Here is a 72,089-nt window from a genome sequence, read left to right as displayed (position 1 = left end):
GAATTATGCAGCACAGCTCCATGTACTTTGGGGACTTAATGACTTCAGTATTAGTATAATATGTAACATTATAATTCGTTCAATTATATAATTACAGCAATATTACAAAATACTATAATGCATAACATCAGTATCATAATGTTGGATAATTATAATGTGCACTGCAACACATGAACTGATTTGTATACCACATAGCATTACATTATTATGTAAAGCTTGGCATTTCCCATGCTTCCAACTGCAAGCTGCCACTTAAAGCATTCCCTTAAATCCCTTTCCACAGCTCATTTGTGCCTTCCATCTTACCTGAATTTCTTTTCTATCTTCATCACATAGTTTCTGTCTAACCTGGCTTGCATTCCATCCCCATGTGGTAGCCAAATCTGGTCCTAGTGAATTAAAAATATTTTGAATTACTGCAAAATTGTCCAAGAATGTGATCACAGAACTGCATTAAAAATAGAGCTTCAATACTGCTTAAAGTCTGGCTTTATCTTTTCTGCTAACTAAAAGTGTGGCATAGGAACACCCTTTAGTTTGATTAATACACTGTAAATTAGCACATCTGCATTCTGGTTGCTGAGCATATCTGGAACCAGTGGATCAGACACAGCCTGTGGCAGTGGCCTTAGAGCTCTATTAGTCATGATAGTAATGGAGCCTTACCCTGGACCACCCTGAGGCCTACATCCTTATTTCCAGCTTTGCTGTCCACATTGCACACTCCTAGACAACCTCCCAGAGGTAACAATCTCTCTTTTGTTTCTTTTGCTTTTGATTTTTCCTTTTCTTTTTGTCTTCATTAGTTCAGCAATAATGCCAAATAATTGAGCAGTTGGTTTGTGTTCTCCAAATTTAAATTCAAATCCAGCATTTTTATTACTAACATCTCTGAACTCTGTTTCAATTTTAGTTACCTTAAAAGTATAATAATTGCATGTTTCTCTTTGAGTATGCATAGGGTTATCTATGCAAACAAGGCAGCAAATCCACAAGCTAGCCAGAAATGTTGCAACTTCTTTCATGTACAGTTGAGAGGCTTTATCTTTACATGAGAAATTTTGTCTTTTTTAGGAAATTATGATTTAGTCCTTCTGGAAAATGTCAAGCAACATTCCAAAGTACAATTTAAAAAGTAAAACAGCTTTTTAAAATAAAAAACAAACAAACAAACAAACAAACCCCAATTGACTACAGAAAATGATCCTGCAGTGCCAGATTGGACTTGTAGCTCAGGTGGCTGAACCTCTCCTCTGGATTAGAAACTGGCACCACAAAGCATGCGTCACGGAATCACAGAATCAATGAGGTTGGAAGAGACCCAGTCCAACCTATCACCCAGCCCTGTCCAATCAACTAGACCATGGCACTAAGTGACTCATCCAGGCTTTTTTTGAACACCTCCAGGAATGGCAAATCACTCTCTCTATGAAGAACTTTCTCCTAACTCCCAGCCTATACCTCCCCCGGCACAACTTGAGACTGAGTCTCCTTGTTCTGTTTGTCATCTGGCACTGCCAAGGACTCCTCTGGTGGTTGAGTCCACCAACCGAAGAGAGGTAATGCTATCCAGCCACAAAAAGAACAAGAGAACAAGCCAGATGCACTTCCAGTAGCATTTTCACTAGGTTTATTTTTTTCCTTTTTTATTTAAACACAGAATTAGGTGGGGGTTTTTTTTCAGATTTTTGAAAACAATCTCCTAATTGAATGTCTTTTCTTTCCCCCCCCCAGCTCCAGTAGCTTCTCCTAGCTAAAGGTGAAGCAGGAAGCATAGCACCTTAAAGAGCACTCAGCCCAGTACAGCACCAGCTCTGATCATAAATGATTCACCATTTGGCCAAAGGGCATAGCTGAAAAGACTCTAACTTTGAGCTTATCCCTGCGTAATTTAATTTGCATTCAATGTCTTTCTACTGGTCTCTTCATCTAGCCTGCTTGGCATTTTTGTCAAGCAGATCTTCCTAGGGTTTTTTCTCTCATTGGAAGAGAAATGAGGAAAAATATTAAGTTTTTTTAAATTAATCCTGAAGGCACCTTTCAGAGTCCTTTAACTCTTCCTCTCTATTCATTACTGTGATATTCTATGAAGTTTGGCCTAAATTTTGTGACTGGATCATATCTTTCATGGGGGACATTTCTAAAGCCTGTTTGTGTTTCAGTTTGGGGCCCTTCTCACTGCTCACTCTGGGAAGTCTTCTGCTCACACCATACTAATCTCCTTTGGTAATTTGCTCTGATGAAATGCACGATTATGGTTTCTGACCTCACATACTTTCAAGAGGCCAAATACAACACAACAGAACAGTCATCCTGTGGCAAACCAAACCCTGAGGTTATATTTGACTGAGTAACTCAGTTCAACAGACAGTCGTGGTAATTTTGGTCACTGTGGGCTGGTGTTTTAAATAGCGATTACTTAAGTAACACTATTCAAAGTGTTGTGACTATTTAATATCTAGATTCCTATCTCCTTACCATAACCTCACTATCTGCTTTCTTGATGCCTAATGTTTGTTATCCATGTTTGCCTTTAGCAATAGATGGTTTTGATTAAACTAAATGTCACAGAATCACAGAACTTTAGAGGTTGGAAGGGACATCCAGAGATCATCGAGTCCAAGCCATCTGCCAAGGCAGGATCCCCTAGGATAGTCTGAACGGGAACACACCCAGGTGGGTTTTGAAAGTCGCCAGACAAGGAGACTCCACAACCTCTCTGGGCAGCCTGTTCCAGGGCTCCATCACTCTCACTGTAAAGAAGTTTCTCCTCCTGTTGAGGTGAAACCTTCTATGTTTCAATTTGTAGCCTTTGCTCCTTGTCCTATTGCTGCTGACTGGTGAAAAGATTGACCCCATCCACTTGACGACTACTCCTTGGATATTTGTATACAGTGATAAGATCTCCTCTCAGTCTTCTCTTCTCCAGACTAAACAGCCCCAGGTCTATCAGTCTCTCTTCACAGAGATGTTCAAGTCCCCAGTCACCCTCATGGCTCTCTACTGGACTCTTTCCAGCAGGTCCCTGTCTCTTCTGAACTGGGGGGCCCAAAACTGGACACAGTATTCCAGGTGTGGTCTCACCAGGACAGAGCAGAGAGGGAGAAGGACCTCCTAAACCTGCTGGACACATTTTTCCTGATGCACCCCAGGATGTCATTGGCTCTCTTGGCCATAAGGGCACATTGCTGGCCCATGCAGAACTTGCTGTCCACCAGGACTCCAGGGTCGTTCTCCACGGAACTGCTTTCCAGCAGGGCACCTTCTCTTCGAATCGTTCCTGCTGACAGAAATAAGCCACAAGCTCCCAAGACTGGAAGGCAGGGAACAGTTAGAGCCCTACGCATTGCCATAGCCAGAGCTGGACGCCGTAGGCAGCCCGGCCGGGGAGCGGCGGAGTGCAGTGCGGGCGGCTGGCGCCACCCAGTGGCCGCCGCTCCCCGGGCGCCCAGCGCCGGAGCTGAGTCGGAGCGGCAGCGGGGACCGCGACCGCATCTTGTTCTGGGAGGGTGAACAAACTTTGGCCTGGCCATAGCTCTCCCTAGTTCTATCGTGAGCAGTCAGGGGAGCATGAAGGCGCAGCTTCACAGAAAATCTGTCCCTTATTAAAAACAAAATTTGAAACTAAAACGAGGATTAAACTGACTCCAAGCTTTTAACATTTAAAATAATAAGACTATTTCCAGGCATAAGAAGCATGCTTCAAAACAAACACAAGTTCCCAAAATACATCCCAGGAGGATGAAGACTCTCTTTTTACAAGGAATCACATGGAAAAGGCAAAGGGTAACAGGCACAAGTCACTCCTGGGCAGATTCTGATTGGACTCCGAAAGAGATTTTTTCACCATGAGGACAGTTAGATACTGGACTAATCTCCCAAGAAAAGTAGTGGGCTGCCTGACATGGGTCAGTTTTAAGATTCATCTGGATAGAGTGCTGGGCCATCTCATTTAAACTAGACTATCACCTGGGAAGGCTGGACCAGATGTTCCTTGAGGTCCCTCCCAACCTGGCATTCTGTGGTTCTAGGGTTCTGTGAAACAATTGAAAGACTGCTCAGAGACAAAGGCTGGGAGGCTTTGTGGTACCAATGAGCTTCAGGGCTGGGAAAAGACAGCAAAAGCCTTGAGCTGCAGGTATGGTAGGTCTGGAAGCAGCTGCCACAGAGAATCAGTGCTGACAGTAATTGAGAATGGTGCATTAGCCATCTGCTTGGGGCCTGATAGATGGATCCTCTTACCTGGGTGGCCAGAGTCAAAACAGCCTATGGCCCCTTGAGGAGTGGGGTCAGAAGATTCCTGTCAGAAGAAATGTGAGGCATGCAACATAAAACCCGCTCTCCTTCATCCCCCTAAGTATGCCTTGCTGTCTACCTCTTTGGGGAAGCTCTGCAGATCAGCTTGGGGAATTTTTTCCTGATATAATGACACACAGCTGTATTTTTAGCCCTTCCATTAAGTACATATTACCTCTTTTCTTTTAAAAACAAAACAGAACAAAATCACAGGGAATTTAATAGGTTTTTAGAAGCTGGTTTGGTAGTATTATTATTATTAGCTGTTACACAAACTGGGCTAATACCATTTTTTTAAATGGAATTCACCACAATCAAACTAGAAAAATATTTAGGATGTTATTTCTGTGAAATTAGGGTTATCTTGTCCTTCTTTCCAGTCGCTTTACCATCCGTGAACAAACTTGGCCTCATGCAGCTCCATAACATTCTCAGTTCTACCTGATAACTGAAACACTGTCCAGCAAACCCTGATGACATCATTATGTGGACATGACTGTCACTAGTTTCCCAAAAGCTGGTATAAAGCAAATGGGTGGAATCTGTCATTTCCCTGGTCCCTCTGTTCCAAAGGTGGCCAAGTGCATTAGGTGCTACTGTCACTCCCATAGCATGAGAGGGTTTGTGTTTTCTGCAACAAGAAGTTTCCTCTGATGTCAAAACACTTTTTGTTGGAAAGATGTAGTGGTGTATATATTGTTATACAATATGGGAGGGCTTCCCCTAAAGCAAAGACTGGATCAGGCTCTGTGTGCTCAGAACTGAGAGGTGGGGAGAGAGAGGGTCTCCACTACATGGAGAGATGAGCAGGAAACCAACAGAGTCTCATAGTTTTCTACCAGTTAAGGCTTCTCCCTTTTATATATATATTTAACCTTTATTACAGGTTAGGGTTTACATAAAGCTACTAAGGATCAGCAAGCCAGCTGCTTCATCAGCTAGAAGGCTTTAACAAGCTTCTGACAAAGCTCTTATTAAAGCTGTGCTGCCACAGTCCACAGGCAGGGCAAAAAAGAGCAGCAGCTGCCCTAACACTCAACAGTGAGCTATGGCAGCTGTGCCAGGTAGCAGATCCATACCTGAGAGAAGAAGGTCTGAAGCCCTTGCTCCACAGCAAGCACTGTCCCCCAGCAAGGACTTGGCAAACAGAGAAGCTACTGCACAGCTGCAAACCAAACATACCAGAGAGCCACCAACACCACGTGCAGAGGCAGGCAGCAAAGACCCACACAGTCCTGCTCTAGATCCTACCACCCTTCAATGTCCTTGAGAGAGTTATGCTGGCTTCACAACTGGCACTATGGCTAGCAGCCATTTGGCTTTTGAGCAGACTAAAACTACTGATAACAATCTCTATTTCTAAATATCTCAAATACAATCCAGACCAATAACTGATGGAGATAAGCAATGCATTAAATCAGTTAACTTGTCCTTCTAGTGCCAATGCAGATCTACATTAGATTTGCAGCATCCTTAGTAGAGCCACTAGCTAAAAGAAGAGGCAAGAAGTGCCTTTGTCAAGTCCATATCATATAATCATAGAATGGCCTGGGTTGGAAGGGCCATTGAAGATCATAGAATATGATCATCTGCTTCCAACCCTCCTGCCATAGGCAGGGACATCTTCCACTAGATCAGGTTGCTCAAGGCTCTGTCCAGCTTAACACTTTCAGGGTGTTCACAACTTTTCTGGGCAACCTGCTCAGCATCAACACTGTAAAGAATTTCTTTCTACTACCCAGTCTCATTCTGCCCTCTTGCAGCTTACATCCATCCACTCCCATCGCATCGCTACAAGCCCTTCTAAAAAGTCCCTTCTCAGCTTTCTTGTAGGCCCCCTTCAGGTACTGGAAGGGCACTGTAAGATCTCCCAGGAGCCTTCTCTTCTCTGGGCTGAACAGCCTCAACTATTGTACTGGGCATTGAAACTGGACAGCCTCTTTGCCAAAGGAATGGGATGTTCATTTGTTAAATAAAATGCAATAAATTACTGTAATGATTAATTGCATTGAGGAAAAAAACAAGTAATGTCTAGACATTACTTTTGTTATTCATATACTAATATTTCTCAACTCCTTATGTATGATGAAATATTTCCTTCACAAGCCACAAGGCATATCAAAATGTAAAGTCTATAGTTCTTATGTAATTACTTCAATGTCCTCTAAAGCACAGAAAATGCAGTTATGCAGGTTCCTCTGCATAACACTTCCTTCACATTCAGCTGATACATCTTTTACATTCAGATCATAAATGTGGGAGGCAAAATACAACAAAGTGGCAAATTATTTAAATAACAAAAGGGAGAAACTACAAAGGATTGAAAATAAAGTCCTACCTAATTTGGTACATAAGAAATTTATCAAAGAAAAGTGTTTCCTGCATATAGCACTTTGCAGAACCAAAAAGTTTGGGCTAGATCTAAAATGGAACACATGCACATCATTTCCTGCAACGGTCAAATATGCCTCGGGTGAGGCTCAGTATTATGACTAAACCTCTGACTCCTAGACAAGCTCTTGTGACTAGTCATATAAGCAGTTTTAGCATCATAATGTCCTTCTTTGCTTAGTCTTCAGCCTTGAGTTCTTCTGAGAACTTAATATTAGGAGACCAAAAGGGCAAAGAGGCACTCCCTTTGGTTTCTGCTGTGATCTGGGAACAGGCTCTGTGCCAGTACCAGCTCCAACAAAACCTGTAAGGTTCTGTAGCCTGATTGCCTCTGGCCACACGCCACCTCTCCTGAGGACATCTGCTAGCCAGGAAGGGGTGATGTGCTGTGGGACCAATCTATGCACCTCATCAATGCCACGAGTCAGTTTACATGCAGGTCTCTTGCTACTGCCTGGAGTGATCAGCTGCTTCAGCTTCAAAAATACCTAAAAGTAGTGTGGTTTAAAACAGGCCTTTGGGAGTTTTTTAATGAATCATGGAAAAAATGAAGTTGTGATGATGGAAGTGGCATTAGAGTCATACTTTTCACATTGTACTATTCCTTCCTTGACAACTGTAAGCAAATCCATTAGTGGGTTTTGTTGATGTAGTCTGTTATTGTTCTATGGTGTTTAGGGAAATCCCCAAATTAAAATTATTCCATGAGAAATTTCATAATTCCATGAAAAGTTTCATTAAAATGCCATTTGTGTCACTACCTGAAATCATCCCTGCAATTGCAAGAGATGTTGGTTACAGTAGAAGAGGAAATGGTCAGTTAAAACACACACACATATATATATATATTTTTTTTCATACACATGCATTTTATATATACATTATTAAACCACATAATTTATAATAATATAGAATATATTTGGTATATATGTTTTATATATAAAACACATAAAAATATAGATGTTCAGGCTATATAGTAGTATATGTGTGTATGTATTAACAATCACAGTTGCTCCTTCAAAGCCACAGTCCTTAGAGTTATGTTAGGTTAAGGCCCAGCACATTGCAAGAAAACTGGTACCCCAGCTGAATAAATAGGTGAAAACAGATGTACACATTGTAGTAAAAAAGAATCAACACATCTTTTCCAAATAGAAAGTTTCATAAATCTATTGCAATTCTTTGAAGAAGCCTATGAGCATGTAGACTACCTAGGTGGATCCAGTTGATACAGTCTGCTTGGATCTCCGGAGAGTATGTGATGTTGGCTTTAAGAGGAACCAAGTTTCCATGGGATAGGAGTGAAGAACTTTGCGTGGCCAATAAATAAATAAAACTAACAAAACAAACCCCTGAACAAAACAAACCACAAAACCAAAGCACCAAAACCAATAAGAATAAAGGATCTTTTTCACAGCAAAGGGAAACCACCAAATGAATCTCACAGACCTGTGTTAAAGCCTGTACTGTCTAACATAGTCTCATATTGAGCAAAAAGGGCTCACTACTGAAGTAGCAAAGTTCACTGGTGACACTATTCTACTTTTTGCTGGAAGTACTGACATTCTGGAAACTGTTGCCATGAGAAATTGCCGAGGCAGAGCATCAGTAGGAAAAGGTCAGGCAAATTTGGTGTCATTATGTCCCATTATCAGAAAGTGACAGGGCAGCGAAGTGCCATCGCCTTTTTTTTCATGTTAGGGACAGAACACTGAACTAGGTAAACTATTTCTTGTGTTTTATGCACACTAACTTTTTCAAGGTAGCAAAGACGCAGGCTAAATATGAAGAAGTGCAGAAGCAATCATGAGTGACTGGTGATAAAAAGGCCTGTGGATAAATGTGTCTGTAGTATACATGAAAATAAAAATCTTAACTTCATAAGCAGGCTGATGACCTCTGAGTTAAGTATTACTGCCCAGGAATGAGATGTTGGTGTTATAACACAACTGAATAGAATCACAGAATCAACCAGGTTGGAAGAGACCTCCAAGATCATCCAGTCCAACCTAGCACCCAGTCCTAGCCAATCAACCAGACCATGGCACTAAGTGCCCCATCCAGGTTTTGCTTGAACACCACCTCCCTGGGCAGCCCATTCCAATGCCAATCACTCTCTCTGCCAACAACTTCCTCCTAACATCCAGCCTAGACCTGCCCTGGCACAGCTTAGAATCAACCAGGTTGGAAGAGACCTCTAAGATCATCCAGTCCAACCTATCACTCAGCCCTATCCAGTCACCTAGACCATGGCACTAAGTGCCTCATCCAGTCTTCTCTTGAACACCTCCAGGGATGGTAAACTTAGGAAGCATGTAACAGAAACCATCATTATGCCATTGACTACATTTAGAGGGTGTCCTCATTTTGAATACTTTCATCAATCTCCATTCTGAAAAGGAGGAGCTACAGCAAGATTAACAGGGACAATCAGGTGTTTGGAATAATTTCTAAGCATGAAATTATTTAAAAGCCTAAGACTTTTCTGCCTAGGAAAGAGATAGCTGAGAAGAGATTCTTCAAAGGTCTGAAAAGCCACACATGGTGAAAAAAAAAGGTGAAACATTGGGTCTTTTAGGACAAATTCATAAGCAAGCAACTTCTAAAAGGTGAATAGCAAACAGAAGTTCAAATCAAGCAATGCATAGTAAAGCTGTGATGTTTCTTTCCACAGGATGTTGTGCCTGCTAAAAGCTTAGATGGAGCCAGAAGTGATTGCAAAAGGATTTTCATGAGTTGGCCCATCCCAGTCTATCATTTCCAATGACAAAACAGCCAGTTCCTGAAGTCACTGACTCAAAATTAATTGAAGCCTAAGAGAATGCATTAGGGAAGTGTGGCTCTATGATTAGGCTCCCCTTATGTGACCTTAAGCATCTTTCCTTCTAGTTCAAACCCAGACAATCTAGCATTGGCAATAATGGGCAGACCATGTTTGTGGTGATCACAGTCTTCCCTTGACATACTCTGTGCAGTGATGACCCCTTGCATGGCATTCTCCATAAAACCTTCAGCAATCAATGAGTTTTATGATATGTGAGGTGCATTGTACCCTGCCACAACTGAGCCAATTAGCAAAAAAAGGGGATTGTGATGCCCTAGATATTGTCCAAAAGGTTCTCAGTACCTGTGTTCACCAGTCCTTCACCTCCTCCTCCACAGCTGGACACAGTAATGACACAGCTAGGTATCTCCAGACTCTGAGCTGGACAAACTTCTGTTCTTGTTCTCTCTACTTCAGCTTCTTTTTCCCAATTCAATATCACCTACATTTTATGTTGCATAAGCTCTATTGTCTACCAATTTTCCCATCTCTATCCACTACAGACAAGTAAGAACTGGGACAGACCTCATCAAATGCATGCATACAGCTAATTCTCACTGAAAGCATGGCCAATATCCACTAAAGAGCTACAAACTGGAAAAACACATGGTATTTAACACTGCAAGACATTCCAGAACTCCAACAGACGTTCAGTGCAGAAGGATTAAAGTTAAGATCACACTCCACAGTCCTAGATGAAAAAGTTATTGGCTAATATAGTCTAACTTTATGTGATCATCTCTGTGTACTCAACACTGCTGAGGCCACACCTAGATTATTGTGTGCAGTTCTGGGCCTCTCACTATAGGAAGGACATGAGGTGCTGGGGTATGTCCAGAGAAGAAGAACATGGCTTGAGAAGGGCCTGGAGCACACGGGCTACAAAGAGTGTCTGGGGGAGCTGGGGTTGTTCAGTTTGGAGAATTGAAAGCTGCATGGAGACTTCATCACTCTGTACAATGACCTGAAGGGAAGCTGGAGTGAGGAGGGGACAGCCTCTTCTCCTTCGTGGCAAATGACAGGACTAGAAGAAATGGTTACAAGCTGCACCAGGGCAGGTTTAGTTTGGACATTAGGAAATATTTCCTCATTGAAAGGGTTATCAAACACTTCCAAGGATAGTGGTCAAGTCACCATCCCTGGAGGTGTTCAAGTGTCATGTGGACCTGGCACTCAGGGATGTGGTTTAGTGTTGACCAATCAGTTCTGGGTTGAGGGCTGGACTCAATGATCTTGAAAGTCTCCTCCAAGCAGATAAATTTTGTGATTCTGTGAACAGTTTTTCCTTCCTACAGATATCTGTCTACCATAAATAGATGCTCTCAACAGCCATTAATAGCTCTGTGCATTTAAACAATGTTACATTTCCTTTTAATTGGTATCTAACCATTAAACAATGTTACATTTCCTTTTAATTGGTATCTAACCATTTTTTTTTCTATTGCAGACTTGGTCACTGTGTGAGTGTTGGTGCATGGACATTGTTGCCATGAAATTCTAAATCTGGTCAGGGAAGACTTGGAAAACAGAATGTTTGCAGTGGTGATGGCCATTCTGCATCTCTACTGGTGTTGTGGTCCCATTGCAGCAGAGCTCAATTGCGTCAGAGTCACCAGAAAGTGATCCTGACAGCATATACCTAGCACACAAGTGGTGCAGGTCAAGCATCAGAGACAGCAGGGAGCTACACCCCAGCACCATAAATTTACCATGCAGAGAAATGTCTTCAGTACCAGAGTGCACAATCTCCAGTACCTGCAGATGCTTCACATCCCCCAACTGGATGCTGTTTTTGCACTGATGGATGCAGAGACTGTTCATCTAACAAAGGCTGATCCATCAAAAACCTGTCTCAGAAGTGCAATGGATGAAGTCATAGTTTCACTTGACTAGAAAACTTATTTCAGTGGATCACGTCATTGCCCAAAACAGAGGGAAAAGTATTTTAAAGTGAAATTTTGAGGCCAAATGTTTCAGACAATAAAAAAGGCATGAAGTTTAGGATGGCAAAAGTTGTTAGGAAGAAACCCAGTTTTGAGTAGAAGAGTCTCAGAGACAGACAGTCTGTCAAATCAGTACAACTGATCAGCTACTACTCAATTTTAAAATCCTTTTAGAATAAGAGCTCTTAACAAAGCAAAACACCAGGCAGAGGCCTTCTTTTAAACTATTTTTTAAGGCTAACTTGTGGTTTTAATTCGCTATTGCTTTCATCAACAGCTTACAGAATCCATTACCACATAACCTGCTTTCATTTTCTTCTATGAGCATGTTTTCCCTTGCCCCAAGTGAAACAGGATATCCATCTTTCAGAATTTCTGTCCTACTTTTTGCAATACCATTCATTTGTATGTGGTAAGAGCACAAACCTTTAGCAAATCCCATTGTGGTGAAAGGAGGTTTGCAGCTTTTCCTATTGCGATAGGACAAAGCTTTTGTTGAGCTACAAGATTGACTAATGTGGGACACTTTCTACTTCCCCTTACTTTGATGTCATATGTTTAAGAGAACTGCAGAAATAATAACTGTATTTTACTGTTTATTTTCCTTCTCTTGCACTGGCACTGACTTTTAATGAGACCAGATTTAACAAAGACACATACCAGGTGGAGGTGCCTCTGTGAATCCCATGCTATTAGGCAAACTAACCCAGTGTCATCTGTGTAAAGGATATGGGATCTGTCTTCATCCCATTAACCATGTCTAGTGATTTCCTTTTTTAAAGAAAATGCAGTCTGCATTGCCATTGGTAACCAAAAATAGCTGAAAATCATGAAGACATTTTGGAAAATAGACTTTGCTATGGAGACTTTTCAGTTCTAGCTAACATACTATGACAGAAATAGTAGACATCTACATTTCTTAGTTATTTGTTCCCCAAATTTTTAGTTTCACTTTGAAAGGAAAGGAGTCACCAAAGTAGAATTTTTGAGCCTGTTTGCTCTAGGAAAAATCCGCAATCATGAGAAGGTAATCACGGAACTGAATACCAACACTGCAAAGTGAAAGTTGAGTAACAATGGCTTTTTAGCTGGACTGTTTCTCCTTTTACTATTGCCAGTGTACCAGCACTTCAGTTTTGATAGCTGGTTAACTTTTGCACTTGAAGAGCAGAAAGATCTTGGCTAAGGATCAACATCACTGCCATGAGAACTTGTAAAGCCTGGTCTCAGAAACATCCAAGAGATCCCCCACCAAATGGGGAAAACCTTGGCCAACTTTCTCCACAGAGTTCAGATAGGAAACGAGAAAAAAGAGAAAGTATTTGAACTGAAATATCAGATTTTCTACATTCATTTAAAATTATATGGAAATAAATATGAATGTTGTATTATTATTATTATTTTGTTCTTTTTTTTTTCCAAAGGGAAAGGGGGGAAAAAAAATCAAACAATTAAAAACCCTCCAAACCCAAACCACCACACTAGCTTCTAGTTGGCTTTCAAGCATTTTCTTTACATGTGAAGCAACTGAGTTTTCAAGGGAAATTACAAGCATACATGCCCTTTTACAAGTCCTTTGTAGAGATGTTATAAAGGTTTGCCCACTTTCTAAAGATTTCCCTACTCTCCATGATGAATGTTACATACAAGTTTAAAGATAGGTGGGTTAGAAGGGCATTGCTTACTCAGAAGAACATTAGCAGACATGGGCCGTGCTGGCTCCTCTTTGGATTACACATCGTGAGACTACCTTTACTTCCAGGACCATGACCTGTTTTATCCAGAAGATTCTCACCTCATAACAGAGGATGAGTGCTGCTAAGGGGAGGAAACAGCTGCTCAGCACTTTCACTCTTTGTTCAACAGATGGTCCCTCTCTCACCTATCACCACTTGTGACTTTCTCTGAAGTTTTCTACTCCAGGAATGATGGAGAAGTGCTAACCACAAGAGGATTTCTACCACAGCCTTCTAAATCCTCAAATATATGAATTTATCTGAGGGAAAAGATGGCATTAGTGTCATTTCCATGGACAATGAAAGACAGAGAGCTTTTCTAATGCTGTCCATAGATTGGACCAAAAATCATCAACAGGTTTCATTTAAAGTTTCATTCACAAAAGTTGTCTTATTTGTGAATAAAAACTATTTCAGGACAGCTTCAGCTACACAAATTAGTTAATTTCCTCCTGATACTATCTCCATCCCTTCAGATATCACAATTTCTTTGCTAAGATGGTGAAAACTACAATGACTTTGACTTTAGGTATCTACAGAAAGAAAAGAACTGATGTTTTAGCTTTTAAAGACTGATCATTATCAATGGCCTAAATGGTTTTCTTATAGCAGCCAACACATTGCCTCTGGTTGACGTTGTCAAGTACAAAAGAACCATTTCCTACCGGTGGTAACTTCCAGTGCCAAGGGAAAAATTACTTTGAGCTATTATGGCAATTAATGTGTCTCCAAAAGTTCTTCACATTAAGGTATTTCAGTTATTTTTTCATTTTGAACTAAGTATATCTGTCAACATTAGATTTAGGGTAGACTGGAAGAGAGTCATTTTGAACACCTCCATGTGACATCCTAAACCTCAGAGAGCAGCTGCTGTGTCCTTGATAAGCAAGTGTATAATTAGTATCTATATGATTATAAAATATTTTAGGGAAGATGACATTTAAAATGCTCCAAGGACTAACCCTAAACAAGAAGACACCAAAAAAATAGAAGCTTTTGACATTGTTTCATTGTTTTTCAAAGGGTAGAGATTATGCAGCAGAAGGAACTCAACCCTCGGGGCCCTCTCTTTCAGTGAAAGTGGTTACAGTACGAGCAGATTTTCAAACAGTGTCACCTCAGACCTCATTTCTAATCTGGTTCTTCCGTTTTACATACAATTTCCAGCAGTGAATAAGGCCCTGAGGAGAAATAAATCTAATTATTTGTACATGGCCCCCCACGGTCTCCTACTTGATTGTGTCAAGCGAAAATCATTCCGCTGACGTACCTCCTGCCAGCCGCATGTACAGTATATCAGTGGCTCTCCTTCCCTCACTTTGCTTTCCCTCTCCACTTGGCAGATGTACGTGTGTGGGAATTCACAGAGTCGTCTGCCAACTTTGAGATGAGAGATGTGTTCAGCTACTATTGGTTGTTCTCAGATCGTAAGGGCTAAAACAACATTATTTGAAGCTTCAGACAAATACCAGGAAGGAAAAAAAAATCTGTGCCGTAGCTTTACTGGAACACACTATCATCAAGACTTGAAGGAAGGGAATTTAAAGGAACAAATTACGTGGATTGCACAAGCTATTAATTTTACAATTTGATGAACAAGCCTACTAACACATGGCCTGATGTGAGAACGTAGGTAGCAAGCACCGCAATTCACAGCCGTCATGTCTATCTTAAAATGATTTCTGCATGACTTATCAGGCTAACCAGCTACTGCACTTCCTCCAAGAACAGCTGAACTCCCCTTTCCCCTCTGTTGTTTCCAAAAGAATTTCCTTAATACAGACAGAGCACTGCTAGCAAGACTTCAGGGATTAAACTCAAGAGCATGTCTAAACTAGCTATCATTATTATGCACACCCTAACAAGCACACAAAACTTCTTTCAAAGCATAAACTGGGGGCTGAAATTCCAGTATACATACACCTTCTTCTTGTATTCCTCCTTATGGTGTATCAGCCAGGGCATCTTATTCAAGAGTCATCCTAAGATATTTTTGTGGCTGTTGGAGCACAAGGAAGAGTAAGAGGTCTCTTAAACACTGAGCCTAATGGTGAACTACAAAGCAGGACTTTGCACAAAGACAAAGTGCCAGATGTTATGCCTCTTGCTCATCTAAACTAGCAGCCAGAGAATTCACAGGATGTTTAAAGTACCGTTAGAGAACAAAGATTCTTTCTAAAACATTGCTAGGCAGGTTTTGAAGCAGTGTTGTGCAAGGTAAAAGAGTAAAAATAACTCATAAGTGTCTTAAGGGAAGAAAAATGTTTCAACCATTTTGGCCAACAAAGAGTTCTATTTAAATAAGATTCAGGGAAATGTCTTTATTCTTAGTACTTCCCAGGCAGTTATCACTGAGCAGCCAGAGAGGATTTCAATAAAAAGAATTTGCCCTGGCTTAAAATTACTGATTAGCTGTTAGAAAGGTACTAGGAGTCCAGGTTGCTATTTTTAAAGTCCCACTCTGTTAATCCGGCCTCCCCACGCCATTCCTTAAGAAACACAAACTATTCCGCAAGACTGATAAATGTGTTTTCTTCTTTTCTAGCAAAAGTTCTCCTCCAAGTAGTTTTCCACTGCCAAAACATATTTTTTCCAATCAAGTAACTCATCTGGGGATAGCTGTTTTCACATTATATCAGAGACCATTTCATGTTCCTTGCACTCCAGATGGTCCTAAAAAGCTACGTAGTACAACTCTGCTACTGCTGAGAAACTCTGCAGGTCCTTTGCCATTTCCCCAGACTGAGTTTGAAACCCCATGCCCTCCATCTACTGCCTCCCTCTTCAGCTTTCCACCTGTACTCCATCCCCACTGCCGCCACCCCCCCCATCTCTCTGTGCCTTTCTCTCAGGGCAGAAGCAGTGCAGAGCCCACAGTGAGCAGGCAGGGACTGTCTTGTGGACATCCTCCAGAAAGCTCCAGTGTTCTCCTGGGAGATGGAGGATGAACTACATGTTCTGTAGAATATACACATATCTGGTGAGGAAACCAGGCATTGAAATAGGCTGCACAGGGAGGTAGCAGAGCCACCATCTCTGTTCAAAAAGCATGGACATGGCACTTTGGGACATGGTTTAATAGCCATGGTAGTCTTAGGTTGATGGCTGGGCTTGGTGATCTTAGAGGCCTAAGACTACCATGGCTATTAAACCATGTCCCAATAAATAATGAAATTAATAAATGAAACCTGTGGAGGCTACATACAAAAGAAGGCTGTCAGTCTTGGTAAACTTGCTGTGTGGCAGTCTTTCACAGAACAGTTTAGTCTTCAGTGTATTTCAGTCCATTTCATATCCCTTTATCTTTTTGGTGAATATCAATACAAAATACTGTTGGTACCAAGGATCAGCTTTAAATTCTCATGTAAGGGATGTTGTCATGTACTTCTCTGCTCCTCACCTGATGCAGAGGCTACAGACACTGTTGTTATTTGGTTCTACTAGCTTTGTTTTAATGCAGGGCAAGAATAAGATCTTAAATTCAACAAGGTAAAGTCAATATTTTAGATAGTTATATCGTGATAAACCTAAGATTTTATACAACTCATGGAAACACTGAGTTTAGGATAAGTATACCATTACCTCCACTAGTTTTCTAGCAAAATTCTGCACTTTCTACTTGAACCTTGTACCATGAATATAGTGCCAGAAGATGCTTAAGAGAGCTACTCTAAAATACACTTATCTCTGTTATTACATTTACTGCAAAAGTGGCCAGTACAGGGTCCTGGCAGAATACTTTGATTATTGATTTCAGTTTCCAGTAACTTGAATCCCTAGAGTCTCGAAGGCAAAGAATTGGTAGCTTTTTACCTATGCTAAGTAGAGGTCAAAGAAAGTCAGTCTAGTCTTCTGCCTGCTCACAGATTAGAATGTGAACATGTAGCATTCTCAGCCCTCTCATTTCCCTTTAAGAGGTACTGAACTCACCTTCCAGAACAGGCATGCACGCAGTGTGCTTATAGATTACTAATTCTGTATCCCATGTTACAAACGTGGTTTGCTCTGTTGTCTGTTTTTCCACAGTCAAACCATGGGATCATCTGTATTATTTTATCTCACAGGAATGGGATAGTTTGGCAACAGTATCTCTCACCAATTGTTTATGGGGTTTGTTTTACCTCCTTCTAAAGAAAGAAGACGTTTTTCAAACGGCTGCTCTCCAAAAGCCATGGAGTTGGGCTGCTTCTGCCAAAAAAGTGGGTGAGTCAGGCTGCTAACAGATAGTACAAGCAGAACTTCCAGAAGTGCATTAAGCCTTTCCTAGGAATTAGCTCACATCTGACTTCACAGCCGGACACAGCCAGTGCAGCCTAAGCAGAACACACATGAATCATGGCAGAACAACATGTAGCTCAACACACGATGTTATATCACAGCTACAACAATGTGCAGAGTAATAAAAGAGGGAAGAGTCAGAGGGCAATCATATTTTGGCTCCTAATCGGATTGAATAATATTGCGATGAGCCACCCAAAAAGGACAAATGCATTCACACACTTTATTTCCACTGCTCCCAGTACTGCCCAGTGGGTAAAGGCCAGGAAAAGGTAAGGAGTAAGAAGATCACAGCATCCACTGCCTCTGCAAACCTTTAGCAAGCAAAGAGGCCATCTGCTGCAGTTTTCTGCTACACGAGAACATGGAAGTTGAGGAAAGGACTGTGTCCATGGGAAAGGACTATGGGACATTGTTAAGGAACAACTTGGTCACTTCCTGTCTGCTCACAGCAAAATCCACCTGCTTCCTGCATGCCAGAACTAACCAGCTATCTTAATACCTCTTAACATCAAATAACTATATCTGACCATAGTTTACTCTAGAGAAACAGCATGACACATTCAGAAGTTAAAAGACTGCATGTTGTGAGGGAGTCCAGCAACCCAGTAACATAATTTGGTGGTTGGACTCAATGATCTTACAGATCTTTCCCAGCAGAAACAATTCTATGGTTCTATAATGCTTCTGCTAGATCAGTCTTTGCAGAATTTGAAGGTGCCATTTCCAGAAGAGTCTTTCCTAAAGTATTTCCTAAGAGGGTAACTCAAAATAATTTCAGGAGCTAATAAAAGCATGATTTTTAAGAGGTAAGAGTCACTAAAAGATTGTCAAAACTGAATTCTAGAATGACAGAGTTGTGTTCTGTGACGCAATTAATCCAACCCAACACCTAGCTCTCTACAAGACAGTCAACTCTGTCTTGCGCATTCAATTCTGCACAATTTCATTTTGGAGTCAAAACAGGTAGCAAACAAGACTTATATTCAGTAGTGCTTACAGGAGTTCTGTGGAGATAGTCAAGATAAGGCTCTGGGCATCCTGGTCTAGTTGAGGATCCCCCTACTTATTGCACAGAGATTTGGTCTAGAAGATCTTTGGAGGTCCTTTCCAACCCACATTATTCTGTAATACTCTTAATGACACTGAGACATAGTCCCCATTGCTACCAAAACCCAGGGTCAAATAGGGAGATGTGACAAGGGTACACAGCTTTTGGAGGATTGCAGGGAAAGGGCATCCTATTTCAGAAGGAATGATGGCATATGTAATTTCTTTTTTATTTCAACAGATATTGAGCCAAATAGTAAAGACTTAGTGACCAAGTCCCTTCCTAAAGCATACTGCTGGGAAGCTGCAGTGTTTAGAGGCTGTAATGTCACTAGCTCTAAGGAAATCCAGCAACTGCATTGACAGCTGAAGAGATGGGCAGTGAGCCAGACCAGTTTCACTCAGAAATTTTGGCTGCTGGTGTATGAAGAGCTGTCAAAGCCCTGGCTGAAAATTACCCAGCTTCTGGGAGAACTGGGGGAGATTCACACTATTGTCCAGTGCTGGAGCCAGCACTTTCCCAGCCCTCTCAGCTCAGAGCATGCTTTACCAAAATGATTTTCCTATTAACTCTTGTTGTTGGCAGAAGCAATACTACACACAAGGATGGAAATGTTAGCAGCAGCAAAGATATGAGGCCAGTTGATGCTGACTCAGAGCACTCTTGGATGTACAAGAAAAACATAAAGATGGCAGCTTCAGGGAAATTATGAAGAAATAAGGCAACTTTCCTTGCTGAAAGGCCCAAAGCCCCAAAACCACTCTGTGGTTACATGGTCAGGAGATAAGAGGGAGGCTTGAAGAAGTGATACTAAGATGAAGCAATCAGCCACATCCATAGTAAACACCCATGGGCCACATTGTTCCAAACAAACCCAAAAACACCGGTAGGAGTTTGTCTAGTTTTGGTTGGTGTCTATGACCCTGCTACATCACTGCAGAATAATCACTTCTAAAAAGCCAAACCAAAGAATATTAGATTTACAGACAGACATGCACAACTGTAGAAAGTGATGTGATGGTGCTTGCAAGCTGCAACATAGGCTGGATATCTTCCAACTCTTACTCCTACAACTTCACTCAGAGAGTACCTCATGTATTTGTGTTCTGGCCTGCAACACCTGGACACTTACTAAAACCCTACTTGTTTGATATACTGCCTGTGCTAATGGAGAAAATCCACAAAGCTCAAGATCTTGTAAAATTTGTGGGGAGCAAATGTGGCTTGTAGCAAATCTTCAAGCTGGAGAAGTGGAACATAATATTTAGTGCTATGATTAGTGGCACCAAAGTTCCTAATGAATCTGTGTTTAAACTCCAAATACTTGCTGGACAATTACAATAGAGTGCTGTGAATATCAGGTATTTGTCTAAAGAGTCCAACTGCAGAGGGTCCCATCCTGGGTCATGCTGAGAAAAACCTGCTATGTAATTGCAATGTGCTTTGCTGCTTTTCTGGTTAGAGCTAGCTGGGATCTCTTTTAGTCTATGCTACCAGGGCAAAATCTGCATATTCACATTCAACAGAGGAAGCATCAAGAGTACTTCCTTTTTCTTTAAAAACAGTGGTCATTGATTGAAACAGCATCTCTTGAAAACAGGCAGTGAAGTACTCTTGGCTTCAGGTCCATTGCATTTTGTAAATAACCTCCAGACATGAGGTTTTCTTGACTTTCTTTCTAACTTTAGACATATACATTTGTCACGTTGCTTACATTATCAGTAAAAACCCACAACTGCAAAATATCAAGTACTTTTGAAGATGTATAGAACTGGTAATGTGGGTATTTGAAAACAGCATTTGGACTCTAGGATTTTCACATGGGCTTTGACAGACAAAACAGCTTGCAAATTGAATTAACAGAGTCACAGAACCACAGAATTAATCAAGTTGGAAAAGACCTTTAAGATCATCAAGTTCAACTTATCACCCAACTAAATCTACTAACTAATCAACTAGAAAATCTAATCAACTAAACCATGGCACCAAGTGCCACATCCAGTCTCTTTGTAAACACTTCCAGGGACAGGGACTCCACCACCTCCCTGGGCAGCCCATTCCAATGCCAATCACTCTTTCTGTGAAGAACTTCTTCCTAATATCCAGCCTAAACCTGCCCTCATCCAGCCTGAGACTGCATCCACTCTTTCTGGCACTGGTTGCCTGGGAGACCAACCCCCACCTGGCTACAGCCTCCCTTCAGGTAGTTGTAGAAAGCAGTTAACCATCATCACCCCCACAAGCCGCCTCTTCTCCAGGCTGAACACCCCCAAGCTCCCTTAGCTGCTCCTCACAGGGCTATGCTCTAGCTCCCTCACCAGCTGGGGTGCCCTTCTCTGGCCATGTGTCTCTGTGGTCTTCTTAAGGGAACCTGGGACCCCTCAAACCACCACACACCTCAACATCGTTCTTAAACTGAGTGGCCCAGAACTGGACACAGTACTCAGAATGTGGCCTAACCAGTGCTGAGTACAGGAGCAGCATGACTTGCCTGGTCCTGCTAGCCACACCATTCCTGATACAGGCCACGATGCCCTTGGACTTCTTGACCACCTGTGCACACTGCTGGCTCATGTTCAGTCAGCTGTCAAACAGTACCCCCATCACCCTTTCTGCCTGCCACTCTCCAGCCACTCTGTCCCCAGTCTGCGGCACTGCATGGGGTTGTTGTGGCTGAAGTGCAGAACCTGGCACTTCAACTTGTTAAATCTCAGGCTGTTGGGACTGTGGCCATCTATCCAGCCTGTCAATTCTCTGCCTGTACGGTGAAGGGAATGACTGTAGTTAATCTCTTAGGGACTGACAGTTTGATCTCTACAGCTAGCAGCCACAGAGGCAACTGAGCATCACTGTTTCTTCACATACAGGAGGCACCCCAGTTCATCACAGTCAACTTCACAGAAAAAGGAAGCAAGAGAGGACCCTGCACAGCCCAGGAAAGCTCTGAAAGATGGTTCTTCTCTTGCTGTGAGAGAAATTTCTACCATGTTCTCTTGTATTTTCCCTTCAGCTGTCATGCTGTTATACTGACATAGCCACAGCTCTCAAGAGGTGCTTGAACACCTTTGGGTCAGTTCATTGAGTCATCTCTTCAGCTTGTGAAAAATCAGACCACAGAACTCAGGAAATTGGGAATGGAGATAACATTCCCTTTTTGTCTTCACTGGCTTCTCTGGAAATATGGTAATTACCTCCAGCATCTCAGCCAGCTGCAAGGCTTCTGGCTTCTCTGTTTCATTCTTAGCTAGATAGTTTCTGTTCATGCAATGGCCTTTCACCTTCTCTTTTTCCTTTGAAAAGAAACAAGACCATCTGCAAAGTAATGAGAATGAAACCACTTAATTGACTTTCAGGGAGACTGAGTGAGGTTTCCTGAAATGTAACAGGATGTGAAAGCAACAGCATCTCGAGCAATGCTGCATGAGCCTCTAGCAGCAGCACAGCTTGCTGCAATGTCAGGCTGCCCAGGGAACTTCTCTTCATTCAACACACCTCTTCCAATGACATCTTACACTACTTCATTTCTTTGAAGATTCTGCTTCTGACGTCCAGTGTTTGGCAAGTCAAATCTGTTTCTTTTGTCCACGTTTAGGATATTTTGAAATTTCACAACAACAATTGCCAAATTTCATTCACATTCCCCCCACCTTCCTGACCATGTTATCTTTAGTCCAGAGCTCAGATACAGTAGATGCAGCCCAGATCCCGGCATCCTTTTATCCTAACCTTCTGTTTGCAGCAGTGCTGTGACAGCTTTTTCTTGTGCCAAGACTGGCCAGCTGAGGAGAGCAGGAGGATGGGATAAACATGACAAAAGTGCTCTTGTGACACCAGCTTTGTACAAAGGAAATCAGAGATTATGTTTGGAATACAGCTGAATCGTGACGGCTCTCCAACGTGTATATGAACACTTAATTTTCAATAACTATGACTTTCTACTGGCACTACTTTGCCTTTTTTTGTTTTTAAACTTTTAATCAGGCCACAAGTCTCTAACTGAAAGTAACTTTGCTTTCCACCTCTGGTGTCAGAAGTGACAATACCTTCCTCACATGCATGCCTCCAGATTGCAACATTTGGCCAGACCGTGGTGCCTTCAGGTGCCTGACATCCGCTGACATCCTGCAGTATTAACTGTGTCATCTTATTACAGTAGAGCTCACAGACTTCACTGGCCAGACTTTCCACAGAATCTTAGCTATAAAAAACAAACCTTTCCTCTCTCAAACATGTGATGAATAGAAAAATAAATCACTGAATCACTGCCCTGGTTTGGCTCCTGCTTTATTAAAGTGTGATTCGAGCCTCATGGTTTGCTTTTGAAGCCAACATGCTTCGGTACATGCTGTTTGCTGCTGCTGAAACTAGGTGCCTCTAACTCTGTGCCTCTGGAGGTCAGTGTGCTCTTCAGTGGCCTCACTCTGCAGATGAAGTGAGGTCAGATGAGAGATGTTAGGAGTCCAAACTGTTTCACAACACTTGAATGAGAAAACGCAACTCAGGGCCCAGATTCTTGCCCCGGCCCAGTCAGGGCTGGGTTTCAGGCTCTGGAAAGCTTATCCGCTGATGTCAAGAGTGATTTAACATGTGACAGTGCATGGAAACTGGCTGTGCAAGCTGTTGCAACACACAGTAAGAGCAGCAAGGCAGCAGGACTACAAGCACTTTGCTGTGACAGGAGCTCATGCCAAAGAAAACCCTCACATAAGATACTTAGAGCCATCCTCCAGCAGAGGTTGGTTAAGAGGGATAGTAAGTGGGATAACTGGAGGCTCCCCAAGGCAGCTGTGGCAGTTCTCATATCCAGAGATAAGTCTGCGTGCAAGCGGGAGCCAGGAAAAGGGGGGAGGTGATATAAAACATAGGAGAATTCACATTTTCCATGAGCTGAGCACTTTCCCCATGGCAGGAAAGAGGAGAAATCAGAAGCAGGTTTGCTGTTTCTTCTCTGGGTTAAAGAGGAGACTCATCAAGAGGAGAAAATGCCTTGTAATACCGTGACTCAGCAGAAAACGTTACTTGCTTGGAAATGGCTGGAGGACATGGCTAAGACACAGCAGTGAGTCAGAGAAACCTGAGATTTGGTCTGCTGCCTACACTCTTCCCTCCAGCCTCCATTTAACAACCTCAGCATTGGGAAAAAGGTGACCATTCCTGAAAAGATTCCTCATGTTGTCTTGTGCAGCCAGTACAGATTTAAAGTGCATAGCAGAAATAGAAGTACAGGCAACATTATTCCACCTTCTGTGAACTGCTTTTTGACACTGATCTTTCTACTGCAGTTTCCCTGGCATGGTACTAGCAAAACAGGATGATAAACTACAGATGAGCTCTCCAGTGTCTACAGCAATCTAAATTCATAGTGACACACACCTGGGTCAGCAGCTTTTTCACAGGGGAAAAAATACGAGGAAGAAAACAGTTCACATTACAACAGTTACATTCTCTGTGATGATTTTAGGGGAAGACCTCTCAGAAAAGAGGATTAACCTTCTAATAAATCACATGTTATCTTTCCTGAGAACTATCACAAGGGCACTGGAGTAGTGAAGTGCATTTCCAAGATGGTCACCTAATGTGACCTATCCTCTTATGGAGTCAAAAGAAGATAGGAAGAAGTCTCATTCCCAGAAAAGGCACTGCAAGGGTAGAATGTTATCCAAATGCTCTCACTTGTCTGGTTTACTTATCTGGTACCACACAGCAATGGATGGTACCCAAGTACTAAGTCAGAACAAGAGTTTATCAAGTATTTCAGACCTTCAAGCAGTCCTGCTCACCTTTTAGGAAATGTTAATTGTCCTTAAAGTCTTTGGATGGACCTACATAGTGTTTTTCTTTTCACCATTTATGTTACATGACAGTCTGAAGACCCCAGACAGAAGTAAATCTCCTGGTGAGTGGCAGTCTATAACTCACTAGGAGTCTGAGTTTACCCTCTTTGATTTTATAACCCCAGATACTGCAATGGGTTGATTTTAACTCCAAAATAAAGTCACCAGCCTAGCTCCAAAGGTTTGCAAGCAAAATGAAGCTGTTTTAGGAGCAAGCTAAAATCTAAAAGCATTACAAGATATATGTGCAAAACATACTTACAATTATTTACAATGCAGAATCATAGAATGGTTTCGGTTGGAAGAGATCTCAAAGCTTATCCAATTCCAGCCCCCTGCCATAGGCAGGGACACCTCCCACTAGAACAAGTCACTCAAGGCCTCATCCAAACTGGCCTTGAACACCTCCAGAGAGCGAGCATCCACAACCTCCCTGGGCAACCTGTGCCAGAAATAACACAAAAATAAAAACTATTTTAATTGTTCCCCCAGCCCTATGGACAAAGGAATAAGGGAATAGCTCTCCCCGCCAGAGAAAAGTCAGGAAAGTCCCTCTGCTGCTACCTACTTAGCCATAACAAGAGTCTCAGCCAAGCCATGCATAGGGACTAGCCAGCAGCCAGAATGAGGAAGAGAAAAGGAATAGAAGAACACTTTGTGCAGCAAATTATATACTAAACTAGCAAGCAAATGGAATTATATAAACTTATCTATTCTTTTCTTTTGATCCAATACTCTATTTTATTTACCTATTCCTAGTTTTTCTATTCAATGCCACTGGAATTCTCCAATTTCTTGTTTATAATTTAGAACCGAGAGAGGGGTTTAGTTTTAAACCACCACAGATACTGACAATAGGCAACAGGTGAATAGGAAAGAGAATCTAAGTAAAATAAATAGCCTAAATAAAAGGTGATACACAGTGTCAGGGATCATAGAAGTCAAACCAGGACACATGATAACAGTGAAATCTGTGACCCAGTCACAACAAGGATCTGGGTGTTTCTGGATCATTTGTATGTCAGACAACGTGGAAAGACAACATTTACTGAAGACCAAATGATGCTCTTATGAATCTGAAATAGTGCAATATGCAAAAAATGTAAGGCTTTTTATTTACTGGATGGTTTTACTATGATTCCATGAAACTCAAGCTGCTATCTGCAGTGTTATTTTTATCAGTCACGCTGAACAAATCACTCTTTCTTTGCTGCTCTTCTCTTTTAAGTCTCATTGCTCAGCAATTTGACACCTTCTGAAACATTAAAATGAGCAATATTGGTGGGTTTTTCTCCCTAAATTTCTGCTGACGAACCTTGACGACGTGTGAGAGTGCACTGTTGATGCTGGGCCAACCACCAGAGGATGATCCAAGAAGGCAGTTGGAGGCAGTGTCCCCAGTCCCCACAGCTGAAATAATAGGAGTTAAATCCAGCACCGCAAGCTTTAGGCATGACTGCGTACTCGCAGATGTAGCTGCATCAGGCTCTTGGCTCAGGCGCTGCTTTGCCCTGCCTGAGCAGCAGTTTCCAAACCAGGCTGCCAAAGGTCACCTAAGGACCACCGTGCCTCCACTGGTGTCTCTCCTGGGGACAGCTGTTCACACAAGTTCAAAGCTACCCATGTCTTGTCCTCTTAGAATTCACCTCTGAAAAATAGCCCTCTCTTCAGTGCTGAAAAAAACAGAGGCTACAGCTTAACATGTCTGCCCAAACAGAAAGCTAGCTTCCAGGCCCATGCAGCTTATTCCCATGCCTTTTCATTTTCCTCCCTCTCACTTCTGTCCTCTCACCATCAGGCACACAGGCACAGACCACACCTGGAAACTGAAATCCATACCCCACCAGGTGTTTTTTTGTTTGGGGCTTGTTAGTTATTCTTCCCCTGTACTCAGCACTGGTCAGGCCACACCTTAAGAGCTGTGTCCAGTTCTGGGCTCCGCAATTCAAGAGAGATGTTGAGATACTGGAACATGTCCAGAGAAGGGCAACAAAGCTGGTGAGGGGCCTGGAGCACAGCCCTGTGAGGAGAGACTGAGGGAGCTGGGGGTGTGCAGCCTGCAGAAGAGGAGGCTCAGGGGTGACCTCATTGCGGTCTACTACTGCCCAAAGGGAGGCTGTAGCCAAGTGGGGTTGGTCTCTTCTCCCAGGCAACCAGCAACAGGAGGGCACAGACTCATGTTGTGTCAGGGGAGGTCTAGGCTGCATGTTAGGAGGAAGTTCTTCACAAAGAGAGTGATTTACCATTGGAATGGGCTGCCCAGGGAGGTGGTGGAGGCACTGTCCCTGGAGGTGTTCAAGAAAAGCCTGGATGGGGCACTTAGTGCCATGGTCTGGTTGACTGGCTAGGGCTGGGTGCTAGGTTGGACTGGATGATCTTGGAGGTCTCTTCCAACCTGGTTGATTCTATGATTCTGTGATTCTCTTAGGCTGAATGCACAATATTAAGTCTAAGAAAAAGCTCACAAGACTATTCACCAGTCCCCTCTCCTTTGGTCCAAAAGTACACTGCTCTTCAAAACCTCAAAATGAACTGCAAGAAACTACCAAGGAGACAAAAAAGAAAAAACTTCTTCACTATTTCTACACAGACTTTTTTTATAGGCCCTCTGTAACCCAAGGCTGGTGTGTACTGTGTATGTTTCATCATAGGCTTGCTGATGTCTCAGAGGTGGCTAAACGTGATAGCCTGGAAGAAAATACTGACAAACCATCTCCAGAGCCTTCTGGGCTGTAACAAGACAACAAGAAGCTGAAGTTATACCAGATGTCCCACCCAGCTCTAGTCTTAATTCACAATTTGATGGGAAGATCAATCCTTTGAAGCCTTTCCTAAGCATGGTAGCAGCACTCAAAGAATGACTTTGTGGTCCACTGGTGGACCACAGCAAAGCAGGAAGATGTAATGATCAGGTATAAAAAGGACAAACCCTGGTGAGTTTATTCCACCAGTCAGCTTCTGGTCTCCTCTTGAAGGCAGATCACCCACACTGCTGGGTAATTCCCTCATCTCATCTACGAGTGTTATGACACTGTGCCAAGGAGAGTGCCCTGAAGAGGTCAGGGCTCTTACCACCAGAACCACCACATCAGCTTGGGCAGCAGCCCAGAGAAAAGGATGCACCCTAGCTTCAGAAATTCAATCAGAAGCACTTGTAACAGCCATGGGAGATGGCACATTCACTGCTATTTATGCTTTGAAAAAAAACCCTCTCCTGCTCCCTTACTAATTCCCAAACACACTCAGACATGTCAAAAGAGAATCCTAGACTCTCCCACATGATAGCAGACACTAAACGCAGCCACGAAGCAGAATTTTACTTTCCTTGAAGAGTTTTTAAATCTTGAAAGTTATACAACTTTCATTAATCCTTATTGTGCATTAGCACCACGAACAGCAAAAAGAGAAAAGAGGCATTTGAGATTTTATGGAGCAAGCCCCAGATATACAGGACAAATGGCAGCCAAGATGTTTCCTCAGTTGAAAGGTGGCCTGAGGTCCTTATGCTTGGCTGACAGGGTGTTTAACTTTGCTGTGCCAAAATTGTTCAGTGCATGTTTTACACTGAAATAAAATAGGAAACTAGTGGCCTGGTATTTTCCTCCTTAGACAATTTATTTTCAGGAAGAATGGCTACAAGCACACCAAGAGCCAGCATTTCTTTATAGTCTCATTCATCTTAGAGACTCATGAGCTCCCATTAGTTTATCAAGCGGTTCCAGTCTGGGTAGTACCATTATTAGAACTCTAATATCCTCAGAGTCCTTTAGGTGGGCTGGACTTGCTACAAGTAAATGCATTGATAGACAGGAGTTTGGAAAACAGCTAAATATGCCCCAGAGGTTTAAATGGTAAAGCAGGAAGAAACAAATATTTATTGCATATTTAGCCTCTTGCTCTCTGGGCAGCTTGTTTAATGCATAGTGTAAGGGTGGCAATGCTGCTATAGTATACTCCTGATAGGATTCATGCTATGAATCCACCTGCAGCACAGAGCACACGTGGGCAAATGGGATTAGGTAATTGAATTCTCTTCTTTAGGAGGCTGAGAAAGAATAGAAAGGAGGTGAGTTTGCCTGAGAAGACTTGAACAGCAGCAGGGAAAAAAGTAGCAAGGATCCATTAATTCTTCGAAGCTCTAGGCAGAATCCACCCCTGACAGCCCCCCTGGGCAACACTAAGTGCCCTGGTACCTAGTCTGTTGCAGCAGCCTGCACTTCCACAGCCAAGTGTCCTAAGGAATCGGGAGGATATTTTTCTTTTCATTTTGGAGTAGCAGTAAAGAGAGCATTTCCTTAGCTGACCTTGCATCATGGCTCCCAGATGTCATTTGTGTCTTAAAGTCCAAAGGAGAAGGCAATGAAAAAGTTTTTGCTGCTAAGGTCCACTCGATGCAAGGCATGAAGCAGGCACTTTTGGTGGAATGAGAGGCAGAGTGACATATTTAAGCAATCCTGAGAAAGTCCAGGATTAGTTCTTGTAAACTTGCCTGAAATTATAGTAAAAAGTGGAAGAAAATCAAAGCATTTTAAAACGGGAAAAACTTTGGCTTCATCATTTGCCAAGATCTTCTTTAAAACTACGCAAGCAGCCAGGCCAGAATGAAAATGGGGTTTGCTTGGGTTTTTGTCCTTTATTTAGTTAGCTATTTATTTAAAGTATGCACTAACTTATAGTTCTAAGTTAAGGGGAAAGAACAACAAGCAAAACTTGTTCTCTAGAAACGTGCATGTAAAATGCAAGTGGATATGTTTCCATTTTTGCTTTTCTAGGACCGGGGCCTGGAAATTACCTTTTCTTCTCAGAAGACTTAGCAAGCAATTCACATTCTAAAAGCAGTTACCAGATGCAGTTTATCCTGTTTGCTTTTCAAAAGAATAAAAAAAAAGGCAGAAAGCACTGACCAGCACTAACCATTTAATTGCCAGACAAGAGCTACAGGCTATTGTGCACTCGGTAGAAAGGGTAGCACGAAAAATTAAGTGCTAAGTGGCTCATTTAGCTTACAGATGTTCTGCGTTCTTATCAAGCAGCATTGGATGTCACAGAATGACAGTTTTCATTTCCTTTGCTGATTGCTCTGTTTGGATCCCTCTGACGCAGATTATTGCTTTTACAAGAACATGGGCCAGCTGGAGGGCAAACATCTCAATTTTTCTTTCCTTCTCTTTTCTGTCTTTCTTTCACGGTGTGTAGTGGAGATGCAAAGTCACGATGTATAGCTTGGGTTTATAATAGATATTCTGATTTTTTTTTTTTTTTAGGCATTCAAGTATAAACTCAGGTCCATAAATTACAGGGTTGTAATTCAAGCTTCGTCTGGAGAAAGTGATCATAGAATCATAGAATGTCAGGGACTGGAATGGACCTGAAAAGATCATCTGGTTCAGCCCCCATGCCAGAGCAGGATCACCTAGAGTAGTTCACTTTGAAATGCATCCAGATTGTTCTTGAATTATCTCCAGAGAGGGAGGCTCCACAACCTCCCTGGGCAGCCTGTTCCAGTGCTCTGTCACTCTCACAGTGAAAAAGATTCTTCCTCAGGTTCACATGGAACCTTCCATGCCTCAACTTCCACCCATTGCCCCTTGTTCTGTCACTGGGCATCACCCAGCAGAGCCTGACTTCATCCTCCTGGTGCTCACACCTTACATACTTACAAACATTATTCAGGTCACTCCCTAGTCTCCTCTCCAAGTTAAATAGCCCCAGCTCCCTCAGTCTCTCCTCAAAACAAAGATGTTCAACTTCCTTAGTCATTTTTGTGGCTCTGCATTGGACTCTCTCAAGCAGCTCCCTGTACTTCTTTAACTGGGGGGCCCAGAATTGGACACAGTACTCCAGATGAGGCCTCACCAGGGCAGAGTAGAGGGGCAAGAGAACCTCCCTCAACCCACTAACCACAGGCCTTCTAATACATCCCAGAATGTCATTTGCCTTCCTGGCCACAAGAGCACACTGCTGGCTCATGGCCAGCTTTCCATATTCCAGGAGACCTCTCAAGTCCTTCTCCCCTTCACTGCTCTCCAGCAGGTCAGATAAGTAGGTAATAAAGGAAATGGCAATTGGAATATATAGGATCAAGAAAAGTCTAAAGGATTTCATTTCAGTAGCTCTCAGGCACACATTTTAATTTCAGTGTGCATTTAATTGCTGCCTTGAATGGATGATAACCAAAGCACAAGATTCCTTGACCTGCAGCCCATGGAGTTCATGTTCACCACAGCCTATGTTTACAACCCAGGTAATTACACTGAAGTGCTTGGTGCATCTACTGCAATGCCTGCCACCCAGAAATAACCCAGCAAAATCAGAGCCAGAAGCTGCAACATCCATTCCAGCTTCCACACCTTCCTCAACTGCCCTCCTTTTACAAGGGGGTACTGGCAAAGACATTGTTCACTGTGCATCATCTCAGACCAGACTATCCTGAAAAGGCCCTGTGCAGCCAGATGTTCCAAATGTTTTGAGCTCCACACTGGCCTCTGCCTTCTTGTCCATGTTCTGTGGCCATCATCAACAGTCCCTTCCTCAGAGCTGGTCAAGGAAGAGGAAAGAACCAACCTACTATGGATGACTGATATTTCTCCAACAATGCTAATGAAAGCTTTGACTTCTCAAACGTCATTTGTCCATGACAAAATGGACACAAGACAAAGTGGAGGACACATCTAGCCCTCTAGCTCTTGTGACCAGGTGTCTACATTTAGCCTGCATCTAGGAGAAAACTACAGCAGTTACTCACTCAGCTGATAACCATCCCCAGCAGAGAAGGGGAGCCAAAAAAAGGTGAAAAGGCCCACAGGTTAAAACAAAGAGATTTCACTAAATAGCCAAATTAATACCAATGTCAGTGTAAGACAGATAAAGTGATACTCATCCCAGCAAAGGTGCAGCAGTCACAACATCTATCCACAACGGCTGTACTCAAGAGTGGGAAGAAGAGCAGAATGAGTAGAAGCCCAGGCAGGAAGCTCTAGCAAGAAACTTCCCTCTCTTTATCAAACTTCCTGATGCTCATGTTCTGGGATACACCTGTGAGCTAACTCAAGTTAGCTGTCCAGGCTGACCCAGAACTGCTGATCACTGTGTGGGCCTAGTACCACCACGAGTGTCAGAAACATGGAGCTGAGCAACCTGTTGATGCATTTTCCACACCAAAGACAACACTGTGAAAGAAACTGGGGGAAATGGAAGTTGGAACACAGGCACTCAGAAGCTAGCATTCGCAACCTGACCACTTAGTGAATGTTCAAGAACAATTCCAGGCCACATGAAGTGCCCAAGGCCACTGCATGGCTCCTTCCAGAGCCAAGGCCAACATTTACATTAGAGACCATCTCCCTGCCAGAGTTTCCCCTCTATGAAAGGAAGTACCTGTTTCTCCCGCAGCACGAAGTGGAGCTCATTCCTCCTTGCTCTGCATCTGAAAAGCAGTCTTGAGTTTTCAGCAGCTTGGCTATGAATCAGCTTGAAGAAGCTTGCACCTGAGAGGCAGGAATGCCCTCACACGGCTAACCAGCTCCAGCCCCTCTTGCTCCGGTGTCTCTTAACAGAGCTGGCCTACAGTCCAGCTGGCTGTACTATAGCATAGGCCTTAGAGTGCTGATGTGGGCTGAGGAAATCATGGTCCCTTTCTGCATCAGGTCAGCTACATCATAGGAACAGAATTGTCAGGGCTGGAAGGGACCCCAAGGATCATCTATCTCCAACTGCCCTGCCATGGGCAGGGACATCTCACACTACCTCAGGCTGCTCAGAGGCCCATCCAGCCTGGCCTCAAAACCGTGCAGGGATGGGGCTTCCACCGCCTCTCTGAGGAGAGTATTCCATTGAATCACAGAATCAACCAGGCTGGAAGAGACCTCCAAGATCATCCAGTCCAACCTAGCACCCAGCCCTAGCCAGTCAACCAGACCATGGCACTAAGTGCCTCAGCCAGGCTCTGCTTGAACACCTCCAGGGACGGTGCCTCCACCACCTCCCTGGGCAGCCCATTCCGATGCCAATCACTCTCTCTGGGAAGAACTTCCTCCTCACATCCAGCCTGTACTTTCCCCGGCACAACTTGAGGCTGTGTGCCCTGGTTCTACGAGAGGAGCTGTGGCTCAGCAGTCTGTCACGGTGGCCTCTATTCGCTCTGTGGCAGCGCTGGCTGCTGGCCAGGCCCTGCACCACAGCATGGGCAGCCCCGCGGCAGCCACTGCACAGGCAGGCCCTGCTGCCGCCGGGCCCCGGCCCCTGGGGCGTTTACACCTGCGGTGTAGCAGCAGCCGCACGGCTGCCACCCAGCTCCGGAGCACGGGCAGCGTGAGCCAGCAGTCCCCGGTAATGACGGGGCACCTAGCAGGCAGCAAGCCTGTAAACAGCCACCTCTTTGAACGTGCCCTCGTTTAGCACACACACGAAGAATCCAAAGGCAGGCATTCTGGACTCGTTCCTAAGCCACTTCCCAGACAAGACAAGAACGCTGAGCAGCTATCACAGCTCTCTTGCAGTTTGGACACCTGTGCTAGTTTGAAGCAGGGTAGAATGTTTTGGTGAGAAGAACTAGATTACAGGCTGGGAAAGGAAAACAGTGGTGATGTCTACTTCACTCACAGTATCACAGTATCACAGTATCATCAGGGTTGGAAGAGACCTCACAGATCATCAAGTCCAACCCTTTACCACACAGCTCAAGGCCAGACCATGGCACCAAGTGCCATGTCCAGTCTTGCCTTGAACAGCCCCAGGGACGACGACTCCACCACCTCCCCGGGCAGCCCATTCCAGTGTCCAGTGACTCTCTCAGTGAAGAACTTTCTCCTCACCTCCAGCCTAAATTTCCCCTGGCACAGCCTGAGGCTGTGTCCTCTCGTTCTGGTGCTGGCCACCTGAGAGAAGAGAGCAACCTCCTCCTGGCCACAACCACCCCTCAGGTAGTTGTAGACAGCAATAAGGTCACCCCTGAGCCTCCTCTTCTCCAGGCTAACCAATCCCAGCTCCCTCAGCCTCTCCTCATAGGGCTGTGCTCAAGGCCTCTCCCCAGCCTCATCGCCCTTCTCTGGACACGCTCAAGCATCTCAATGTCCCTCCTAAACTCGTATGCTTGCTGAAGAGTATGGGAAGAAGGAATGCAAATATCAGATAACACTCTCACCATTTTCTCTCACTCCTGCTTGGGCTGCTGACTGAGCAACGTCTTAGCCTCTAACCTCACCCTTCATTTGGACTAAGCCACCTTTGCTTCTTAACCTCTCGGCCAAACCTCCATTCTTCCTTGGGTCTGGGGTAAGGCTGAGAGAGGCAGGGGGAAGGTGCAGGGGTGCTTGAGAGCCCCTCCTGGGGACTCAGGTTTGTGGGAGGGGAGTTGTGCTTCTATATTACCTTTTACCTTGTCTATTTCTGTCTATAGCTGTATATACTGTAAACATCTGCTTGTATATTGTGCCAGCTGTAAATAATAAGCTTCATTCATATTTCCAGAGCCAGCTGAGTCTAGTCTGGGTGATTTCTAAAGTGGGGGGGGGGGGGGGCAGGGAACACCCAAACTGTCACAACATGCCAGGATCCACTCCTGATTTTTCAGTGCTTTCCCAGCTAAAAAAGCATCATTTCTATTTCATGTAAATAACTTCTGTTTTACTAAAGCTATTCCAGATTACTGTAGGGAGGAAAATGAAGATGATGCAAAACTGTCACTGATATTTCTTTTATAAAGCTGCAGAGTAGCCCTGGGTTGTGCCAGGATGCTTTAAGAGCTGACCTTATTCTTCCTGAAAAACTTTTGCTTGGCAATGGCAGATTAGAAGAGATAAAGCAAGAGAAAAGAGAAAAATACAAAAAGAAAAAGTAGAATTAGAATAAATACCTGCACATGCTGCTCCAGAGGACTTGCCAGCACTTTACTAGGGAAAAAAAACCAAATTTGCTTAATGCTAAGTGAGGAAAAGGGATCTCTTGGCTTTCCCAGTCCAGGTCAAAGTCAGGAAGTTGTCTATACTTTATCACACAATTCTGTGTTAACACTGAAAGGAAGCCTGCCAGAAAAGATCCTGTGCCAACTATGCAATAAGGAACAATATTTGGGCGTAGGTTACTCAGGTTCTGGTGACTATCATCATGTCCCTTCCACATTCACAGGGGAAGCAATTTCCCCCATAACCAAACACAAAATTCACACATGGGTTGTGGAGTCTCCCTCTCTGGAGATACTCAAGGCCTGCCTGGTCATGTTCCTGTGTGTTATCATACCGATGATCCTGCTCTGCAGGGGGGTTGGACTAGGTGATCTTTCAAGGTGCCACGGTCTAGTTGACTGGATAGAGCTGGGTGCTAGGTTGGACTGGATGATCTTGGAGGTCTCTTCCAACCTGGTTGATTCTATGATTCTATAATTCCAGTCCCTGACATTCTGTGATTCACACAAAGAAACCCCCCAGGCAGCAGCCAGTCTGGGAAAAAAAGACATGTTGGTAAAAAAGAACCAAAGTTCACAGGTTTTTTAAGGATACAAGAAGTATACATATCAGTAAGGAATTAACAGCAAACCTCAGGAATATGAAGAGACATTGCACTGTGGGATTACAGATTCCTACGGACGTCAGGAGAAACTATTCAGGAAGAGGCCCTTAGGCCCTTATGGAACCAATTAAAAGTGTTTCCACTTCTTTTTTTTTTTTAAATTAGAAATAAAAAAACATTTCAAAATGTCTGAGGGAAAAGGTATCACTTCTGGCAAGTGGTCACAGAAAATTTATTTCAAAACAAAATCTTGTCCCTCCAGAAAACCTGGGACGTTGTTTTTGACTTATGAAATCATAGAATCATAGAATCAACCATGTATCAGGTTGGAAGAGACCTCCAAGCTCATCCAGTCCAACCTAGCACCCAGCCCTGGCCAATCAACCAGACCATGGCATTAAGTGCCTCATCCAGTCTTCTCTCGAAGACTTCCAGGGATGGTGACTCCAACACCTCCCTGGGCAGCCCATTCCAGTGCCAATCACTCTCTCTGCCAACAACTTCCTCCTAATGTCCAGCCTAGACATCCTCTGGCACAACTGGAGACTGTGTCCCCATCTTCTGTTGCTGGTTCCCTGGGAGATGAGACAAACCCCCACCTGGCTACAGCCTCCCTTCAGGTAGTTGTAGACAGCAATGAGGTCAGCCCTGAGCCTCCTCTTCTCCAGCTCCCTCCCAGCTCCCTCAGCCTCTCCTCGTAGGGCTGTGTTCCAGGCCCCTCACCAGCTTCATTGCCCTTCTCTGGGCATGTTCCAGTATCTCAACATCTCTCTTGAACTGGGGAGCCCAGAACTGGACACAGTATTCAAAGTATGGCCTGACCAGTGCTGCCAGTGCTGACTACAGGGGAAGAATAACCTCCCTAGTACCACTGGCCGCACTACTCCTGATCCAGGCCAGTATGCCATTGGCTCTCCTGGCCACCTGGGCACATTGCTGGCTCATGTTCAGCCTGCTATCTACCATAGTCCCATCAGGTACTTTGTGACATTTAATCATTATGCTCTTCTTGCTACTGCCAGCTATGCCAAGATTCCTAGTAGTCAACAGGCTTACTCAAAGGAAGAAGTGGCAGAACAGGCAGAATGACTTTGTGCCCTGGCAAAGAGGTGTTTTGCGTCAATAGCAAGCCAAGCACTTCAAGCAGATGTCATCCAATGTTTGCCACCAGTAGTTCCTCCTTTTCTGAAATGATCTGACTCAGTTTCTTCCTTGTGGTAGGTCAGGAAAAAAAATAGATGTCTTTCTCACTGTGCTAGCCTTTGTTCTGATGGTACTACTTTTAGAAAACTTTCCTCAAAGCTCAGTGAGAAAGAGCTGAGGCTCAGAGAACAAATCGTACAGAAAGTGGGAGGGATCGTAGAAGACACTTCCCTCTTTATCTGTTGGGCTGTCTTTCACTTCTAAGCCAGTGCCAGGTTCATGAAGAACTCGATAGAAATGTTGCTTTTGAGTTCACCCTCTTACAGTAATTTGGGAAGTTTTAAACCAGCTTTCAGCCTGCATGACACCGACCTTTCTATTGAGAAGCTGTTATAGTTATTACCCCTGTGACTGGTTTTCTAAAACAACATACAAAACTTTGCTCAGGCACAATAAGGAAGCCATGAAACATGAAACAAAAAGTAATGGAATTCTAAAGACGTTAAAGGAGTCTCTCAACCATTTCTTACCATTGTAAGAAGCCAGAAAACACCATCTTTGTTGTGCTGACTATTTGCAGGCTTTTGGTTGTGCAGAGGTTCTCCGTAGACCTAAGAGCACTGGGAGCTCTGGCTGTACCACCTTTGCTTTCCAGAGGTTAAGAGTTCATGAAATTTGCAGTGTAAAGGATCTTGCAATCCCAACACACTACTTAGCAACAAAAAAATCACCTGAGGACTTACCCATTCAGACGTTAACGCATTCACTGACAGTGGCCTGAGGCTACAAAGTTATTCAGTTTCACTCTTCCTTCATCAAGCAAAATGAGTCCTGTCAAAATCAGTGGAGTGACAAAAGCATAGAGCATGTGCTACAACTTTACATGGGCAAAAACATAGGGCTGGCCAAAGAGATCATTCAGGGAACAGCAAATATGTCCAAAAGATAATCTGGAGTTGAAAGCACACAAGCAGATACAAGGCCTCATGAATTAAAATCGGATTTAGGTACCAGCTTCATCTGTTAATAGAAAGAGATGACCACATAAGTATCATTAAACTTTCTCTTTTCTTTTCTTCTCTTCTCTTTTTTTTAAAAAAACTGATTTCCAGAGTATGTGCTGCTTTGGAGATGTGAGGTGAATGTTATTCTGACATGAGGAAAAACAACTTTCATGTGCATCACAAAGCCACAGTGACTTCCATTATTCGTTATTGGTACAGTCCTAGGAGTCAGGCATTGCTGCTGAAACAAGCATTCAGGTAGACACACAGCGATTCAGATCACAGAATGGATCCCAGTGAAAACTGGGATTTACCACATTTCTTTGGTGCTTTTATTTCCAACTAGGTCTCTCCCCTATCTAACACAGCTGCTCGAATACCAGCGCTGAAACACATGGGAAGCGGTGAGAAAAAGTGACTCGTGGCAGAAGTGAGACTACAAACTGTCAGTGACGCTCTTTTTTGGCAACATCTTTCCCACGTTGATATCAGCTCGTAGCGGTTGTGGAACCACATCCTAAATGTCAGGCAGAAAGCAGCAGATTTCACTGAATAGGCATGTGACATCAGGCTAAATGGGAGGAACAGCACATAGCTGATAACTGCGTGGTAATCTCTGAGGAATGTCATCTAATGAGACTTCTAAAAATCTCTTTTATTAAAAAAATATATATAGTAGAAAATAAAATCATAGAAAGTAGCAACTTTACAAAATGTATAAAGTATGCAACCTCTCACAAGAAATCTTGCATAGGCTATTAAAAACATGTAATAAAAACACTGTGAAATGAAACACAGAAGTTTAATTTATCCTTTTTTGCTCAAGTGCCTGTAATTCTGCCCAATGTCTTTGCTCTCTGCCCATGTTTGCCAGTGATTACTGTGTTCACAGGGAATAAAGAGAACAAACTAATACACTTTGCTGCCTTCATACAGACATGCTTTGAAGGTCTAAGAACTTCATCCTGACAAGTGTAGACAAGCAGCAGCAGAACAAAGTCGATCATAGAAATCCCAAGATAGGAGCATTTAGTAATAACAGCGAAGAAGATCAAAGTAAGAGCAGCAGGCAGTGACGCTTGATGCTGAAGAGCTAAGTACAAAGGGAGATACCCAATGTGTTCCCTCTCTACGCCAGAGCTGCCACTGTCACACGAAGCTTCAGGCTCAGGGAAGAGCCAGGGGGTTTTGCATCAGAGTGCTTCAACCATTCTGCTTCTGGTTTTTATTTTTGACTTTCAGTTTCACATGTATTTTTAATGTCAGCAGAGGAAACCAAGCACACTGCATTTGGGGTGAGTGATACCAGGGGACTTTACAGTGAATAGCCCCTGATTGGGACAGGCAGAGCTGTGATTTCCTTTTCAGGCACGGGCAGATCCCAGTCTGATCCCAGAGGTAGTTGAGAGATGGTTTGTTGCATGAGGAGCACTTGCACTGACGTGTATGAAATTACAGGGAGAAGATCACCTCCTTAGAAAGCAGACATGTCTCCCAGGCAGCCAGGGAGGACACAACACCCAACCCTCCTGGGTTTCACCACACAGACCAGCTCTTCCTCCTAAAAGGCAGCCCACAGAGGAAGTGAGGCACTCATCCCTGCCCAAACTTACCCAACAGCTCTGAGGTCAGAGCACTCCTTGGGAATCACTTTCTATTTCTGCCCAAGGGCTGGATATCTTGTACTATATATTTGAGCAAACATCACCTGGAATCCAGGTCAGCCCACTGACGCAGCCCACCGACTCCTGACACGTTTCTAACAATAAAATGGCTCAGTTTAAGGGAGGGATTGGAAAATATCTTGGCCAAGATTACTCTTAGGAGTCAGGAGATTTTCCTGTAAAGTAGTAAATCTGGGTTCATAATCTCTTTAGCTAGGGAAGGGATATGATTCAATATCTCCCATATTCTGGCTGACCAATCTAAACAAAAATGATCAGACAATCTAATTGTCCATATGAAGGAAAAATCTAGTTTGACCTAGACCACTTGAATCCTCTAGTGATGAGATCAAATCCATGTAGCCAGTCAGGTCCCTAGGATACTTCTGCAGCGTAGGAAGAGCGAAAAATTACAGATCCAGGGCAACCTATTAATTCCATTATAATGTGGTGGCATGTAACTACAAAGGGCTCCTGCTATAGTAAGCAGCCTCCCTTTCACAAATTCAGCTCAGAACAATACAGAAGTTTGCTGCAACTCACCCAGGAAGGAATAAAGACCTCAAAAAGCCCAGAGTAAGGCAATTCCTGAGTAGCGATTGGGATTCTCAACAAGATCATAAGGTCAAACGCACAACCAAAGTGGCAAACTCACACAGCAGCAAGTCCACAGCGGCTCCACCATGTCACTACAGGACCCTTGAGCTAGAAATCTTCATGGAACTGCACAACAGTTGCTGCAGGTGCATTATGCATTCTGGTTTGCTAGTTACCCATCCTTTAAGAAAAAGCTCCACCCCAGAAACTGCTAGTGAGATGCTATCTCCTGAAGGGCTCTGTCAACAGAGTTAACATTTACCAATGGTCCTGCTATGCAGCACTGCCACATTATCATACAGGTAAAAGACAGCCCTCTGTCTGGACAGCCTGCACGTCTCATTATACTCAGATGGGATGTAAATGGCATCAACTCACATTCAGCTGTACTTCCCTATTCGAAGTACCGATGAACCAAAGCTCCTCAAAGCATGAGAAGTACTATCTCTTGCATCATCTTGCATACAGTGGCAAAAATAACCGCTGATACCACCCAGCTTCTGCTCTCAGCACAGAAGGAAACTGCTGCTATCCAGGAAAAAAATCTGAAAATACTGCTCAGTGACTTGGGCTATGCATAAGTCATCTGCAGCATCACAGCAAGGCAGTCACCAGGAAAAGCGGAACAAGGATGCACAGCTAAATGTCAAATTGAGCAAGGTGAGAGTCTGATAAAGAGGATACAAGCATTAAAAAATTAAGCATGGAGAAAGCACATTTAGACCTACAGATGTCTCATTGAGCAACACATGGAACTTTTATGTAAGAGCAAAATAGATCCTGTGCTTACTGAACTGAACTGGACTTGGTATGCACTCATGAGTGCGACAGCTTCATGGACAAACACTGACATAGTTTCCTTTGGCACTGAGCAAGCTCCTCAGAGACAGAACCTATTGAAGGCTTTGTAAAATACAACCTATGTCTAATGCTCTATGTTAAAACTGGCAAGTGATGAGGATAAATACTTACAGCATTCAGTGCCTCCCATACACGAAGGCTCACAAAAGTTCCTCACTGGGTTCTCTTTGCAGCTTCATCCTCTTCCTCAGTGACTGAAAAAGCTCACTCTTCTACTTTGTCACGCAACTTCTTTGAATGTTCATCTTAAAAGAGCTCAGAGAGAACTAAGAAGTTCCTCAAACACAAGCAGAATTTACTGTCAGTTTATCTGTCAAAGTAAAAAGTTGTTTTCTATAGAAGCACAGCCCAACAATAATTTAAAATACTCATAACACAGGACCCTTCTCAAAAGTGTGTTGTCACAGTGGGCAATGATCACAAACAGGCCAGATGCATGCAGGTATTGTGTTTGTACAGGACAAATGCCACTGAGGTATTTCTAACTCTGCCAGTTCTCTGCTCTGGTGCCTCATGCAGCCTTACAAAGAGACATCACCACACTCGGCACCCATGGAAAAGGCTATGAAACCACTTCCTGATGCCATGCATTAGTACAATCACAGCAGTAAAGTTCTCCTAGTGCAAATGCAAATTCACTGGTAGCTGTTATAATATTCCCATTTGAGGGTTAAATTCGTTCTGATTTGAAGGAAAGTGTCCACTTAAAGTGACTCATAGCATTCAGATACTTCCAAGAACAGTTACCTCCAGGACATTGTTCACCTAGGGTTGCATTCCTGCCAGCCTGGAAGTTAACCAGAGAAGATGATGCCATGATTGTTTTTCTTGAGATTAAGTAGATAATAGTGAAAATCAGGGCATAATTTAAAGTTAACTAAGAGTTTTTCCTCTAAACCTTTGATTTACCTCAAGGCATGCAAATGAATGATATTTGCATATGATACACTCAAGCAAAAAAATGAAGTCTATTACTACACATCCTAGTCTTGTTTAAAAATTATGCAAGTCTGCCTTTAGGGAAGAAAAATGAACAATGCCCAGAGCTTTTCACAAAAAAAAAAAAATCCCCAGACAACTCTGCAGTTCCCTGACAAACAACCAACAGAGAACCAAAGAAGCTGCAAAGTCACAAAAGCAAAGCCCCATTAGCCAAGTACACCAGTGCTCTTTGGTGGCATGCAGCTTCTCAGAGCAATAGTAGCTTATGAGGAACATGAACACAGGATATTAATGACCTGTTCAACCTTTTCACTTCAAATACAGCACAGATTCAAGCTCTGAGCAGAGCCAGTGGTTTGAAATGTGAAAACACATGGGCAAAAAAGAAAAATTCCAGGTTTTGAAATTTGGGATTTTTGGTGGAGATGGTTGGAGATGATTCTACTAATGCTCTGTACCACAAAAACTCAGAAAATCTAGAGGAGAGGCTCATAAGCATTTACAAACTCTGCAATATCAGTGAATGCCCCATATAGAGATCCTTAAAAGAAATGAGTTCTAGAATGGGTGAAGTGTTCACATCTTGATGGACTACAAGAGAACTCATCTCCACTTTTTACAAGATCTGTAGAAATTCAAGATCCCAAGCCTTGAGAGATACAACCATAAATATGCCAGGGGAACTGGCTACCAGCTTTCCACCTCATTCAAGACACTCTAAAGCTATTTCTGTAGTTATTATCATGATGCCACTTGAATAGTCTACCAACCTGTCCCAGGTTAGGGTGGATCCCTCTCCCAGTAGAATAAACTCACCACAACACATATTTTCTCTTTTTTTTTGAAAGTCAGGGAAAGATGCAATTGTATATCTTATAGATTAAGTACAACAGCATAAAGAGAAATAAACTAGAGAAAAAAAATATAATAACCTTAAGGAAGATGGGGAAGGGGTCAAGCAGTGGCAAAGCAGCAAAAGCAGCAGCAGCCAAAACAGCAGCGGGGGAAGATAGTAGGCAGGTGCAGCTCAAGCAGCAGAAGCCAGCAAGGGGAAGAAACAAGCTGTACTTCTAGGCATAAAGCTCCAATGAAATTATATTAGCTTATCCATTGTTGCCATTATATGGCCTATCCCTGGAATGTTCACTTCTCCCCTATGTCTGAGCTAGAAAATCATCTCCAACAGCCACACAACCATTGGCATTTTCTTCCACACAGAAACACTTTCGCAGAAGAACACCACATTTCCAATGGTATTCCTTCACTTACTATCAACACTGCAATCTGAAGTCATCATGTCCAAAAAGACATTAGTGGCTTGTATTGCTACTGTAGAACTGTGGAGATTATTAGAAATGAAAACCCAAAAAAACAGCCAAAGCAAACACACAAATAAATTTGAGTGGAATGTGCTGCACCTCTAGTATTTCTCCTCATTAACAGATTGTAAGGGTTGGACTTGATGATCTGTGAGGTCTCTTCCAACCTTGGTGATACTGTGATACTTATAGATCCATTTAGTTGACTCACAACATTCAGCAAGCAAAGTCTCCTGCTGCTCCCAGAAGCACTGTTTTACCCCAGCTCGTGGTGGGGCTCCTTGCAGACCTGATGGCTGGCAGAAGAGGGCTGACAAGGTGTGACCATGACAATTCTGCAGCCTATTGAATTCTTCTCAGCAGCAGTAGCATCTCCATGGTCATATCACTCACTTCTCCTGAAAACAGTCTCCTGTCCACAAATGTCCCAGGTTGTTAGGAGTAAAAGTGGCATGGGCTTACTCCCAGGCAAAGCAATCCTAGAAGAAACAGAACCTGTTCTAGGCCAGGTCTGTGAGCTGCCACATAGATCCTAAAAAAGAGTTGGACAAATGAGGTGATTAGGCATTGGCTCCCTGGCTACAAGCTCACCCTCCACTGTAACCATGAGTGACTTTCATGTGTGGACAGCCTGAGAGGAGAGATTTTTTACAATATTCAGAACAGGCCCCTCTGCTCCCACAGAAATAGTAATGCACATTGCTCAAACTAACGAAAAAGTTGGCTAAACACTGAGAATTTCTGAAGTCTCACCTTAAGAAGGTTTCATCTGTCAGCATGCAGCCATCTGGCTTACCAACAGGAAAACAAGAACCTCTTCAGTGAAATGAAGAGCACCAGCAATGAAAGGATACAAGAACAGTGACCTGCAGTATTACAAGGATGCTATGTGGGGAAGAAATTCCTCTGTATCTAGAAATCATACCTTAGAGTCTCAGTAATACTACTTATGCATTTTGAAGTACCAACAGGAAAATCTCCTGATTGTAGCTAACTCATGAGCAAGTACTTGCTACATTTTGAACAAGGTGCCTGATGATGAATCAGCGTAACTCAGTGCAGGAGAACGAAGATTAACCCCCTTTAAGCCCACCCCAAACTTTGACCATTATTACAGACAGATCAGCACAAAGTACTTCTTTTACGCACAGTACCAGTTTAAAAAGTGATTTTTCATAAGAAACTGTCCAAAGAAATAGCAGAAGTATTTTAATGCTGTTGTGTAAATTCAAGTTCCTCCTTCTCTTGAATGTTATGCTTTGTCCTAGATTATCAAACTGAGTTTCTGAGGCACTAATTAGCAGTTTCCACTGGAACATGTAAGCGTACTTTGTACTTCTGGAAAGTCACACAGACAATGACACTAAAGGGCAAATAAGATGCAAACTGAGAAAATAACAACTGAAGTCTTAAAAGCTTTTAGATGGGGAAGAACAGCTGAAAATTGCTTTTATTTTGTGCTAAAGATATAACTACAGACATCAGCAAAACCGATCCTCGCATAACAGTGATAAGCACAAAAGAAGTTGTCAGGAAGCTGCTACAGAACAGACATCTTCATGACACAAAGAGAAAAGGAGAGCTCATAAAACATGGCTACAAAATAACAAATTACAAGCAAGACTTGCCCAATATCTGCTGAAAAAAATGTTACCACGGAAATGTAGTGTCCTGGCAAGTTTTGGCGATTTTAGAACCTGACTTAGTTAGCAGGAAAATGTGGCTGTCTGCAGGGACATTTGACAGTGGAAGGAAATCCCTCACAACAGACCTGTCCATCCACTTACTTTCACAAGTGGAGAGAGGAAGGCAGGAGATCTTATTCCGTGGCATCTGCCCCTGACAGTTATCAAAAGGCAAACACCAGGCTTGTTTGGAGCATTGAATCAATCTGCTCTGGTAGTTTCAATCCTTTGCAGTTGGATCTTTTGGTACTAGACAAACACACCATTAGTGAAACATGTTATTTTCACACCTAATGCCACAGACCTGGCATAGGAGAGTTGATATTACAAAAGATGATTGCTCAGACTCCTCTCACCTGCACACAGGAAACCGGGCACAGATAGATTGCTGCTGTTGAAACATCCCTCACACGCATTTCAGTGCCAGTGTGTCTCTACTGGGCAACAGCACTCCATCTGTCTTTCCACTGCTGGCAAAACAGGGCATTAAGAAACAGTAGCATCCTCATTCTTTCCTGGGGCTCTCTATCCAGGTGGTTCTTAGAAAGTGAATTAGCAGTATTCGTTTGGGGGGCATCTGTGTGTGTGTGTGTAAGAAGAGGAGTCTGAATGAAGACACCCAAGTTCAGTTCCTATATTGTCTCTCTTTTTCAGCTCTTATGTTCCATGTTCTGTTCTACTCATTCTGAAGCCGATTCAGGTCTTTCTCTGACCTCCCTTGCATAAGAAACTAGCACCAACTTCGGGGTAAAAAAAAACAAAACTCGTCTTGTCCAAAATAAGTTCAAGATATTCGAAAAGTTCAGTGCATGCCTCACACAGTTTGACTCAGTCTACGCTTTGCAAGGCAGCCAAATGGCCACACTTACCTTGGGTGAAGAGCCCCTCTGTGGAAGGTGAAAATCCCCGCCTCACCTCCCAGGTAGGCAGAAGGAGATAAGGCGGCAGATAACGGAATCGCTGGCATTTCCTGCAGCGATCATCCTGCTGGAGGAGCAGGAGCTGGCTTTCGTCCATTCCCTGTGCACTTAAAGCCTACGAATGCGATGTCTTCCTCCCTCCCCATGAGCAGCTCACACTTAACACATATCCAGCACCTAAGCATGCCTACATAGCTTCGTGTACGAATAACACAGCTAGCTAAAACACGGAGGAGAAGTATTCACAACACAAAACGTGTAAAACGCTACACCACATTAAAGATGGCAATGTGTGAAAGTATGCACATGTGTGTCATTTCCACGACTTTCTGTGCAGCTGGAGCTGACCGAGGCTCAGGGTGCCCGCGGCAGGACCGGACGGCTCTAGCCTCAACCCCCAACCCCGACGGGCCAGGTGAGCAGGCGACGGAGGCGGCGGGGGTAGCCCGGCCCTCAAGGAGTTACGGCGAGTGATGACTTCATGCTAACCGCGGCCGCTCTCGGCCCCCCCGGGCCCGTTTCACAATCTCACAGCACTCGGACGGGGCAAGCGCTCGGTCGCGCACACACCCCCGTGTTCTCACGCCGGATTTTCCCGGGCCATGAATAATCTCGAAGCCCCCTCGATAAATACACGTTCAGGGATGCCCGGAGCTCATTCAACCCACCAGCCTCACCGACGAGAAGAGGCCGAGGCCGGAGCCGAGAAGCCGCACCATGAAGTTTCCCCAGGGCTGTGACCGTGGTAGCGACCGCTCCGGCCGCCGCTGGTCGCCCGCCCTCCAGTTGCCGCCGCTATTGCTGCTACTGCTGCTGCCGCGGGCTGCTGCCGCCCCGCTGCCCGCAGCCGACTCCTCGGGGGAAGCCGAGCTGGAGGAGGCGGTGTCGCGGCAAGCGGCGCTGCCAGACTCGGTGCGGCTCGCCCGGCTGCTGCACGACCGGGCCACCCAGCTGCAGCGGGAGGTGCGTACAGGGCGACCCTGGCGGCTCCTACACGCTTGCACCTGTCCCGGGGTCTGCTGCCTCCGGACAAGGTGCGACGAAACCTCTCCATGTTTCTCTCCAGATGTGCGAGAAGTTTACCGTCTGCGAGAACAGCATGGAAATGCTACTCCGGAACGACCTCAACCTCCCCAAAGTGACAGAGGAAGATGGGTGTCTGCTTAACGGCTTCGATGAGGCAAGGAACAATTCATTCTGCTCTTATCCTATACACCTGGGGTTCCAAAGAACTTTGCAAGCTGACCTACAGATTTAAGCCAGCTCCAGCTGGCTTTGGCATGGCACAAACCCATGTTCTGCATGAGCATCATGCATTTACCTGTGACCTGTGCACAGTATCATGACTGAGGCATTGCTCACCTGTACCTCACTCTCTCATCTTTCTCTCATTTCAGGATAAATGCTTGAGGAAGATCTCCAGTGGGCTTTATACATTCCAGACATACCTCGAATACATAAAAGAAACTTTTGCTAGTGAAAAGCAAAATGTTGAATCATTGTGCTATAGCACAGAGCACCTGGCACATACCATAAGACTGATGGTGAGTTGGCTTTAAATTCACTCCAATAATTGTGGCTTAGCACTGATGTGTGCTCACAGAAATAGGTTGTTATGTCAAGCTGAACGTTTCCTGTCTTCATCTCTCAGCAGACACAAGTGATGGTGCCTTGTGCTCTTCTTCCTACTTTCTATCATTATTTCTAATTTCCAAACCAACAACTAAATGTGTCATTGTTTTAAGGACAAATATACTAACACTGCCCAGCTGATAGAAAGATTTCTCATGGAGCTTGATCATAATCATAGAACATGCAGTTCAGTCCAACCCTTCTAGAACTGCAAATCCCTGAGAAGTAGAAATAAGTAGCTGATTTTTTTAAAACAAAGCCTCACATAAATAACTCTTTAAAACTCCGAAACAAACTTCTAAGCCAAGTAGTATGGTGTGCTGAGGTATCAGTAACTTAAAAATCAAGGAAGACAGTGAAACTCAGAATGTAAGTTAATAACTTGACTAAATAGACGGTGCTGCCTACTGAAGAGCACATATTTTGCTTGTAGTCATCATTATAAACCCCACTTCATCCTTTACAAATACCCAAACCCCTTTTGATTTGCCAAACTAAGTGCTACTAATTTCTGACACTTGTTTTCTACATTTTGAAGAGCTCTGAAATATCATACTTCAAAAATTCACTTCATTCCTGCAGTTCTTACTCATGTTAATAACCCTTAACATAAATACTTCCTTCATCATCAAGGAAACTATTTGCCTGAGTAAGAACCACCAAGGTGAGTAAGGGCTGCAGAAATCTCAGAGTATTATTTCCTTCAAGGTGTTTTTTGGCATCTGAAAAGCCCATTGTGTGTTTGCCATACCTTTCCTAACATATTTATTTATGTCTATCATTCTTTAAGTGAAAGGGAGCTGAACTGCTTTTTTCACACTCTGCTAGCTAAGAATAATAGTCCTGTCATAAGACAGCCACTAGTTTCCAACTTATAGTAGTTTGCAGAAAGCTTTTTTCATAACAGGAAGAGACTTTTGGGAAACTATTAGGATCAAGGTTTTTGGAACAGGTGGAATTAAACCTTGTACAAACTAGAGTTTTTGATAAAGACAGGAGCCTTGATCTTCAGGTGGACATTTTTCTTTAGGAGACTTTAGGAATCTATCTGCTGTTGAAAGCAAGGACAGAATCGGTCACTTGTGGTCAAGGTAGATCCATCAGCAGAAAACCTGCCCAGGTATCCAGACACAAACTTTTACAGTGTGCTACAAGAAATTCTTTGTATCAGTAACAAAATGCATGATCAGAATCCACTCCCAATGAATTTGGACAGAAAGAATATTCATCTTCATAAAAAAGAAGATATTCCAGAAGGAAATGCACATGCTTTTGTCACTTGTTAAAAGATAGGCAAGATCCTACAACTAAGATGATGCAGATAATCTGGGATCAAGAAGTCTAACAAGGTATCTAAAACAGCTGCATGATTAGGATGATTAAGTCTCATTTTCAGAAGTCATTTACCCACTCCAAAGGACAAGTTTATAAAAGGCATTTGGGTACTGGGTGCTGGCACTGTCAGGCAGCATTAGGTACAGAACTCCTTTACTCATCTTGCAGTTTGGCTCCCACACATCAGTGAGAACTGAATGACATGGAGTCTCCCACGTGCCTAAATGTCTGGAAAGTAAGAATTAATGAGTGAAACAAGTCTGACATCTTTGAAAACTTAATCTACTACAAAATGTGAGAGTACTCCAATGTCATCTAATTAACTTAGGACTCAGAGTGTAACAGCTACCACAGGTCAGGACAAATCACGATCAGCATCTCCACCACTAACCAGCAGGAAAGGTGTACCCACCTGTGCAGTATGGCGAGCTAGACTGTGACACCAGATGTGGCAAACCAAAGCAAATAGTGTACCTCAGACAAGACTCTCCTATTCTTCTGCACTAACTGTTGATGACAGCATCAGTGTACCTTAAACCCCTCTACAGAAGCAGGTCCCTGGGAGGTCTGTCACCCACAGCACAGGAAGGGCAGATAGGCAGCTGGTTGGCAATGTGTTACGTGCATAAACTGATGCTCCCCAACGAGTTCAATTACAACATCTTAACCGAGACATCTTGATTTGTCTTTCTCACAGGTGATCAATCCTGATGAAGTGATGATCCCAGATCCAGCTACCCGGGAAATCCTCCGTGCAAAGCTGAGGTCCAGTAAGAGCTGGATAGAGAAAATAACCACCCACCTCATCCTCAGGGACTTTACTTCATTTATGGAGAAAACCGTGCGGGCCGTTCGCTACCTGAAAAACACCAGGAGTTACAGTGCCTGAATGTTTTAATTCAGGCACCGTCCTTTGACACAAATCTGTCGTGTGGCAGATGACAGTGTTGTTCTGTTTTAAGAACCACAGTAACAATGGTTTGCATTTACATACAGTCTCATTTCCTTCTAGGAACCTATTTATTGTATTTAAAGTATTTATTCATTTCTGGCATTTGCTATTTATATTGTTGGTATTTAGAAATAATTTAAAACAGAGGGCATGTTTCATTCCCTTTCTAATGGTACCATTTAGAATTTCAACTTATTTAATATGTATCAACAAAAAAAAAAAAAACCAAGTATTTTCAGAGGCCAGAAAAAATTTTTGTATAACTTATGCTTTTAAAATATTTTTTATGGTATTTATGACTTATTTATATTTTTCAAATAAAGAAAAGCTGATTTTTTAAAAAAACTCCCATTGTATGACCTGTTTGAGCTATAAAGATGATGTAGGAACTCTACTGTACCCAATTTTTAATACCTGCAATTACCAAAATAACCACAGTCAAGAGTTGGAATTTTATCTGTATGATGAGGTTGGTTATCTACACAGCACACACACCCATGGAAAACTTGATCAACAGGTAACTCTTAAAATGGGATATAAGGAAGGAGAGGCACTGAGCATGACACTTAAGAAGGAACACAATAAAGCATCACTACTCTCAAGATTAACAAATGAACAATGAGTCCCTTATGTTTAGTAAGGAACACTCTATAAAACTGTAATCTTGTTTAAACAAATACATTGATACATCAACAGCTTTGACATTAACACCTGATTAGACTTATTGCTGTCATCCATGGGAACTCTCAAAGTTTGATTAAACATCTCTCCCTGCTCCTCCAAGAAACTGAAAAAAAATTTAAAATCTTAGGTGCTTTCCTTCACTGATATAAATCAACATATTGCTGCTGAGATGTCAGCCACTGGTAATGACCTAATGCATTTGTCTTTTGTCATTTATATTCCACTAGCATGGACAAGGCACGTAAGATGAATACATATACATGAACGTGTATACTTGAATACTGCAGAGAAACAAAAAGAACTCAGCTCCCTAACCTGAGCACCAAACCACTGAACCATTCCTTAGCTCTATCACTTCCTTCACTGTGGCTGTGCAGCTGTCTCCCATACCAAACTCACAGCACACACAAGGGATGCAAGCAGAGTCCCTTGAACTCTACAAGTGGTGGAACACTAACTATCCTCTTTCTTGCAGCACAGTAGTGCAGATGAGCAGATGAAAGGCAAGCCCTGGAATGTGGATAAGGATGTCAGTAAACTCTCCTCTTCCTCTGAGTGATCTTACTGTACACGCACACATTCCACTGCTGGGGATGCCAAAACAATGACCAGTCCCCCCTGAGCCTCAGAGGCTCAAAACAAACCAAACCACATCTTTGCCCAATATGGTAAAACCAATGTCTTGAGTTGTGCAACATCTCAGGAAGGAATGAGGAGACCTCAAGGTGGTCACTGTCAAGATGTCTGTGGTAAACGAGTTTTCCACACAACACAGAAGATCCTGCCTTAGCTGTCCTGGTATGTGCTCTAAGCGACATAGGAAAGCCTGCTTTGGCTTTTCACAGCTCACCATCACAGTCTTTCTCAGTGATCTTTTGGTTAGAGACCATTCTGGCCCTTATTATGTCTATAATAGCTGTGAGACCCAAATATGGCTGTCACACTGGGCCTTTATTACTACTATCTGAGAACAGAAAGGGGCAAAAAAGACAGACAGACCAAAAGGAAAGGCATGTCCTTGTCTCACATCTGCTAGGAGCAGGCTGCTGATACCATGTACACTGCAGCTAAACAAACTCACACCGAGGTACTGAAAACTTGTGCAATTGATAGACAAGCATCCACACTTCCCACCACCACCCTTCAGTTGGTGGCCACCCATGGTTGTTCACAATTCTGAAGGCGTAAATGGTAGTACGTTTAGAATGTAAATGATGAGCAAAGATTATCACTTGCTGGATGGTGAGATCAACTTTAAAGTCCTTCCTAGAGTGAAAGGCATCGTTGGTGCACACCACTGAGCTACCACTGTTTTACCTGTGGCTGCTCCACAGGCACTCTCAATTCTCAGGGTACTTTGATGAAGCAGCTGCCTTGCTGGTCATTTTACATCTCTCACTTCAGGGATTCCCCCGGGATAAGCACCACTTGCTGAAACCTGCACTGATTGGAGCTCGGCACATGAAGACTTGCAGTGGAAAATTCACACTGAACTCAGAACTAAATGCCATTGAGCTCAAAGCAAACAACTTCTGATCCTTTCCCCACTTTGCTGAGTGGCAGGTATTCTACAGCAACCGATACACACAGGGCCGCTCATGTCAGTTCTCAGGGGTTACAGGTTATGGTTTGAGTGAGGATTAAGAGTTAGACATAGGACTAAGGTTTTGGGTTTATGTTTATTGTTAGGGTTTAGTGATAACTTTAGGGCTAGGGCCTTAGAGTTATGTTTAACGTTAGGGATTAGAAACAGTGGTTAGGGTTAGGCTTTAGGGCTTTGATCTTAGAGTTAGGTTTAATGTTAGGGCTAGCATTTTGGTTAAAGTTAGTATTAAGGGTTTGGGTTAGGATTCAGAGACAGGTTAAGGTTTAGCTGTCCTGGCCCTAGTGTTTTTCACCTTAAAGTTAGGGCCTTAAGGTTTGAGGTTAGGGACTTTAGGGTTTAGGGACATTAGGATGGGGCAGTGGATTTAGGTGGTGGGGCTTTGGTGTAGGGGTAAAGACTATTTTTGTGGGTTAGGTTCAGTGGGTCATGCCCTTAGGAGCATTAGGGCATTAGGGCTGTTGGAGTTGAGGTTAGGGTTAGTTAAGGTATGTTTTGCTGATTAATTTATTAAAATAGCTTTATAACTGTGATGAGACACAGCACTGACTTCATATCGGCTGTGTCTGCACTAAGAATTTGTAACAGAATTAAATACTTGTTCAAAATGACCAAATAGCCAGGTCTTGAGCTTTTGGATCAAACCAGGAGGATCCTTTGTCTATGAACATATTAAGAACAAGTTTATACTGCAAGTCAGGTGATTTTTTTCCCTCCATTTTCAGTGAGAAAACCAAACAGAACAAATTTTCACATCTTATTACCAGGAAAACCCCAGACCACACACAAAGACCAAGAAAACCACCACCCTCACAAGACTCCCTCAGCATCACCCAGCAAGCACCACAGGGCTCTGTGGCTCCTTATCTGATGTGCATGCCTTTGTCATGCTTTTTTACTTAATTTTCTTTTCTTTCAAAGCCTTGCTCATTTCTCCTACTCTATTTCTCATCTGACTGACCTCCTTGTCTTTATTACTTTCAGGACTCTAGCTTTCTCCCTACCTATCTTCCTTCCTCTTAGCCCAACACCTTTGCCCCATTTTTCACTGTTTGCTGCACCCACACTCAAAGGCAGACCCTCAGAGAGCTTGCAGGAGATGGTTTGCTAAAGGGGCTGTGACAGATGACATCTGAAGAGTTGCTGCCCACCACAATTACCCAGTAGTACCACCTTGTAACTGATCTTCCGACTCCAGCTGAATACAGCAACAGGAAGAAGCAGTTTTAAGAAAATATAGAAATACAGAAATTGCTCCTGAGTGGTAAACCCACCAGCAGCTGTTGTGGTTGGTGTATTGCTCCTTGCCCACCATAACCTCCTGACACTACTAGTACTTTGCATAGTCTAGCTGGAGGAGAAACAGCCCACTTCTTCAGTCCTGGGTTAAGGACAATCCCTTGTTCAGACACCCTCCTTGGAGACGAAACAAAAGCCACTGCTGTGAAGAGGCAGAAGAGCAGCTTCTGACAAGACACATTGTCTTTCTGATATGGAAGGACCATGCAGGTGAAGAACAAGGCAATGCACCCTCAAGATGCCTACATTTTTGGTACACAGCATAGCGAGCCTAGGAACCTTTCCCCTTTGTAATACTGTTTCAGGTAGAAACGTTCCACACAGCCTCTTATGCTACTGTTGGTCACCAGGCTAAACGGGCTCCAGCAACAGCCTCCCATATGAGGTATGCCTCTGACACTAAGATAACCACAAGCACACACTTTCCACTTTGTGGCACAAGGCATACAGCCAAGCAATTTCTATCTCCATGTAAGATCAGCTAGATACCTCAAAGTTCACACAGCCTTCACAGCACGGAGGAAAGCATCAATGATTTTATTTCACAGATCTCAGACTGTAGCCCTGAGCTCAGCTATGGGAGTCAAAGCTCAAATTCTAGTAAGCTATACTCAATGATTTTATTTCACACACAGTCTCAGAGGACTGTGCCATAAATCCCACTACAGGAAAGAATCCATACTTGGCTGCCAAAGCCACCAATTTACTTGACAAAGATCAATACAGTCAAGTAGGGGAGCTCATGTTTGTTCCCTAAGTGTCTCCCATCCAACGGTAAACAAATTTTTTTTTCCTCAGGTTTTACTAGAAGATGGAAAAGCAAAAATTAGAGATTAAACCACCTGGAACAAATGACACTTAATTTCCAAGTCCCTAGCCTTGAGCCTTAACAAAAATGAGATTACCTCCACACTTTGGTCTAGAGACCTGCCCTTTCCTCCCTAGCACCACCAAAAAAACCCCTAAAACCTTTCTAAAAGCAGCGTATTTGCTGAAGTTATTTTAGAGAATATTTTTGGTACAATCTGTTTAATGTATAACTCCACAGAACACTGTTTTGCTCTTATAAGCACATCTGAGTTCCGTGAAAATGAGTAACAGTGAAGTAATTTCAAAATATTGCAGCTAAAGACTCCTTAATTTTAAACTCAGAAATTTTTCAAGGGGAATTTTAAAAAGGAGAGTGTTTTTTTTAAAGGAGTTCCACTCACCTTTCAGTTAGAGTAAGGTATACTGAAACATTGGTTCTAAAAATGTTATGCTCCACAGCATAATTCAATTCAACTTGACTTACATGTACTAAGGAGGACAATTTTTTCTCTTGATTCAAAACCTTGGGGATTCTATGCTACTGACTTTCTGGAACCATACTTCTTTTTTTCAGAAGAAAATAATAGTTTCACTTCTTTCCACAATAGCAGTGAATTACCAAAAATGTGCTACTCCATGTGCTTAAAATGAAATTTTACAAGTAAAAATTGCATAAAGATTATTAATCCAATAATACCAAGTCTCCAAAAACTGAACTGCAACTATTCTAAAGGAAACTTTACAGCATGGTGAGGTCACGGAATCTGGCCTGTGGTTGACATAGCCATGCTTATGTAAAATGTCTAATGAAAGAGAGAACACTTCCCTATTTCTCTACCTCTTGCCAAATACTATTATTCTTGGAAAGCAGCCAGAGCAAGCATGGAGCAGTTAAGAGCCACAAACCACATCCCCAAATGTGTCACACGACAAAGCCGACGAAATACACTTCTGCAGTGTTTAGGGTCCATTCACCCATGGCTGCATTTTGGGCATTGCATATCCTTGTGAAATGGAAAAGCTGTGTTTTGAAATATCTGGATTACTTCTACACTGATTTCTGTATCTCTTAATACTGAGTATCTGGGGTTATTCTAGTAGATTCAACAGCAGCAAAATGTTCCTGATCATGATTAGAGTTACTATCAAATATCTGTAGATCATTTATTTATTATTGTAATTAGAATCAGGCAAGAAAAAGGATCAGAATTTGAACTCCTCTCGTAATTTAGGACCTATGAGCAGTTACATTAATTTGAGGTCAGAACAGCTGCACTAGCAACAGGATATAGGGTCACAGAAAGAGTTCTCTGCTCATTCCTTCTTCTCTTCTCCTCACAGTGGTCTATTTTTATGAGCTATTCCACTATTTCATGATATTTTATTTAGCATAATGATTAATGTAATTTTAAAGAACAAGCTGTTTTGCATTAGCTCTCATAAATGTTGTGGACATTGCTTTTTGCCTTCCCAATTATTCTCTTCCAATTTTTTGCTCTTAGCACATTTCTCATTTCCTTTCCAACCCCATCCATCCTTCTTGAACACAGTAACATTTTACCATGAATGTCCACAGAGGATGAGGAACAGAGGAATCTCTTATTCCTTAAAGATTTTAATTAAATGTGAAAACTGTCTGAAAATCTATGGGGTTTTAAAAAAGCCAACCTGAAATCTGAAGTATTTTTGTTGCAACGATTAACTTGAAGCCAACAAACATTATCTTTTTTCATCATTGCATAGATACAAACTAGCCTGCACAGCTCTAAAGGTCATAAAGTCATCTACCCAAAGCATCTTCTATTCACCAGAAATTCACCGCTGCCCATTTCAGTGTTTCAATTTACTTATTAAAAGGGAGCAAATCAACTGAAACCAAAGCAACAATACTCCAATGAGGAAGATCTGGAACAAAAATAAAGCACATACTTATTTGCAATGGTTTTCTTCCCCTCCAGTTACACATCAATAACTTCCTTTGACAGCAAAAGCACACAGCGCTTCTGCCACGTCCTCCTGCCTCATCCCAAACTGCAGAAAATGCACGGAGTGTTTAAGGCTAAAATTGGCAAAGTACACCTTTTACAATCTGACTGCTAGGAAATCAGTGTGCACATCCCCTCAATCCTTAGCCTCCAGAGATAAGCAAGTCCAACAGGAAAGAAAAGCTAAACCCACCAGACCAGTGAAGCGACCAGCTGCTTACCAGCATCCAAACATGAACGCTTTGAAGAATATTGATGTATTTAAAACATAAGCTCAGTCTTCTGGTTACTTCGAAGGTAGAGAAGAAGCTTCCCTCTAAAGACCATCATAACAAATGATACATATAGGAGCTGAATGACAGTGCCTTTTGTAAAAAAAACCAAACAAATAGCTCATACAGAGAGTTATCTTTTCCACAATAAAGAAATTACCACATCCTACTTATGCAAAGACTTCAAAACGACGCATAGCCATTCAAATTGTATTTATTTAATTACACCCTAATGCAAATAAGTTAGGTCCATAGAAACTCCATTTTGTTGTATGTACAACCTATATCATTAGCAAGCTGATTGAGCCAGCTGGTGTTAAGTGTCCACCTCATCCTCTGGAATGTTTCTTCAGACACTTCTCTGTCCCTTGGCTGGTTCTAGAACAGGATCACCATATCCTTCATCCCCAAAGTAGACTGAAAGGGGAGGAGGGAGGAAACAAAAGTCAGATTTACAATATATAGATGTTTTTTAAATGGATATAGAACATTGTCTGGAGGAACAGCATTTAAAAAACATGCAGAATAAATGCCAGCCTCTAAAACACTGAAATAATGCCACCTCTAAGATGAAATGAGCATGTGCTCAGAATAACAAATGTCTGTAAGCTCCAGATTAGACCAAGCACATGCTGCTAGTATCTCTGTACATATGTTCTGGTACAAAACACACATGTCACGCTGTGCAGAGATACTCAATGGGCCAAGAGAAGAAGTCTCAAACTGCTAGTGAGGTTGAACATAGAAACATTGTCAGCAACAAACAATTCCAGCAAGGTAGGTCATGAGAAAACAGTAGATGTTACTGAAATTGTAACACTATGTTGAGACCTTGAAGTTTGGAGTTTTCCTGTTTTCTATTGTTAAAGTAGCTCCCTTGAATTGTTGAATCCTAAAATAAAGGGATTTCTATGCAAAGCTAGAAGAGTTAATATATGATTTTGCAAACAATACAGTCCATCAGCAACATACCTTAGGAATACCTGGTTCTGCACAAAATTATATTTCAAGGGAAAAAAAGACTCCATTTTCTGCAAAACGTTGATTTAGTTTGACCCATGAAAGCTCTCCGATAAAATTCAAGTAACACGAGAATGCAAGTGTTACTAATGCCATGACTAACAAATATTCCCACAAGAAGAGGCAACATAAGCAAATGCACTTTGTCTCATGACAAATGACTAATTCTAAAGGACATAGCCCTTTTCTTTCACACAGCTTCTACATGGTGTTACTGTCATAACTGCAAAGGCAGGAGGAGTCTGGGTTTGTTTAAATTCATGCTACAAAGCTGAGAAGTTATTCCTCAGTGCACAACTTTCAGAAACTAGCTCTAGCTCTACCAGATTAGGTGTGCAGCTTCCATGCAAAAGGTACAGAAACTGCCATATATTAAAAGCCATGAAAGATTAACAGAAAGGCCTTCCCATTAACTTGTGTTTCTGTTGCATTCTCATTTAGATTTCTAAAGAACCACAACTAGTTATGCCTTCAACTCGAAACAGTTTAGAACAATAGATGAAAGCATCCTTCACAGCTATTGCTCTCCAGAGATAACATCCAAAAGGGTACTTGTCTGCACTGGGTTTGCATGTACGTTTGGAAGCGATACATACCTCCAGATAGTTGGCTCAGGCATTCCAGGATCTGCACCTCTCTTAAAACCTGAAGTGAAACATACATAAAAATGTCTATGTGGACTCCTACATAGTTAAATCATTATTAAATTATTCCACCCCATTAAATAGTAATAAAAAAGAAAACCTACCGAGGAGAGAACTGTGATCTCTGAAGTTTTTCACTGATCTGAACAAAAATGGCACATTCTGATGAGGGTGCAGATAAAACTAATAAATGTCTATAGTTTGGTTTAGGTGGGTTTGGGTTGGTTTTGTTTGTTTGAGGGATTTTATTGTTGGTTTTGTTGGGGATTTTTGGGGTCTTTTTTGTAGTTTCTTACTTGCACCTTTACCTGAGTTAAAAGCCAGGGACAACTACCCACGTGAGATGGAGGGAGTTATCTACCCTGAAGATCAAGACACAGACAGCTATGCACACACAAACATAGAGGTTTGAAATGTCGATCAGAATGAAACTTAGTGAGGTGATGACACGTATAATTGGTATAGGTGAGCACCTTGAGCCCTAGCAGGCAGCATTCTGCACTGACATCTAATGCACAACTTAGAAGTAATTTTTCAGTAACACTCCACATTTTAGGCGGACAGAATTCTAAATGTCAAATCAATTAAAACCAATTTCTTCTACCTACATTTTGAAAAGTCACCTTGTACTAAAGCTTACAAAGAAACGAGATCTTTGTCAACCTACTAACAACCAAGAAAGAGAAAAGAAAGTTAATTACAAGGACTTTATGCCCAGTTTATAATTCAAATACCTATCTGTTAAGGCAAATGTATGCTAGAGAAGCAATCAAAGGTTCAATATATGAAATATTTGCCCACTGGATTGTAAATTAAGTCTTGAAGAATAATACAGTTCACACACTGTTCAACATGCTCTCTTTCCTACACTTGCTACTTAGAAAAGGATATATGAAAAACATATCATGTCCCTTGTTTACAGAAATCAAATAATTCATGTCAGCTTGCCTCTAACATGAGTTGTGAAGGTGAATGGAAAAACTTCCACTAACTTCATGTGCACTGGGTTGACTCTTTGAAGATAACCTCATGTAATGTGAGACTGTTCAACACCCTTATCCACTTGCTGTGGTTGCCATAATGTCCAGCAAAGTAGACTTAAATCTCATTAAGTTGTATTAGGAGTCATGCTCTGTGCGCATGACTGTTCCCAGCTTTCCCTCTGCTCTCAATGCTTCTAAATAAGCAAGCCGGGTTTAACAAACCCACGCTGGTCTAATTTACCTACTTGAACTGGGGGCAGCCACCTCAAAGCAAGTTTAAAACAACAAAAAACTCCCAAACTCTCTAACCTGTGACCTATAATTGCACATCCACGTACCAAGCTCCCCTCTAAATCCCCTGAGCAACTCACCCTGAGGTAGAAAGTCTTTCAAAGAAAGTTAAAAGCTCAAAACTTCTGAGTTTCCTTGCCTTAGTTTAGTGTGTATATCATATACACGAGTCAACAAAACTTTACCTTGACATCAGTAACTATGCAGCCTCTTGCCCTTCTGGTGCATCACACCTTCCATCCCAGATTCAAATGTAATCCCAGTACCAGAGAGGCTCTTCCACCTCTACTGACCTTGCGTGCATGCCATCTTCAAATGTCTACAGCAAGCAAAGGTAACCTGCATGTCCCCCCACCATCTGCTCACACTTAATGTCCTTTCTTTAGGGCAGACAAATTCATAAGAAAGCAAGGTATATGTGGAACAGCACACTTCTTCTGGAGATATTAATCTACTGCAATTGAGTTTCACACCACTACATGACAGAAATACACTAGGAACCCTGGTATTAGTTCAACTGTAAACGCAGTAAGATGGATTTATATGAAGTAACTTGTTTAATTCCCTCTGAGGTCCCCCAGAACAAAGAGCACCCTTCTCATCTTCACGGATACTGCCACGAAAGTAAAATCGAAGCTTCAGGAAATGCAAACTTAGGTGACAAAACACTGCTGCAATTGACACTAACTTTTTCCTGATTGTTATGTATTATGTGAACAGCCACAGCCCTTCAAACCGGGCACTACGTTCCCCTCGGTTAATTAAAACAACCCAACAGCTTAGACTGTAAGTATATCGAGCTCCCAGCCTTCCTTCATTCAAGGCAGAGATGTCTGTCAGTTTTACAAGTTCTTCCTTAAAGGGCCAACAGCGTCGGGGCAGAAAGCAAACCACACGAACCACAGAGATCAGCCCTCTTGGGACCTCTTGTCATAAAAGAGCGAAAGCGTCAGGCCTGCTGCAGACGTGCGTATCTTAAGTAGGTCAGGCTCTTGAACAAGGACAGCTGACAGCATACAGCCCAAACTCAGCGGGAGAACTACCATGTGGTAGCGATGCCCAGGCAACTCTGAAGCAGAAGGAAGCAAAATGCATCCTGGCCACGGGGCGTGACATCAAGGCACGCCTTGAATGCTCCACAGCCGTTCTGAAACTGTAACCACACCATTTAGTGAGGGATTGTAACCTCTACCTAGAGTCAAACTCGGCCTCAGAGGCCGGCAACCCCCTCAGTGCCAGGAAGCTGAGCTGCTGGCCGCAGTTTTCACCTCACACGCTAACTCCTTGCTGGGATAAGCACAAATCCTAGCCTACCAGTCGGTAAGTGATGCAGAATTCCAGCTTCGCCTGCTGTTAAAATGCTCCAGTGCACTCTCAGCCTGCTCCCCACAGCGACCCAACCCCCTGGCGCCCACTCGCTGGGCACACAGGCTCAAACCCTCGCTCCCAGCGCGGGAACGGCCTCCAGGACAGGCAAGCGGCAGGAAAACAAACCCAATAAAAAAAGCGCCACTTTTTAAAAGCGTAGCTTGTGGTCCTGTCAGTAACAGCCCCTGACCGCTACACCGCGGGCCTGCAGGCCTCCGCCCGGGCGCAGCGGGCTCCAGGCCGCCGCCAGGCGCTCAGCGCAGGCGCAGTGAGGGCTGCGGGGCTCGGCTGGCGGCGGAGCGCGCTGCAGGCCGCGCTACGAGCCTCGGGTCCCCCGGCCCCAGCCGCCTCAGCCTCCGCAGCCGCCACCCAACGCCACCCGCTCTCCCAGGCCGGCCCCCGCCCCGCCACTGACCTAGGTAGAGCACGACTGGGATGAAACCCCAGCGGATGGCGAACTGGCCACCCTTAAAGAGCTGCTGTAGCCGCTGCTTGGCCTCCTTGCTAAGCTTCGGCATCCCGGCGGCAGGGGCGAGAAGGAAGGGAGGCGGTGCACGTCCTAACGCTGCCCTAGCGGCGCCGGGCGGAGCCTCGCCGAGCCGCGGGGAGGAGACAGCCGCCGGCGGAGCCGGCCCTGCTCTGGGAAGGACGAGGAAATACCGGCTGCAGCCGCCGTTTCCCGCCGGCCGTGAGCAGCTCGGCGGTTGTCTGGGGCCTGCAGAGGTTGTTCCGCTGTGTCCTGTCAGCCCCGTGAGCCAAGGCTGACGGAGCAAGGGCAGTCTGCGAGAGCCGGGGCGTTAGTTCAAGGGCGAGGGGGCTGCAAAAGTCATGGGCTTCTGCCCGGGCCGGTAGGTCCTGCGCTTAGGTATTTGTGGTTTTGCCGGAGCTCTCCGGGTAGGCGCAGTCTTTGCGCACCGCCTCTGGAGGCGAGGAAGTGCCTTTTGGTAAGTGAAAGTAGACATGGAGCGATAAGAAAAAAAATGGGTGGCAGTGGAAATGCCTCTCCGTCTGGGATCCCACACTGTGCAAGGTGTTCTGTCCCTGGAAATGCAGAGCTCTGCAGGTGTGAGCTTGACTAGAAATACTGGGAGAGCTGTTCTGGTTTTTAACCTAACATTTTGGGGGGGGGGGGGGGGGGGGGGGGAAAAAGAAGCCAATACAGTGCTTAGGACTTGTCCTTAGGAACTCAGAGTCTGGGTAAGTACTGCAGCAAACTCTTCTAACTAATAAATGACAGTCTCTGCGAGAAGCTCTTGCTGTGCCAACCACTAAGCTACTGTCTGACGCCACTACTTACACGCCGCCCTGCTGCGTGATACCAGTGCCACTGATGCAGGCAGTTATGCCATCTCTGCTATGTTTTCATTTGTTCTCATGCAGTCTGCTGCCTTTTGCAGTAATGCCAGAGCCAAGTCTTCAGGTTCCTAATATTGCTAGTGTGGGTCTAGTATTTAACAGTGGGAGTCCACAACAGACTAGCCAGTTGGCTAACTATCAGTAGGACAAGGAAGGTTATATTTCCCCTGTGCTCAGCACTGGTCAGGCCACACCTTAAGTACTGTGTGCAGTTCTTGGGTCCTCAGTTCAAGAGAGACACTGGAACGTGTCCAGAGAAGGGTGACAAAGCTGCTGAGGGAACTGGAGCACAGCCCTGTGAGGAGAGGCTGAGGGATCTGGGAGTATTTAGCCTGGAGAAGAGGAGGCTCAGGGGTGACCTCATTGCTGTCCACAACTACCTGAAGGGAGGCTGTAGACAGGTGGGGATGGTCTCTTCTCCCAGGCAACCAACAAGAGAACAAGGGGACACAGTCTCAAGTTGTGCCAGGAGGCACAAATTGTTTAGGAGGAACTTACATTTCAGATACTACAGTGGATACTTCATATTTGAGCATCGCCCTGTAAATCAATATAAATAATACAAGGACATAAGAAGTAGTTAACATTTCCGTTACGGGATGAATCTTTATGATACCGGTAAAAGCAGTATATTGTGACTAGAAAGTCTGTCTTGCTTTATTATGATTGAAATTTATATTTTTATTGTGCCCTAGTAATGATAGTGCTTTTCTTCCATTCCATTTTAGTGTTCCCATTCACTGAATCTAATAAATTCCTTGTCACTTCACAGAGAGAGGAATAGAAATGGAAAGCACTGCAGTCAAACTGAAAAAAAACACTAAGGCTGTCCCATTATATCACATAGGAAATGGTGTGCTTCTAAAATGTCTCTTTTCTGCATGTTATTAAGACCTAGAGTACTTGGGAGTATGTTGGAGGTTTTGCACTTAGCATATTTTCAAAACACACTTGGAATGCAGAGCAGTAATGCATATAAAGCACTTCTGTCCAGATTAGACTCTCCTTCATATGGATTTCTGTGTGATACTTGTGGGCTCTGCACTGATCGCTGTCTGATATGGGATATATCCAATAAAAGGGCTATTGTCAGTTGCCTACCTAGAAAATCAGTAAAATTATCAGTGGTAGGAAGAGAAAGCAAGTTTTGTCTATTCAGTACAGTAAGTCTACCATTTGATTATTTAAAAAAGACAGCAAACCTAAGTGATAGTACTGAGCTGACTGCAAACACAGCTATGATTTCATTATTTTTCATTACAGCTCCTGAGGCCAGCAGAGGAGAAACAGCGGTCTGAGGTGAGACAGCGTTCAAGGGTGCATCATGAAATGCTTTTAGAGACCTCTGAGAACTGCTGTTGTGCTTGAAATTTTAATCTTACCTGTTGCAGAACTTTGCTGTGGTTTGAAACTTCCTTTCCCATTCTCCCCATCTTCACTTAATAATGAAAGTGAAGTGCTAACACTTCAGGATACTGCACGTTTTACCATGAGTGGTTCCCCTAAAACACAGCAGTTCTTAAATGTGTGGGTTTGTGATCACAGTGCTTGGCCGAGGATGAGAACAGTCATCTGATTCCTTGCATACTTTCAGTGATACGCAAAAACCTGATGGATTAAAGGATTTTCTGAGGCCAAAATTAATATCCGTATTTACTCATTCTTTACTTCCTCTCTTTAGTGAATATTTGTTGTAATAGCCATTCTTAGCATCCACCTACAGAAAATAAACATGCTGCTGAAACAGCTATTTCTGATAATGAGGTGTTTGAAAATCACAGCTGGTTGATGCACAGCATTTGCCTTGCTGATTTACAACAGTGCTTTTGGATGGATTCTTGCAGAGTTTACAGAATAAAGGTAGACAATGACAACAAGCTGCTGCTTACAAGAGAAAATAGGTAGTAAAGCAAAAAGAGGGACATCTGAACTGAAATATTCCATGTGGATGGTGGATAGATCTGTGTGAGTTTTCTACTAGAATATGAGTTTGTCCTAGTTCTTGTCTTAAGTCACTGTGAAAAACAACACTGTGTATAGCCCAAAGTAGTATTCTTCCTTTGGTGCCTCTAGAACAGGAAGGGTGTTTGTTAAAATCGAGAATTACAATATTTTTAGGTATAAACTATCTTTTAATTTAGCATAGCTTTAATGCAATTCTTTATTCAAAGATTGTCACAGTAAGAGTTTGTAACCATTTGTAATGCAGATGACAGTGTTCAGAGCATAACAGCAAAGGTTAAAATATGTATATTTTCAGAGCTTGCATTTGATTACCTAGGCAACAAATGAATGTGTCTGTATAAACTGAAACGTAGATGTAGAATGAATTAAATGAACTGCACACAGATAATTAATTTATCTTGATTGTTCACTTTGGGTGAATTATTTTCAGAAATTTAAGAGTAAACCTTTTGTCATAACCCTAATTCAGCATGGCCTAACCATGACTAAAAAGCTCCATCAGAACCTGGTGCATGAACACCTGCTAAAGTGACACTTCAGGAAGAGCTACCTTGCAGAACTTAAACCAATATTGACAAAAGCATCAGCATTTATGTCTGTCTGTTTTTCACATTTCAGAGGTTCAGATTCCACTGAAATTCTTTGAGATATTCAGCTCATGGAAGATTAGAATCAGTAATTTAGTATTATAATGAGGAATAATTAAGGCCTTTCACAGATACCAGAAGGTGATCAAGGGAAGTTCTTTCATTTCAAGTCTTGTGTAGTGCTATCTGGATTAAATGAAGTGCAGCTCCTGGCTAAGGAAATTTTTACTACTCTACTAACATTTAATCTCTCAAAATGCTCACTTTTGCTTTTCATAGGTAAGTTCTGTCCAGACTTCATCTATGTTAGCATTATCATATTCTGCATTTAGCCCAGACAAATACTTCTAGACTTCATTAATTAAAAAATATTACCAAGTAGACACACAAGCTTACCTTCTCTCTATATAATGTTTCAGTGTGGCAGTGCTGCTGCTTTCCAGTTAAAATGTCCAACTGCAGAATGCCAGTCACTTCAGATACCGTTTTCTTGGACTTCAGTTCAAGAGGATGAGTTCTAACAGTACTTGCTGGAGTGATTACTGAAATTTCAGTAGCTTTTTGCATGGTAAAACCAACCAACAACAGCAGTAAAGACAGATTAGTTGTGTGTCTTTCAGTGTTACATGGACTCACAAGTTTTTATTTCGAATGATGGCCATTTCAATGAGAATTGTAGCAGTTGCAGAGGACATGTAAGAAACTTCTAAAAGGTCCTTATGCTCTACTTCATGGAGTCTTTCAGGCATGCTTGGCATAAGCTATCAATCTGACCCTGATCTTCAAGCATTTGAAAGGCCCAATTAAAGTTATATTTCTGTTATACTTTTTATTTCTTATTTTCCAAGTGTATATTTGGTACATCTCTGAAGAAGCCACATTTTGCTTCTTTATTTTAGATTTAGGTAGCAGTCACAGGAGAGTAGGTGCTGTTAAACATAATGAGCTATGAAGATACCAAATGAAGTGAACTGGAGGCTTTTCAGCTTGATCACATCTTCCAGTGCATAATAGCACAGATTTTGTATTCCAGACATAAACATCATCTTGCAGTTAAAATCTATATGAGTAAGTATAACTAAGATAGCTTTGTGGGGTTTTCCACTGATTAGGTTACTGCTTTAAATATAGAAAGGAAAATGAGTCCTCCTGAGTTAAGAGATGAGTTAATTGCATGTGGGATTTGGGATGGAAAGTTTACTCTAAAATAAACACAGTAATAAAAGTTGTTCTTCTTTCCTTTCAGGTGTTAGAAGGAAAGACTACTTCTAGTGACAAGAGGACTTGATTAGACTAACGCTGGTCTCTTTTAAGGCATTAGTTCTTGGCTAGTACGTAAAACACTGTATGAACAGTGTGTATAGCATCTATTGGAATCATTCATTGTATCACAGCAAAATATTTTTATCTACTTTTTCTATTAAATGCCTTTAAAACCATGTGCAGAATGTCACTTCCCATGTTGTGTATTGGTTCCAGGAAGCTGAATGTGAGTTGGGCTTTTGAAACCTGAAAAACAAGAATCTGCCAGGCAGCCTAAACAGGACTTTAAAAAGAAATTGACAGATTAATTAACTGCTATTAGAAAACTTTAAAAGAAACGTTGGCTAAGGGCCTCTATTAATAAATTGTATTAGCTTCTATTAATTTACTTCGTCCACTTCATTACAAAAAGATACTATTGATCCAGAATTTATTGGCACCATTTCATTAGAGCCAGTGGAGGGCAGACTTGAATTGGAAACCGTTGTTGTTACTTCAGTTACTTGAATTTAAAGTGCCACATAGTCCCTTGAGCTCAAAGCAGGTGACAACCTCATCACTTCTCTACTATTCTAATTACACTTGTGCTGGGTAAAAGCTTCTTTATAATTGCTGTTGGAGAAAATGAGTGTTTTGCTATGTCACAGTAGGAATAGCGAATGTTTAAATAAAGATGCTAATGTGAGAGTGATAAGTCAGTATATTAGCAGCTGTGTGTGATTCACAGGGGAGAATCCACAATGCTTAATAATTAACCGTGTAGATCTTAAAATGATTTTCAGAAGCTAGTGAATAGCATTATCTCCATTTTACAAATGAAGAAAGTGAGCAGTAAAGTGGTAGCCTTGCAAGTCTCCTAGCAAACCAGGTTTCTGAGATCTAGTCCAGGGCTTAAGCATATCTTTTGCACAGCTGAACTATGACATGTCTGCCTTTGCAGACATTATGGAAATGGTTGCTAGCACCCAAATTTCTGAAGCTGAGGAGCCTACACTAATGGCATAGGCAGGCAATCTGATAGACAAATTGCAGCTCTTGAGAAGAATATTCTTCTCAAGATGAGTGGCAGTCCGCTAAAGATCCATGTTTGAAATAGTATTTAGTTGTTAAAATAAGGTTGTATTCTTTCCAAGGAATTAAACACCTTTCCATTTAGACCTTTAAAGCCATTCCAATCTCAGTAGTAGAAAATGCATGGTTTAAAAGTCAGTCTGCTAATAGACTGTTCTTCCCTGAAAATGCAAGTTACAAGAGATACAGCAGGCACCCAGCCCACTCTGTATATCATACCTGGGTTCATTAGTGTTTGTTGATTCAGTGGGGTTTATCATTAAAAGACCTTCATCGTTGACACTAAATTAAATACCTAAACATAATCACTTTTTATTTGATTAACTAAACATATTCCATCTTCTTTATGTGCTGAGGAGGTCCTTGCCCCTTGTATCAGGTTTTTTAATCATAGAATCATAAAATTGTCAGGACTGGAGGGGACCTCAAGGATCATCTAGCTCCAACCCCCCTGCCATGGGCAGGGACACCTCACACTGCATCACGTTGCTCAGAGCCACATCCAGCCTGCCTTAAGAACTTCCAAGGATGGGGCTTCTACCACCTCCCTGGGCAACCTGTTCCAGTGTCTCAACAGCCTCATGGTGAAGAACTTCTTCCTAACATCCAATCTGAATCTACTCACTTCTAATTTTGCTCCATTCCCCCTAGTCCTGTCACTACCCAACATCCTAACAAGTGCCTCACCAACTTTCCTGAATCACAGAATGTCAGGGGCTGGAAGGGACCTCAAAAGATCATCCAGTCCAACCCCCCTGCCAGAGCAGGATCACCTATACCAGATCACACAGGAACGCGTCCAGGCAGGTTTTGAATATCTCCAGAGAGGGAGACTCCACAACACCTGTGGACAGGCTGTTCCAGTGTTCTGTCACCCTCACACTGGAAAAATTCCTCCTCATGAAACTTCCTATGCTTCAGCTTCTGCCCATTGCCCCTTGTCCAGTCACTGGGCATCACCAAGAAGAGCCTGGCTCCATCCTCCTGGCACTCACCTTTTACATATTTATAAACACGAATGAAGTCACCTCTCAGTCTCCTCCAAACAGCACCAGCCCTAGGTCCCTCAGTCTCTCCTCATAAGAGAGATGTTCCATTCCCTTAATCATCTTTGTAGCTTGGGCTGGACTCTCTCAAGCAGTTCTGCCTCCCTCTTGAACTGGGGGGCCCAGAATTGAACACGGTACTCCAGATGCAGCCTCACCAGGGCAGAGTAGAGGGGCAGGAGAACCTCTCTCGACCTACTAGCCACAGCTTTCCCTTTTTTTATTACTGATGACTTGCAGTGGACATTTGTTGATGTTGGCAATTAGTCACTGGGTTTTATGATTCCAAGGAAGATTACTGCATTGGAAATTATAAACTAGAATGTGAATGAGTGGGCACTTACAGTTTGGAGTCAAGTACTGTATGACCTATTTCTGTGTTACTCAGTTTTGATCTATTTGCAGACAAATCATGTTAAAATAGGAGTCAGAAATATCTGGGAGTGATTTAAAGTAAATTAAAACAACGTGGGAATTATTCCAATACGTCTTACTGTAAACTCAAGCAATCAGTTTCAGCTTAATCTTCAAAAGAATTAAGTCCAGAGACAGAGATGTGCAGGGAGGGCTTTCAGGCAACCTTGTTACTGACTTGCCAACTCTATATTCAACATTTTTCAAGTACCATGTAAAGGTTTGTAAGAATAAATTACAAGAGTCCACTTGTAATTCCTTGTGAAATTTTCTGTACAACAAACCAGTAGTTACCATTAATGTTCTAATCTCCTGTTTGTTTCACTTGAAGTGACTGAATACACATATTTCTTCATGGTCATATTAAGAGGATCTTACTGTAACATAGGAGCCCTAAGCATTAGCACATCAATCAGCTTTCTGGTAAAGTTGTATTCTTCCTGCTCAGTAGGGCATAAGGCCCAGTTCATAGAGGGCTATGTCAGCATTTACAGAGTAACCAGCACTTTAGAAGCTGAAAAAATATTAAGGCACAAACATTTTTCACCAGCTGGCTGGCAAGTTGCAGTGTCCCTGAAATCAAAAAACTAGTTTGTAACTTGCAGGAAAGGTTGCGCTTTCCACAGGAACAATACTGGTGTCTAAACTAGCATGTCTTAAGGTAATTGTTGAAAGCCTGCAGCTCACACACATATATCTATATAGACACTTAGGCATGTGTTAGGTGTGCATAAATCATGGAATAGTTTGGGTTGGAAGGGACTTTAAAGACCATCTAGTTCCAGCCACCCTGCCATGGGCAGAGACACTTCCCTCTAGCCCAAGTTGCTCAAAGCTCCACTCAACCTGCCTTTGAACACTTTCAGGGAGGAGCCATCCACAGCTGCCCAGGGCAACTTGTTCCAGTGTCTCACCACTCTCACTGCAAAGAATTTCTTCCTAATATCCAGTCTAAATCCACCCTAAATGTACATCTACAGTACAGAACTGCAGGTCTATCAGAATTAGTTTAGAATGAGTCTGGATACCAACAGCAGCACCATCACAGAGTGTGTATGTGTGTTTATACATACATGTGTAGCTATGCATATACACATACAGAAGACCTCAGCTGCAGCTAAGTACTCAGTATTTCAGCTCCCTAGGACCACATATGCAAATCTTTGACATTAGAAAATTAGGAATATTTTCACTGAAGTGATTAGGTTGATCAGTAGGAGTTCTGTAGTAAAGGCAGAGATAGACACACCTCCTGAATTTTTCTGATTCTAGTTTCCAGCAATTAAAAAAAATAATAATTGTCCACACACTAAACACTTGTGGTGAATGCTGTGCCAGAGTCCAGAGCAGACTGTGAAAAAGCCAGAAAGTGTATGATGACACAAACAATCAAGGACTATCATTACAGAGACAACCTGCATGCTGGGTCAAGCGCAAGGATGCTACAGTAAGATCGTACATAGGACAGTGTGTGGCATCTCTTACTACATTCATCTGTGGGATCTTAACTGCATTTAACTTCCATTTTAAATGAGATATCAACACTAGAAAAAAATTTTAAAACCCCCAAACCACACCAAAGCCCCCAACACAAATTCTACCTTGTGCAAAAATTGATTTAACTCTAACTTGGGTAAACCCAGCCTTGCAGCTTCCAGTTCTTGGGTGTACAAATACCAGTCCCAGGAACACATTATTCTGCATGAGAACTCGTGGAATAAAGTGTTAGATCAGTGATGTTGTGTTCTCTTTAAAGTCTTGCATCATGCATTTGCAATGTTTGTTCCTCTCCTGAAGGCAGCTGGAGGTTTTCAGGTTATTCTGTTTAACTGCATCTATGTCACAAGTGACTGACTTATGAAGCAGCTCTTAGCCTCAGTGTCACAAACTAATGCAGTTGCAGACAGAAGGACAGGGTTACTAGGAGAGCAGATACTAAGACTGAACTTCCAAGTAATAGTGAGTAGATAAAATAGAGCTAAAAGTCAGGAGTGTACAGGCTCCTACTGGTCAGCTTGAGGTTGAGCAACATTGCTTTTTAATGACTGGGTGCAAAAGACTTAATTGGTGACTTTCCTGTGCTATCTTACATTTCAGCATGTCTAATGCTCTCATGCAGTTGTGTGCTGGATCACTGGCTGCTAGGTGCACTCAGCCCTCTTGGCTCCAATTAGTGCTTAGCTCCAGCACTGATTAGGACTAGCAAACCTCAGCTTCAAGATTTAAGGTCAACATTTCACTTTCTGTCAGCAGTAAGGTGTAACCTCCATCACTGGGCTCAAGCAGGACAGTGTTAAACCATTAATGCTTTACTTATCTTCCACTGACAGTAAAGGTAGAACAGTTAACTTTGTGACACTGGTGGGAGCAGTGTGTTCAGATGCTCCAGCACACGCTGTGGGTAGACACTGTCAGGCTTCCATGTACAATTTAATTGTTTTTCAAGCTGTTTGTATTGGCCACCACAGTGTTTTCCTTAGTTCATATGCACTTCATCATTTTAATAAGTCTGTACTTCAGCAGACACAGGGAATGGACCCCCACCTCCCACCCCTTGATTGTCCGTTTTCTTTCACTGACTATGATACCATAACATTTACAAGCTTTGTTTGTATTTCAACAGAGCATTCATCTGTGTGCTGTCAAAGACTGTGTGTGGCATTAAACGATGGAGAGACTATAAATCCTGATAAAAGGGGATCAGGAATACCTACATCAGCTGAAGAGCTTTACAACAGAAAAATGAAGGCAAGCGTGAATGAAGTATGAATGGAAATGCCTGCAAGCACCAGCAGGAACAGCAGAATAGAGAGCTATAAAAACCAGGCTGCTTTGTTAACACACAAAACCATTCCCAGCAGAAAGGATAAGAAATTGCTCCACTTATGTCAAGGCCACCTGCACTTTGTAAACAGACCCAACACAGAAAGACTTCTTACTTCTTTGCTCACTGCAGCTTTCAAGGAAATCTACAGACAAGAAGATAGAGGTGGAAGCAGCCTTCACTACCACAGGGACAGCTGTCACTAGGAGCCTATGCCTGTGTCAGCCTTGGAAAGACACATACACTGCAAATGCTGTCTGAATGAAAAGGAGAAGGTGAGATGGTATTTTTATTTCCCCCTGACAAGGCAGATTTGTACCATACCCACACAAATGCAGGGAGTGTGATGTATGGACATCTATATTTTCAGCTCAAATACCAATGCTTCTAGGCATGCTGGCCCAAACAGTCTCCTGCTGGAGTAGACACTAGAAATGACATGCATCTTGGCCTCTGGAGCAGAGAGCCCCAGAATGACACATGTCAGGCCTCTGCTTCTCTGCTTGTGACCTCTGCTGTGAGGTCCAAGATGAAGAAGAGCAGCCCAAGGCCAACAGCAGCCAAATTAGAGAGGGCTCTTGTGCCACAGAGTTTGTACATAACTGACATCTTTTGAGCAGCCACCACGTGACTGAAAGGTGAGCTCAAATCATCTTCCAAAACCAAAGCCACAGCACCGAAAGTGTATAACCAGGCAGAGCAAGTCACTACAGAAGCTCAGAGCTGGTGTGTTGAGTGCTTTGGTATCTTAATGCTGGCCTGAAGGAAAAAAAAGTGTCTGGAACATGCTGATGTGGCTATGTGGGTTTCCTGCCTTACACCCCCATACTGCAATGTCTTCAGTGAGATTCTCATCTGCTACAATCAAATCAATGCTGTGCTGTCATTTTGGAGCAAACCTTTCTGGCTGCAGCTATCACGAGGAGAATGTGGCATCAAGGGCTCTGGTCCAAATGGGACGAGCATTAATTATCCTTTAATTTGCCACCCATGCTTTTGAGTCCTCAGTGCTTATGAATCCTTAGTGCAATCATTTAGACAGGTACCTAACTCCCCATTTTGCAGCCAAAGGTAAATAAACAAATGTTCGTGGTGTGCTGTCTCCTCTAGTTGAAGGTAGATGGATGCTTTCTCACCTTCAAAGAACCAAACATAAAGTCTCAGCTCTCCTTTCCACAAAATACTTCATGTTACTTAGCAGATTTTATCCAGCTAATAGGGAATAAAAATGAGTAAGCACAGTGGCTACAGCACAGAGTCTAATAACCTGGATTAATGTTAGCCTGTTTTTCTGACATCACAGAATATTGGATTTTTACATAATGGCCAATATTGAGCTGTCTGGAGCAGAAAGGAAGACACAATTGATCTATGTTGGAAAGTTCCTCCCTTTCACACAGTCAGCCAGCTAGCCTTATTAGTGCCCTTCACTCCAAACACATACTGTTACACTCTGGTTGGTCCTCACAGATGGAAAGTGCTTGCATAAGAGAAAGGTAGAGGAATGCCTGGCAATATTTCCTAGTGTATGTTCCTTAGTGTTCTTAAATGTTGTGGTAACTACAGCCTGATCTCCAGTTCCCAGTGGCTGCAGCTCTAGGCTGTATTGCACCAAACAAACAGCCTCCCAGATTTAAGGTCTTGTCTTCATTCCCACACTCCTTTGTCATATCTGCACCTGCACAGACCAG

At 42.9% G+C, this 72,089-nt stretch overlaps 2 protein-coding genes, 1 long non-coding RNA gene and 1 other non-coding gene across 4 annotated transcripts; 3 read left to right on the top strand and 1 right to left on the bottom strand.

Moving 5' to 3' along the window:
• Positions 1-45,903: 45,903 nt before the first annotated feature.
• IL6 (interleukin 6) lies at positions 45,904-49,028 on the top strand. Its single transcript, XM_064166947.1, has 4 exons — positions 45,904-45,957; positions 46,061-46,174; positions 46,392-46,538; positions 48,659-49,028. Exons 2-4 carry the CDS (start codon positions 46,061-46,063, stop codon positions 48,848-48,850), a joined length of 453 nt encoding a protein of 150 aa, XP_064023017.1. The 5' UTR covers positions 45,904-45,957; the 3' UTR covers positions 48,851-49,028.
• Positions 49,029-55,765: 6,737 nt separating this feature from the next.
• On the bottom strand, positions 55,766-60,479 carry TOMM7 (translocase of outer mitochondrial membrane 7). Its single transcript, XM_064166983.1, has 3 exons — positions 60,288-60,479; positions 57,183-57,231; positions 55,766-55,983 (listed from the first exon to the last, which is right to left on the bottom strand). The coding sequence occupies exons 1-3, from the start codon at positions 60,388-60,390 to the stop codon at positions 55,968-55,970; spliced, it is 168 nt and encodes a 55-aa protein (XP_064023053.1). The 5' UTR covers positions 60,391-60,479; the 3' UTR covers positions 55,766-55,967.
• Positions 60,480-60,514: 35 nt separating this feature from the next.
• Positions 60,515-65,219, top strand: LOC135187916 (uncharacterized). Its single transcript, XR_010307491.1, has 3 exons — positions 60,515-60,816; positions 62,492-62,527; positions 65,027-65,219. It is a non-coding gene; the product is annotated as an uncharacterized LOC135187916 (long non-coding RNA).
• Positions 62,778-62,865, top strand: LOC135188079 (small nucleolar RNA SNORD93). The gene has a single exon (XR_010307558.1). It is a non-coding gene; the product is annotated as a small nucleolar RNA SNORD93 (small nucleolar RNA).
• Positions 65,220-72,089: the final 6,870 nt, after the last annotated feature.

This window comes from Pogoniulus pusillus, chromosome 28, assembly GCF_015220805.1.
Source record: "Pogoniulus pusillus isolate bPogPus1 chromosome 28, bPogPus1.pri, whole genome shotgun sequence".
Taxonomy (NCBI): Eukaryota; Metazoa; Chordata; class Aves; order Piciformes; family Lybiidae; genus Pogoniulus; species Pogoniulus pusillus.
Note: the sequence above shows the minus strand (reverse complement) of the source record. Positions and strands in the feature narration are given on the sequence as shown.

What these genes read in the sequence shown, in the direction of transcription:
- IL6 (XM_064166947.1), top strand. Translation starts at nt 46,061, where the DNA reads ATGTGCGAGAAGTTTACCGTCTGCGAGAACAGCATGGAAATGCTACTC. An exon ending in TGCTTAACGGCTTCGATGAG is followed by an intron (nt 46,175 to 46,391) that starts GCAAGGAACAAT and finishes CTCTCATTTCAG; the next exon opens with GATAAATGCTTGAGGAAGAT. An exon ending in CACATACCATAAGACTGATG is followed by an intron (nt 46,539 to 48,658) that starts GTGAGTTGGCTT and finishes TCTTTCTCACAG; the next exon opens with GTGATCAATCCTGATGAAGT.
- TOMM7 (XM_064166983.1), bottom strand. Translation starts at nt 60,390, where the DNA reads ATGCCGAAGCTTAGCAAGGAGGCCAAGCAGCGGCTACAGCAGCTCTTT. An exon ending in CCCAGTCGTGCTCTACCTAG is followed by an intron (nt 57,232 to 60,287) that starts GTCAGTGGCGGG and finishes GTTTCACTTCAG; the next exon opens with GTTTTAAGAGAGGTGCAGAT.